This window comes from Schistocerca nitens, chromosome 3 (genome assembly GCF_023898315.1).
Source record: "Schistocerca nitens isolate TAMUIC-IGC-003100 chromosome 3, iqSchNite1.1, whole genome shotgun sequence".
In the NCBI taxonomy this organism is placed as follows: Eukaryota; Metazoa; Arthropoda; class Insecta; order Orthoptera; family Acrididae; genus Schistocerca; species Schistocerca nitens.
The window spans coordinates 184,896,395-184,968,483 of record NC_064616.1 but is presented as its reverse complement, the minus strand read 5'-3'; positions in this window follow the sequence as shown (position 1 = coordinate 184,968,483).

Genomic DNA, 72,089 nt, shown 5'->3' with positions numbered 1-72,089 from the left:
CTAGGCGACTGATGACCTCAGCATAGTGCTCAGAGCCATTTGAACCATTTTTTAAAATGATGGAGAACAGCAATCAGTCGTCCTTTCCTTACAGGCTTTATTACAGCAAATCTAGTTTTCGGCTAGTAACTAGCTATTAGCACTGCAACATTTCAGAGTTTTAAAGCATGCTTGTAGTTTTGAAAGAGCTGTGACCGGAGCCCGAACAACAGGGAACTGGCACATTAGGGCATGTATTAAAAATCTGAAATGCTGAACTGATAACAGCTAGTTACTAGGCGATATCTAGATTTTCTTTAATAAAGCCTGAAAGGAAAGGATGACTGACTGTTATTCTCCATCATTTTGAAAGCTATGTTTTTATTTAGAGGTGGAAGCTCAAGATATAGCCATAGCAGCCACGGGTCCTGTTTTTAAGTACAGTTGTTTCTTTTGTGCAACACAGCTGACTAGACAAACCTCCAGGCCGTGCTTTGATCCTTTAAGAAATGTTTTGGATTACAAAATCGTCTTTCTGTTTGGGATGGAGTTCTGCTGTTAGCTACAGGGGACACTGCTCCCCAGGTTGTAGCCCCGTCCGCCATTCGGCGTGAGGTTATGCCTTTGTTACATGTGGACCACTTGGGTGTGTCACGTACAAAAGCTTAGCACGTAGACATATTTCTTAGCCGGGCATTGACGGGGAAATAGCGCGAGTTGCTGCAGCCTGCCCCTTGTGTAACCACCCATCAGCTCCCCCCCCCCCCCCCCCCCCCCGAGCATCTTAGTCACCGTGTTCAGTTCCTCTGCGGCCTTGGGAACAACTTCATGTAGATTTTGCGGGACATATTTTGAATTTCTACTGGCTTGTTGAAATTGATGCATATTGTAAGTTTCTGTATGTGATGAGTTGTCTGGCTACTTCTATGGCGCCAACAATTTCATATCTGTCAAAAATTTTTGCAGTGGTAGGTCTTCCGTATTCGTTAGCTACTATCAACGGCCTCCAGTTCATATGTCAGACTTTTGTAATTTTTTGTAAAAATAGTGATATTCGCCATGTCACGGCTCCTCGTTTCCATCCTTAACTCTGTGGTGCATGAATTTCACTGCAGTGGACAACTTATAATGGTCAATTTTCTGGCGTTTTCAATCAGTCATGAGGCTGAAAATGCATGCAGGACACAACACCAGTAGGGAGTGCCACTGCAGTGAACTGTGTGCATTTGCAGCCTCAGGACTGATTGAAAATGCCAAAAAAGCGACCATTAACAGCTGTCCACTGTAGTGGACGCTATGCGCCACAGGGTGTAGCAGAACGACTAGAACGAACATTTAAGACTCAGCTGAAAAAATACATTCACCGGTTCCTCAATTCTTGTAGGTTTACCCCCGTCGGAGATAAAGAGTCCTGCAGAGTTGTTGCACGACCGTCAGCCCTGAACACTGCTACATACAGGGTGACAATTATTGAACTGTATGGAAAAAACGTAAATTAGTTACAAACTACGACGTGCGCACACTTTATTCAAATTCGGTTTTAGGTTATGACATGTTCGATATGCCTGTCATCATTAGCGATTTAGCGATGATGTGGCGCAAACAAACAGCGAAATTCTGCATGACCCGCTGAAGCGGCGGAACATCGATGGCACAAATGGCTCTAAGCACTATGGGACTTAACATCTGAGGTCATCAGTCCCCTAGACTTAGAACTACTTCAACCTAGCTAACCTAAGGACCTCACACACATCCATGCCCGAGGTAGGATTCGAACCTGCGACCGTAGCAGCAGCGCTGTTCCGGAACATCGATGCTGTCGATGACCTCCTGAATGGCTGTTTTTAGCTCAGCAATGGTTTTGGGGTTATTGCTGTATACCTTGTCCTTACTACAGCCAATATAGCCCCCCAAAAAGGAGTTGCATTTGATCAGATTCGGAGAATAGGGCGACCAATCGAGGCCCATGCCAGTTTTCTCTGGGTTTCCCAGAGCCAGAATGCGGCACCCAAAGTGCTCCTCCAGGACATCAAACACTCTCCTGCTTCGATGTGGTCGAGCTCCGTTTTGGATGAACCACATCCTGTCGAAATCAGCGTCACTTTGGATAATGGGGATGAAATCATCTTCCAAAACCTTCACGCAGCGTTCAGTAATCTCCGTGCCATCAAGAAATATCGCAACGACTAATCCGTGACTGGACATTGCACAACACAGTCACCTGTTGAAGGTGAAGAGACTTCTCGATCGCGAAATGCGGATTCTCCATCCCCCAAATGCGCCAATTTTGCTTCTACATCTACATCTACATGATTACTCTGCAATTCACATTTAAGTGCTTGGCAGAGGGTTCATCGAACCACAATCATACTATCTCCCTACCATTCCACTCCCGAACAGCGCGCGGGAAAAACGAACACCTAAACCTTTCTGTTCGAGCTCTGATTTCTCTTATTTTATTTTGATGATCATTCCTACTTATGTAGGTTGGGCTCAACAAAATATTTTCGCATTCGGAAGAGAAAGTTGGTGACTGAAATTTCGTAGCCGGCCGTGGTGGCCGTGCGGTTCTAGGCGCTGCAGTTCGGAACTGCGGGACTGCTACGGTCGCAGGTTCGAATCCTGCCTCGGGCATGGATGTGTGTGACGTCCTTAGGTTAGTTAGGTTTAAGTAGTTCTAAGGTCTAGGGGACTGATGACCTAAGATGTTAAGTCCCATAGTGCTCAGAGCCATTTTGAAATTTCGTAAATAGATTTCGCCGCGACGAAAAACGTCTTTGCTTTAATGACTTCCATCCCAACTCGCGTATCATATCTGCCACACTCTTTCCCCTATTACGGGATAATGCAAAACGAGCTGCCCTTTTTTTCACCCTTTCGATGTCCTCCGTCAATCCCACCTGGTAAGGATCCCACACCGCGCAGCAATATTCTAACAGAGGACGAACGAGTGTAGCGTAAGCTGTCTCTTTAGTGGACTTGTTGCATCTTCTAAGTGTCTTGCCAATGAAACGCAACCTTTGGCTCGCCTTCCCCACAGTATTATCTATGTGGTCTTTCCAACTGAAGTTGTTCGTAATTTTTACACCCAAGTACTTAGTTGAATTGACAGCCCTGAGAATTGTACTATTTATCGAGTAATCGAATTCCAACGGATTTCTTTTGGAACTCATGCGGATCACCTCACACTTTTCGTTATTTAGCGTCAACTGCCACCTGCCACACCATACAGCAATCTTTTGTAAATCGCTTTGCAGCTGATACTGGTCTTCGGATGACCTTACTAGACGGTAAATTACAGCATCATCTGCGAACAAACTAAGAAAACTGCTCAGATTGTCACCCAGGTCATTTATATAGATCAGGAACAGCAGAGGTCCCAGGACGCTTCCCTGCTTATTGACGAATCCATCCAAATGAAAGTGGGCTGCAAAAACAAGGCGCTTGCGCATGCGCCTACTAATTCCCATCACGCCCCACGGCCAGCTGTGCAGCTTGAACGTCCTAACGCACACAGTTCAGAAGTTATGTCGATTTTATTTCATATCGTTCAATAACTGTGGCCCTGTATGTTTCAGCCGACGCCAGGACATCCGCTGACAACGGCGCCGCAACGTTTCTGCCCTGACACAGTTGCCTGCGCTCGCTGTTTTGGCCGCCGACCGAATAAGGCGCCGGCGGTTATCGATAGTCACCGCGGCCGACGCCTCTGAGTCGTCTGCACCGCAGAGGGGAGAACGACGCGACTGTTCGACCAGCTACGGCCTCGCGTGGGCGGCTGCGAAACGGCAGCGCCTCCGCCGCCCCCACGTCCTCCGTCTGTCGGGCTGTCTCCTCCAGCACGGTCGGTGCCTTCACCTTCTTCGCCGCCGCAGCCGACGCCTTCACAACTGTCTCCTCTGCCGTGGGTGCCCCCGTCAGCTGTCGGTTGCCACGGTGGGACCAGGACTCCCGCGCTGTAGAAGCCGACGCCTCCGCCGCTGGATCCTCTACCGCAGCCGGTGCCGCCTGTTTCTCAGCCTATGCCGCGGTCTCCATAGATACTCCGCGAGCCACCGTACGGCGCGTGGCGAAGGGTACCCTGTACCATTCCTTGTCAATTCCATTCCTGCTCCACCCGCAAATAGAGCGAGGGAAAACGACTATCTACACTACTGGCCATTAAAATTGCTACACCAAGAAGAAATGCAGATGATAAACGGGTATTCATTGGACAAATATATTATACTACAACTGACATGTGATTACATTTTCACGCAATTTGGGTGCATAGATCCTGAGAAATCAGTACCCAGAACAACCACCTCTGTCCGTACTAACGGCCTTGATACGCCTGGGCATTGAGTCAAACAGAGCTTGGACGGCGTGTACAGGTACAGCTGCTCATGCAGCTTCAGCACGATACCACAGTTCATCAAGAGTAGTGACTGGCGTATTGTGACGAGCCAGTTGCTCGGCCACCATTGACCAGACGTTTTCAATTGGTGAGAGATCTGTAGAATGTGCTGGCCAAGGCAGCAGTCGAACATTTTCTGTATCCAGAAAGGCCCGTACAGGACCTGCAACATGCGGTCTTGCATTATCCTGCTGAAATGTAGGGTTTCGCAGGGATCGAATGAAGGGTAGAGCCACGGGACGTAAGACATCTGAAATGTAACGTCCACTGTTCAAAGTGCTGTCAATGCGAACGAGAGGTGACCGAGACGTGTAACCAATGGCACCCCATACCATCACGCCGGGTGATACGCCAGTATGGCGATGACGAATACACGCTTCATATGTGCGTTCACCGCGATATGGCCAAACACGGATGCGAACATCATTATGGTGTAAACAGAACCTGGGTTCATCCGAAAAAATGACGTTTTGCCATTCGTGAACCCAGGTTCGTCGCTGAGTACACCATCGCAGGCGCTCCTGTCTGTGTTGCCGCGTCAAGGGTAACCGCAGCCATGGTCTCCGAGCTGATAGTCCATGCTGCTGCATACGTCGTCGAACCGTTCGTGTAGATGGTTGTTGTCTTGCAAACGTCCACATCTGTTGACTCAGGGATCGAGACGTGGCTGCACGATCCGTTAACGCCATGTGGATAAGATGCCTGCCATTTCGACTGCTAGTGATATGAGGCCGTTGGGATACAGCACGGCGTTCCGTATTATCCTCCTGAACCTACCGGTTCCATATTCTGGTAACAGTCATTGGATCTCGACCAACGCGAGCAGAAATGTCGCGATGCGATAAACCGCAATCGCGATAGGCTACAGTCCGAACTTTATCAAAGTCGGAAACGTGATGGTACGCATTTCTCCTCCCTACACGAGGCATCACAACAACGTTTCACCAGGCAACGCTGGTCAACTGTTGTTTGTGTATGAGAAATCGGTTGGAAACTTTCGTCATGTCAGCACGTTGTAGGTATCGCCACTGGCGCCAACCTTGTGTGAATGGTCTGAAAAGCTAATGATTTGCGTATCACAGCATCTTCTTCCTGTCGGTTAAATTTCGCGTCTCTAGCACGTCATCCTCGTGGTGTAACCTATTTTAATGGCCAGTACTGTATTTAGTCCGAACCTATATTTTGAACGTCCTAAACAGTCACTGACTCTCGACTACTTGAGAGGTAACACATTCAGTCGTTCAGTAGGCTTCTTGTAAAGAAGTCCTCGCCGTAATGTCTCATAATCTGCAAGAAACACGCCACGCGGAATTTATGTACGACATGAAACGTTGACACGCAAATATCTTCTAAAATAAACTACGCACAACACTCAAACTTTCACAAAAGTCAACGTCACAAGAACTGATCAAACGCGTGAAATTCTTCATTTTGGTACAAACTTAATCAGCGCGGCTTAGCGTAGGTGTTTACAGAAGACAGCTCCCGAGCGACTATATCGACTCACAGAGCTGAGACCCAAAGCCCTATTCAGACGGGCGGAAAATGGTGAATTTCTATTGGAGTACTTCGATGCTCGCGGTATTTCTAATGTCAGCCAACCAGATTACCACAAGTAAATTAGACTAGAAATCCCATAATTTCGGAACTAAATAAAATTTAATGAAAACAAAATACGATTTCTTTCCACAAAATAAATTACTAATAAATTTAATACTCAACGTCCCTTCTGGCTGCCTTTTACAAAATTGAGCTTACTCGGGCACAGGCCACAAATTCACTTATTGCACAATTAATTCTTCGCGTATACATTTACATAGTTTTAATAAAATATCACATTCTCACTTTACATATGTCCTCAGTTCGCTCTCGCAGTCTCTCCAAAATACTCACACAACCGAAACACGATGAAATAATAATTTTCCAAAGTACTTTTAATTCCGTCATAAATCAGTGGAAATGAAACTAAACAAAATTCCAGAAAATTAGACTCTGTGAACCTATCCTCTTGCTTGTGGTTTCACGTGATACTATAGATGAATACATTACTGTCCCTAACTCGGTTTCGCAATACCAGCGCCGGCCGCTATTGCCGAGCGGTTCTAGGCCCTTCAGTCTGGAACCGCGCTGCTGCTACGGTCGCAGGTTCGAATCCTGCCTCGGTCATGTATGTGTGTGCTGTCCTTAGGTTAGTTAGGTTTAAGTCGTTCTAAGTCTAGGGGACTGATGACCTCAAATGTTAAGTCCCATAGTGCTTAGAGCCATTTGAACCATCTGAACCACAATACCAGCACGGTTATTGTGTGTTTTAGGTAAAAATTTGTATCTCCGTAAACATTGTAGTTACTGATGTGAAATCTTAACAGCATGGTTGAGTTATTCATAGAATTTGGTATACCGAGTACGAAAAAGATCGGTTAACATTGAACAGTACTTCTGCAGATTCATTGAGAGTATGTGCAGCGTACTGCACGCAGCGTTAAGCAAGTACAGTACTCGGTCCAGTAGCCAGCATCAGCTGCGCCCAAGTGAGAACCAGTAGATACTGATCTACTCTCCTCCCGGCTCCACGGCTATGCTTTCAACACAAGGTGGCAACTCGTAATAACTCGCTCGCTACACCCTGTTAGGACTAATCACCATGTAGGCCGGAGTGCCTGCCACTTGTGTCTTGTCTGTTGTATGTACTTTGTCTCTGGCGTGTTTATGCTTTTCCATGATTAGTTTTTCTTATGTTGGATCAATGTGAGCATTAATAAAACCGAGAAACTGCAGGGTCGGGTTCCTGACTTGAAACGAAGAAAAAAACGTCCTATGAACATGTGTCCATAAATGGACGGCGTGCTTCCGACGACAACAGATCACCCCGGAACGCAGTACAGAGCTGCATCGTATCCGCGCTACAACAGATGATTGGGATTGAAAGTGGTAGGAATAGTATCGATTGTCATGCAGGATACATAAACTACTGGCCATTAAAGTTGCTGCACCACGAAGATGTCGTGCTACAGACGCGAAATTTAACCGACAGGAAGAAGATGCTGTGATATGCAAATGATTAGCTTTTAAGAGCATTCACACAAGGTTGGCGCCGGTGGCGACACATACAACGTGCTGACATGAGGAAAGTTTCCAACCGTTTTCTCATACACAAACAGCAATTGGCCGGCGATGCCTGGGGGAACGTTGTTGTGATGCCTCGTGTATTGAGGAGACTTCGATAAAGGTCGGATTGTAGCCTATTGCGATTGCGGTTTATCGTATCGCGACATTGCTGCTCGCGTTGGTCGAGATCCAATGACTGTTAGCAGAATATGGAATGGGTGGGTTCAGGAGGGTAATACGGAACGCCGTGCTGGATCCCAACAACTTCGTATCACTAGCAGTCGAGATGACAGGCATCTTATCCGCATGGCTGTAGAGGATCGTGCAGCCACGTCTCGATCCCTGAGTCAACAGATCGGAACGTTTGCAAGACAACAACCATCAGTACGAACAGTTCGACGTCGTATGCAGCAGCATGGACTATCAGCTCGGAGATCATGGCTGCGGTTACCCTTGACGCTGCATCGCAGACAGGAGCGCCTGCGATGGTGTACTCAACGACGAACCTGCGAACCTGGGTGCACGAATGGCAAAACGTCATTTTTTCGCATGAATCCAGGTTCTGTTTACAGCATCATGATGGTCGCATCCGTGTTTGGCGACATCGCGGTGAACGCACATTGGAAGCGTGTATTCGTCATCGCCATACTGGCGTATCACCCGGCGTGATGGTATGGGGTACCATTGGCTACACGTCTCGGTCACCTCTTGTTCGCATTGACGGCACTTTGAACAGTGAGCATTTCAGATGTGTTACGACCCGTGGCTCTACCCTTCATTCGATCCTTGCGAAACCCTACATTTCAGCAGGATAATGCACGACCGCATGTTGCAGGTCCTGTACGGGCCTTTCTGGATACAGAAAATGTTCGACTGCTGCCCTGGCCAGCACATTCTACAGATCTCTCACCAATTGAAAACGTCTGGTCAATGGTGGCCGAGCAACTGGCTCGTCACAATACGCCAGTCACTACTGTTGATGAACTGTGGTATCGTGTTGAAACTGCATGGGCAGCTGTACCTGTACACGCCATCCAAGCTCTGTTTGACTCAATGGCCAGGCGTATCAAGGCCGTTATTACGGCCAGAGGTGGTTGTTCTGGGCACAGATTTCTCAGGATCTATGCACCCAAATTGCGTGAAAATGTAATCCCATGTCAGTTCTACGAGTAGTATGATACATTTGTCCAACGAATGCCCGTTTATCATCTGCATTTCTTCTTGGTGTAGCAACTTTAATGGCCAGTAGTGTATAATCGTACTTTGGCTTGAAGCATATTGACGGACGACTTGCCTGGAGTTTTGTACTAGGGCTCGTCTTAATATCCTGTAGAACCCGTCCTCCAAATCTTGTGCAGGCACCGTCCGCCGCCTCTCTGCACGTTCGGCTTGTGGAAGGACCACTGACCACACAAACGCCCAATAAGAGCTTGAAATCTTGAAGTCTCTCGGGATTTCAGCTGTCGAGCTGAAGGGTATAACATTTGTCGAAATATTGCGAAATGTCGTCGACTGGAAACCCGAAAGCCTTTCATCAGCTCTGTAGAGCATGGAAGCGTACATTCACACAAAAATAACTTTCGGTTTTACTCTACAAATTTGTCGCTTTTCTACATTCACTAGAGCATTTTAACTACACAACAAATTCTCGGTTTACTAGTTGCTTCCAGTCTGAATTAAATCTCGATGTTTCGAGGAACTCTCGCATCGTCATGTCTGCTTTGGTTGTCTCTGCAGTGGTAATGTTTGCACTGGTGATGTCTGCGCTCTCGATGGAAAATAAACCATTCAGCGCATTTCTCTGTGTCTTCTCAGCGTCGAAAGCCCTCTTCCACTGCCATCCTGGTTGAAGCTCTTCTCGCACGTTCTTGCTTTCTACTCATTTTCTAATAATAGAATCTGAATATTTAAAAAAATGTTGGATAAGACTTAAGTTTCATCAGATAGTATTCTGTATTTACTTGTGAGACTGTGTTCAGCAGCTGGTGATTTCTCATGTTTGCTGTTTATAATGGGCCTTTTAGTGTTCCGTACAGTTGAGAAATCAGCTTTTGCTGAACACAGTCTAGCAAATAATCAAAGAATTATGTTTGATGAAACTAAAACCTTGTCCAACACTCATACATACTGGAATGCTGTAATTAAAGTAACAGTAGAAATTAGAATGTGCGTTGACAACTATAATCTTAGTGGTGCGTGGAAGCGAGCTCTCGACGTTGAGAATACACAGTAGAATGATCTGGATTGTTCACGTGCGTCTGAGAACGCCGACACCACCAGAGCAGACGTAGACAGATTCTCCGGCAACATTACGTAACGATGACGTTTGATGACCAATCAAAAGCTTTCGATGGGCTATAAATAGTCACTACAACAGCAGCCGGGACAGTGAATTGTTGCTGACGAAGATGAAGAACAATTTCGTCGAAAGCTTGAGATTTTACCCAGCTTTGACGCGACAACTAAAACGAGAAAATTTTGTCGTCGCGAGTATCTTCGATTTCATAATTATCTAGATTGTAATTAGCAAAATTGTATTCTTAAAATGAAGAACAACCGCCTTTAGTCCCAATAGCAATTTTATTTCAGTGCGCGATGCCTCTCGAGCCCTGGGTGCTCATCGTAAGGTTATTTGACGGTCTACATCAATTTTGTTTAAAATTGAGGTTAATTCTTGTCCCGGTAACATTCCTTTGGTATTTTACAAGGTGGCACACTGTGAATATGTAGAAACTAAGACAAATCTAAAAATAACTTATTTTTTCCTGTAGGGGATACACGGATTGAAATACGGTATGAGTATGTATCCACTGTTGGAAACGGTAACTTATTTCCCTATTTGCCTTAGTTTTGTAAACTTATATTGAACATGTGCCATTTGTAAATTTGCAGTATAATCTCACCAGGACTAGAATCATCCTAAATTTTAAAGGTGTAGGCTGAGAAAGCACCTTAACATGAGCTCCTAGGCCTAGAAAATCGTCGTGCACTGAAGTAAAAAGACGATTGTGACCCGAGCGGTCTAAGGCGCTGCAGTCATGGACTGTGTGGCTGGTCCCGGCGGAGGTTCGAGTCCTCCCTCGGGCATGGGTGTGTGTGTTTGTCCTTAGGGTAATTTAGGCTAAGTAGTGTGTAAGCTTAGGGACTGATGACCTTAGCAGTTAATTCCCATAAGATTTCATACACATTTTTTTGACGATTGTGACTGAAAGCGGTTGTTTTTTATTTTACGAAATTATTACAGTAGCGGGAGAAACACCGACAGCAATGGATAAAATCAAGGTACTATTCTGTTTCTTTCGTAAGGTCTGAGAAGGAAATCGGTCCTGTCCCTTTTAGAGGATCTATTGCAGCATTTGCATACTCAGTTTCGAGAACGAATCTGGCACTGTAATATTGTCATCAATTGATACCAGGAGTTTGTACTGAAATAAGGAACCACCTGTGGGAAACATGTCTCGCTTGATTCGACACTAAATTGACATGTGTGTACTCCATTACTCAGATCGACAGTGCTGGACAAGTAGAGTGGAGTCGTCCTCTTCATTCCAAACTCATCAGCTGGAAGAGCATGTTTTTCTACAAGTTTATAGTGAATAACCGAATTCCTTGCGTCGGTAAGTGTTAAACTATCGACGTGCAAGCTGTGACTCATTACCAACAGACGCCGAGGCCTCTTGTGGAATCTTCTGCGCAGACGACTCGCAGCCGTGCTGCGCTTGCGCCTGGGTATGCGTGATGCTAACAACACTCCTGACCTTGACTCGAATAGCAGCCCGTTCAAGGCCGGCTGTAACGGCAACCTCCACCTCCGAGTTTCTGCGGTGGAACAGCTATTTTCAGCCTCTGGAACCCGCTTGTACGGCCGCGCGCCTGAAATAACCGTTGCAAAGCCGGCCGACAGGTCTTATGAAACTCGAGGCACTTCGGAAACCCGAGCAACGTCGGCGATTGAAGGGAGTCTGAACTGCGAGAAACATGCGGCCTTCTGTTCCTTATAAGTCCGCAACCACACGATCGTTTCTACTGTAAATTAGAAGACGTCCAAAAAGAATAAATAAGAAAGCATTCCATGGGTGTTCGTCATTCGGACTTGAGCCACCCCCCTCTACCGAGTCCCCTGTGTTAAGAGCGATACCTACAGCATTCGCTGATGTTAAAATCTTCTTTCCCACAAGTCGTTCCTTATATCAGCACAAACTCCCGGTATCAATTGATGAAAATATTACAATGGCAGATTCGTTATTGCAAATGACAACTACATCATGGTAAATATGGCGAAAGATTTTCTTTGGAATGTTAGCAAGAGCTAACTTATACGTAGCCCAGATTAAAAATCAGGGGACCTGTGAGAAACTTTCGTACTTCCATAGTTTTAAACAATGACAGTATTTGGAGTAAATGTGGTCACGGGGATAAGAATACTTGTGGGGGTGAAGGGAGTCCAACAACATGAAATAATAATGACGAATTTACGATACATCCTCGTATATACATTTCCATGCACACAATTTGGAACAAGATTCCTTACAGACGATTACAGTACAGCAGAATATAGCAGAAACTATCATAATGCCACTACAAAAGATACTGCAAAGAAGCTGAGAGAGAAAATCTATCAGTACCTCGTGCATTCGCAAGAGTGTCTGTGTGACCAAGGATAGAATAATTTTTAGTCAGACACTAGTGAAAATATCTCAGAAAATCCTAGGACGTTTTGGTAAATGAATTGATCCAAACCATTGAAACCTGGCTGTCACCCTCGTTTTATTATTACAATAAAATGGTTCCCTGCACGCATTTACTAACAAATGGCATCTCCAAAGATAGTCAAAATAGCCGCGCCTATTCTGCAGAGTACAATGATTTCTGACGCAACACATGGGCAGGTGACAATAGTATTGTCGCGAGGTCTTTGAACCACAGTGAAGATTGTGCTAGTAGGAGGAAGTAAGATAGGCAGGGAAAAATGCTGTTCTAGTGACTGAGAAGGAAGGACACAAACCTTGACAGCATCGTTTGTGGTTTTCCTTGATGAGATCTAGGCATGCTTTGTATGTGAAATACATTTCAGCAGGTAATTTTTATTATCGTTGATAGCTGTCTACTTTATTCGTGTGGATCTGCCAATTCTATTTAATCACTGTTTTATATTAATTGCAATCTTACCTAGAATAGGGACTTTAAGATTCTATGAATGGTTCTTGCATGAGGAGGTCACATTGACAAGTGTTTCCATTTGATATTTACCCATCTGCACAAATATCAAGTCTAGCTAGCATCTTTCAAATAAGAATTTTTGCAGACAATGTTTTCTGATGATAGCGTTTAGATTGTACTCCAGGAGGCTTTGTGATGTTTTGTTTGGTACAGTAGGAGACCACGTGAACTGCAAGTTTGTACACAACCCTACGTGTTCGCTTAGAAATTTTAATAGAAACATATTGATAATGTAATTTTCTTAGTGTTTTTTATTGTCGTTTATCTGCAAGAGACTGATTTATTATTTCGTCTATTGAGTTTTGTTAAATAGCTCTGAGCACTATGGGATTTAACATCTGAGGTCATCAGTCCCCTAGAACTTAGAACTACTTAAACCTAACTAACCTAAGGACATCACACACGTTCATGCCCGAGGCAGGATTCGAACCTGCGACCGTAGCGGTCGCGCGGTTCCAGACTGAAGCGCCTAGAACCGCTCGACCACACCGACCAGCTTGAATTTGGTGAGCGGACTCATGTATAGTTAATGATTTTCTTTGGTGTTTGGCGCGGGTATCGCCAGTGGCTGCATGTGAAACATCTTATTTAAATAGATGGATGTGTACAAATTAAGCCGTCCGCTGTCGCCGAGCGGTTCTAGGCGCTTCAGTCCGAAACCACGCTGCTGCTACGGTCGCAGGTTCGAATCCTGCCTGGGGCATGGATGTGTGTGATGTACTTAGGTTAGTTAGGTTTAAGTAGTTATAAGTCTATGGGACTGATGACCTCATATGTTAAGTCCTATAGTGCTTAGAGCCATTTGAACCATTTTTTGTACAAATTAATTTCGGCCTCACGAGTGATTTTTCTTGAAACGCAGTAACATTTCCTCCAGCACCATAATCAGAAACCATCTTAAGGCTTTTTCCGATTCTAAGAATTCTAATTTATTGTGCAATAATCTCTCTGCCAAAAACCTCCCACATCAGCAAAGTTACGTTTATTTTTTATAATTTTCATTTGCGTTAAGATAAGTTCAGTTAGTTGCGACCACGTCCAATACAAACCTTAAAGTTGTTGGACAGGAGTAAAATACAGTTGCGGCTTCCGGAAGCAGCCAAAATTTTATCAGTTCTTCAAGGGTTTTGGGACTGCAGATAAAACAGTGAGGATGTGTTATCATAGTCAGGTGTACGTATACTTTTTAATTACTCATTTATGTAGTTTTGATCTGATACAGATAGCACAAACTTGTGATTTGCATGGTTTGACCCTACAACGAATGACTCATTTACACTAAAACTAAAGTAATATAATATATAACTCTACCACTTAACCATTTAAATTAATTAGTTTATTCGACTCCCACTCTATGCACTACAAGGCCAGTTCAGCCGTTCAATCAGCTAGTAATAGATACGTATTTCCGTTTGGCTACACCTCCCAAGATTTATTCACATTTTCATAACATACATCTTTCACCGCTGATGCAATTTATCGTGGATGCATCAGATATTGAACTGAAGGTGGCAGGCAGAAAGCATAAATAGTAAATTCTGCATTTAAGATGCATTTATGCATGAGTGTGCTACTCGTCCAATGTTTGACCACTGCACGGACTCACAAATGAGAGATATTAATATTTAATCCCCAGTTTGGAAGACAGTTAAGTTTACTCAAAGTAAACAAGCAACAGGCCTTGAAGGAATTTTAGTTAGATTTTACTTGGAATATACTGTGAGGTTACCCACTTCATTATCTCATATCTGACGAGACACTCTTGTACAGCAAACAGTTCCAAGTGACTGATAAAGAGTGCAGGTCACTCCCGTTTACAAAAAAAGAAAATAACAGATCGAATGCACAGAACTACAGAGCAATATCACTTACATCCGTCTGTTCCACAATCCTAAGGCATATACTGAGCACCAACAGTACGACGTTTCTTGAGCAAAACAAGCTTCTCTCACGGAAACAGCATGGGTTTTCGAAAAACATAGATTGCATTATTCATACACACTGTCTTGAAAATAGTAGATGCTGTTAAAAAGGTAGATTCCATAGTATTATAATACCGAAAACCATTCGACATTGTATCAAACAGACGACTGCAAAAAAACATAGGATCACACAGAATATCTTTGCAGATATGTATTTATCTAAATGAATTTTTGGCGAACAGAACGAATTATGTTATGCTAGAAGGGGATTATTGTAGAGCAACGTAAGTTACATCAGGCTGAAAGTCATCTGCTGTTGACAACTTTTATGACACGTAGTCCTACGCAAGGTAATAAGCACCTGTATGATGCAAAACCCCTATGGTCCACATTTCCGTATGCTGGAGTAGCTTTATTTTTGCTTGTTAACTGTAAGGGATGTCTCTAGTCAGTACTTTGTACACTCCTGGAAATTGAAATAAGAACACCGTGAATTCATTGTCCCAGGAAGGGGAAACTTTATTGACACATTCCTGGGGTCAGATACATCACATGATCACACTGACAGAACCACAGGCACATAGACACAGGCAACAGAGCATGCACAATGTCGGCACTAGTACAGTGTATATCCACCTTTTGCAGCAATGCAGGCTGCTGTTCTCCCATGGAGATGATCGTAGAGATGCTGGATGTAGTCCTGTGGAACGGCTTGCCATGCCATTTCCACCTGGCGCCTCAGTTGGACCAGCGTTCGTGCTGGACGTGCAGACCGCGTGAGACGACGCTTCATCCAGTCCCAAACATGCTCAATGGGGGACAGATCCGGAGATCTTGCTGGCCAGGGTAGTTGACTTACACCTTCTAGAGCACGTTGGGTGGCACGGGATACATGCGGACGTGCATTGTCCTGTTGGAACAGCAAGTTCCCTTGCCGGTCTAGGAATGGTAGAACGATGGGTTCGATGACGGTTTGGATGTACCGTGCACTATTCAGTGTCCCCTCGACGATCAGCAGTGGTGTACGGCCAGTGTAGGAGATCGCTCCCCACACCATGATGTCGGGTGTTGGCCCTGTGTGCCTCGTTCGTATGCAGTCCTGATTGTGGCGCTCACCTGCACGGCGCCAAACACGCATACGACCATCATTGGCACCAAGGCAGAAGCGACTCTCATCGCTGAAGACGACACGTCTCCATTCGTCCCTCCATTCACGCCTGTCGCGACACCACTGGAGGCGGGCTGCACGATGTTGGGGCGTGAGCGGAAGACGGCCTAACGGTGTGCGGGACCGTAGCCCAGCTTCATGGAGACGGTTGCGAATGGTCCTCGCCGATACCCCAGGAGCAACAGTGTCCCTAATTTGCTGGGAAGTGGCGGTGCGGTCCCATACGGCACTGCGTAGGATCCTACGGTCTTGGCGTGCATCCGTGCGTCGCTGCGGTCCGGTCCCAGGTCGACGGGCACGTGCACCTTCCGCCGACCACTGGCGACAACATCGATGTACTGTGGAGACCTCACGCCCCACGTGTTGAGCAATTCGGCGGTACGTCCACCCGGCCTCCCGCATGCCCACTATACGCCCTCGCTCAAAGTCCGTCAACTGCACATACGGTTCACGTCCACGCTGTCGCGGCATGCTACCAGTGTTAAAGACTGCGATGGAGCTCCGTATGCCACGGCAAACTGGCTGACACTGACGGCGGCGGTGCACAAATGCTGCGCAGCTAGCGCCATTCGACGGCCAACACCGCGGTTCCTGGTGTGTCCGCTGTGCCGTGCGTGTGATCATTGCTTGTACAGCCCTCTCGCAGTGTCCGGACCAAGTATGGTGGGTCTGACACACCGGTGTCAATGTGTTCTTTTTTCCATTTCCAGGAGTGTATGTTGAGTCCAGCCAGCCAATGAAATGGCTTGGATCTGAAGTCTGGGTTCGACAGGACAGCGTGGACTACTGGATAAAGACACTCTCGTCATCCGATGGCTGCCGTGAACAATCTCTTTGCTAGCTGCCGTGAATTTACTGACTTGTGATACTGAGATGAGCGCGCTGGAGCTACGTCATACAGGAAATGGGTGAGATGGTTTTGGCGCGGGCTGCATTTACGTCATTATATGTTATGTGATGATTCGGGTTTCCTTACATGACATATTTTACAGTTGTGTTTCATATGAGCAATGCTAGTACATTGGGCAAATTCACATCTTGGTTAGAACACATGGGGATCGATGTCCAATTTCTCTCCGGTCACCCAAGCTCATAAGTCGTTTATTTCATTATATAATTAAATAATTTTAGAAGTTTTTAGAAATATGAGGATGTACAAATATGAAGATTTTGGTTGCAATTTATTGCAATTTGTCTTGGCTTAAATTGTGTTAAATATCCCTTTATTATTCCGTTGCGCTATGAGAAAGTTGGTTCACTACTGCATATTCTTTCTTAATGTCCACCTCCGTAGCGTAGCGGTAGCGTTGCCGCCCATTACGCAGGAGGCCCGGGTTCGATTCCCGGCAGGGGACTTGTTGTGTGTCTTTCATCATCACTGACTCGTAAGTCGCCGATGTGGCGTCACCTAAAAAGGAATGCAATACGGCGACCGAACTACCCCAAATGGGGCCTCCCGGCCAACAGTGCCATACGATCATTTCATTTTTCTTTCTTAATAGTTAGCCGGCCGAAGTGGCCGTGCGGTTCAAGGCGCTGCAGTCTGGAACCGCAAGACCGCTACGGTCGCAGGTTCGAATCCTGCCTCGGGCATGGATGTTTGTGATGTCCTTAGGTTAGTTAGGTTTAACTAGTTCTAAGTTCTAGGGGACTAATGACCTCAGCAGTTGAGTCCCATAGTGCTCAGAGCCATTTGAACCATTTTTTTTTTCTTAATAGTTAGAATGCGTTATTATTCAATTATAGTTCAAATCTCTATACAGAGTATTTCCGTAAGAGCGTGAAAAAATAACTGGACGTAGAGGATGCTCCACTGAACAATTTGAGGCAGGAAACCTGGGGTTGGAGAACCAGCTTAAGGAGATAATAGGGATAAAATCACATTACTGCGTACGATTTTATTTACGTTAGTTACAGTTAACAGCAAATGCCATCACTGACACAACGACATTACCATTTGTAGTGAACTCTACATAATGTGCTGAAACTGACGGCCATCAACCTCACTGCAAGCATGACATCGGGGAACAATATTCTGTCGCAACCTGACAAATATCCCTGGTGTGTTTCGAACCGCATCACTGGCAGCTACAATTCTGGCAACTAATACCATCTCCATATCCACCGGGGTCTCACACCCAAGTGACTTTAGATATTCCCATAGGAAATAATCAAGGAGATTCAGGTCGGGTGACCTTGCAGGCCATGGAATAGGTCCTCCTCTTCCAATCCAGCGACCATGAAATACAGCATTGAGATGGTTGCAGAAATCCACAGTGAAGTGAGGCGGTGCACCGTCATGTTGAATGGGTCTGTCGTTGATTCATAGCACGTTCAGTCATGGGAAAGTCTAAATACTACACAACAGAGCCATCTTATGGACAAGTAAAGTAAACAAAACCTGCATCGTAACTTCCTGGCTCGGCTTCCTTGTTTCCCTGCAGGAAATAAAGAATGTACAGGTAAATAGACAGCACAGTACACGTGGAAAACAGTAAAGCTAGACAAAGCGGTAGACAAGTTTACTTCCATATTCCTTAAGCTGGCTTCTCCGAACCCAGGTTCCCTACGTCAAATTGTTCAGTGGAGCATTCTATATGTCCTCTTACATTTTTGCACGCTCTTACGGAAACTGCCTCGTGATGACTGGGTGTTGTGTGATGTCCTTAGGTTAGTTAGGTTTAAGTAGTTCTAAGTTCTAGGGGACTGATGACCATAGATGTTAAGTCCCATAGTGCTCAGAGCCATCTTACGGAAACACCCTGTATGTATAAATAAAAGTCGCCTCCTCGCGTCCGTCTGTACGTGCAGGCTAATCTCAGGAACTACTGTAAGAATTTTGATCCGGTTTCCACTAATAGATACACTGATTCACAAGGAATGTTTTTGTATGCAATTTCTAAATATTTCGTACAAATTATCTGAATTATGATGAATTAAAGTTAAAATGTGAAAACGATGCCACTACCATATAGTGAACAGCCGCCAAAACTCGGGAAAGGAGGCAGCATAGAGCGTGACAAAATTCGTTATCTGGTGTGATGGTATAGCGGTAGAGCGTTTGGCTAGGATCTAATCCTGGCTGGGTGATATTTTTTCACTTTGCCATTTAACCTAGCCTTCACTTCTCAATGATGTAGAGATTCGCCAGAAACGAGACATAGCTCGGGCTCTGCGTTACACTGTAGCTCCCCATTTCAATATTCTGCTTTCTTTCAGTCAACAATAGATGCGAACTCGGTTGTGTGTGAGGTGGGGTGAAATATATTTTTTTTGGCACGTTCCAATTAAGCAGAAGATTGGTAACTGAATCTCCACTGGCTAGGAAGAGATTTAGGTCTTTTAAAGGTCATAAAGCATGGGCAAGATCTTCTTGAATGGGATTAAGAATTTTCTTGCGGGTGAATGCACGAGATTTCGAAATATTTCTACAGATGAACGAGGGACGAATTTCACAATATGATGACGATTTCATACTTTCAGTATCTGCTTCTCTCCGAGTATGAGTTGTGATTCGCTGCCAATGCATCAAACAACGGGCATTGAGTTACTCAACTTTCAAGTATAGTAATAAATATGACCTATAACCATAAGATAACAACCTCATGCATCGGCTATCCTCATTTTATCGCGATGTTGCAGCCCATTGATCATATTTTCACCAGGATTAATTCCCAGCTTTTTCAGTACCCAGCACTTTCAAAAATTACCACAATTGAATGTAATAACAGCATCATGAACTCCTAGTTTCATTGTATGCATGCCTACAAATACAGTTTTAGGGAGGCGGTTCCAAATTATGCTGCTGAAACGTTCGTTTGGGTTCTGTGTCTGCCCATGCAGCCATTTCCTTAGAAGGTCAGGATGAGCCAAGTCTCTGAAAATATGTTTAATTGCTGTAATAATAGCAAAGCGGAAGAGAATTCTGGTGAGAATAAGATTCTCCTGTTTGCACCACGAATTTTCTCCTGAGGGACACAATCCATGACATGGCTTATCATCAGCAGAGGACTTACAGAAGAATATGGCCCAAACATATCTCTTCATTGCCTCCAGATTTTCTTTATTACTCCTAATTGCCTGCCCATAGTATACCTGCAAGTTTTCTATTTCAGTTTTAGTTAACCAACCTTGTCCGGTCAACAATTTTCCATCTTCTAATTTTTTTCTTCTCATATCAACAGTTAGTTTTCTCAGCCTTGTTCTCAAATGTTTTTGTACATGGCCTACAAGTTCTATTTTGCTAATAATGGCATCTCCATATGGCTTAGAGTTCACCACACTGTTGTATGCCTCACTGTCACCATCGGCCAAATATTTGGTGTACCGTACGCCTCTTGTTTCTACGGAGCGACGAAATATTTGTTGTACTCCATGAACTTCCATACCACTTCTTGTTTCTCTAAAATTAGCCACACAGTTGTGTTCTTTATGTTAACTGACTTTACAATATTTGCAATATTTAGACATTATCTCCATATTTAACACTTTACCGGTGTCTACACTCGTGGCAGTCACTACTCCATTCAGAGAAGTATGTCCTCTTTTCTGCCAACTTCCATCAAGTGCAACTGCAATATCCGAACATCCATCATTTTCTTCCACTGCTTCCCTATCAGCCAGTTTCATGCTTTCTTCACTGACCTCAGATACAGCTTCCTCTAATATTGCAGTCACTTTTTCAAATTTATTTTGTGGTTGATGTAAATCCATCACTGAACAAAATGTTCTCCCTGCAGCCAGCCCTTGCCAATGGATCGTAAGGCATAAATTAATCTAGTATTGATTTCATAAGGGACACTTGGATCTGGTTTTGAAGAACTCATAAATGAAATCACAGCTGAGCCTTTAGTGCAAATTAAATTCAAAGCAATTGCCTAGGCCTTTTCTCCCACTGGCACTCTCACAAATTTTCATACTCTGTGACTCACCACAGTGTCTACATTGTAAAAATTTAGAAATTACATCTGATAATATTCTCAAATTTATAATAATGTTACTGCACCCCTTGTCGCTTGTAGCAAATTCGTTGTAAGGCGACATAACCTCTTGTACAGAAAGCTCTCTAAACTTGTTTCCTCTAAATTGTCGTTTCTTGAAAATGTCTTTACGTTTCGTCATCTTCAATAAACACAACAAAACACACGTAAACAAGCACTGCAAACGTAAGTATAACAACTACCCGCAACCACACTTGAACAAAACTAACCGCGTGTTTGTAAGCGTGTTGTTTACAAACAGCAGAACCAAAAGAATACCGACCGCTGCATTCCAAGGATATCCAACACACTCTGGAGTAAAAAAAAATCCCTAACGTGAAATGTAGGGGATATGAAGATCTAAAATATATGCAGAAAAGTGGGTGACAGAAAGGTGGGCTTGGCACATAAACACATGTGGTAGGAAAATGCTCTTTAAATGCTCGAAAAAAATTTTTTCACTAAAATCCTTTTGAGAGTACTTAAATTAAACCTTAATCTATCGAAATTTGATGAAAACTGAAAATCGATTGTTTTCGACCTGAACCACGGTGTGGTCCCCTTAAGCGGTTCTTACGTAAATGACGAGTGTTCTGTTGTTTTATGTTTATGGCGATAATTTGCCCTTTTTCTCTTACAGTTTCAAGAAAATTTTTGAGGAATTTTGTACGTTTAAAATCTGTTTGTTCGTTGGGGATGTCTTGTGCGTATTTATTTGTATGAATGCAAAATTCCATTTCCTCCAAAGTTTCCGTTGTATGTCCTTTAGGTACTTTGTGTGGAATTTTTAGGGGAAGCAGCGGGCCCACTACAAAGGAAATTGTTAAATACATGTAGCTTGCTTAACGGTGATTGGTGAACAGTTAACCGGTAAATGGTAGTGTTTACCCTTGGCCATTTGGTCGATAGGGCTCATTACTTCATGTGAATAAAAGCCCAGAAGAAAGATATTTTCTGTTGCGACCTAGACAACTTTCCTGTCTTTAGTTATAGATCTTTCGTTGAGCGAGAGTTTGTATATGATTGTTAAATACGGGTCTATTTTACCAGCTTACTTCAAAAGAGACCTAAGTCGTATATAAACTTGACTGGAAGACTTGTCATTACAAACCGACAACGACCTTATGCTTTAAATGGTCATCTCTAGTCACATGAGAAGCAAAAAGTGCACTGTTCTGACTGGAGAAGAGTATAAAAATGCAACGACCTTAACAAGAACATCCACTCCCATTCCGGTGTAAGCCAAAGGCAATATTTACAATAACGTCTCAAGTATTTCTTCCTAGACTTCGTTGCGAATAACGTATTCAAGCTGTATTGAAGCCTCTGTCACATTTCATTACAAAATTTACTTTCTAGAGCAGATTATAGCTCCAAAATTATGGAGGAAACACCACAGATGTGTCTCGTGCACAGTATCTTGCAGATGTGTAGTTATTCCCAAGATTTTCGGAAGTCACAGTAATTACTTTAAAAGATTTATCAGACTGTGTTTGTTGTTCGTTGCTGTCTACATAATGAGCGCAAAAGGTATTAGACTTGACGCAAAAGAGTAATAGTGCAATATTATGCTTGATAGAATCTGGATTTGATGTTAGTGATAAGCAATATGAAACATATGAAATTAGTAGCACGTTTTGTAATTAATTTTGATAACTTTAATAGATGGTAAACGATAGCTGTTCTACCTTCACTGTTCACATCCATTTTTCATGTATCAATTTGCCCCAAAAAGAAAGAAAGAAAAATACCACAAATTGTATTATATGCTTGTGGTGACACTCAAAATTCATGACAGAACGCTATAAAGAAGCTGCATGTGTTCCCTGTGCCCGAGGCATGATAAATAATTTTATAAGAGAGTGTACTTTACGAATATCGACTCTGTCTTTCTGCTTTGGGGATATTTCATATCTGTCGTTGTACTTGGTTGCGATGTGTAGAAACATAGGAGAGCTTTTCGGTTGCATGCGCAAGTGTGTGTTTTTACATCTTGTATGTTTATTAGATTTTGGTGTTATTTGATAGTTGATTATAGGAAATACACCCTATAAACTTTAGAGGGCTTTGGCGCTATATTTTCGTTTGGTAAATATTGCAGCCGTCATCAAAAGTTGTTATTGTACACAACCTCTAGTAGGCCTGAGTCATTTCTAATAACTACCAATCAATATCATCGATTAAATTTTCTAAACAGCGTTCGTGAATAATTTACTTGTGAAAATATTTAGTTTCAGAGAGTGTTGCGTCTTACATCAAGATCAGGCCTAAATAATTACATTCTACCAGTAAGTCAGACTACCTATTTGGTTGTGTGCTTGCCTACTTAGCGTTGTATTTTAGTTGACATATACTTTCTGCAATTATAAGCTTCACATGGTACTTTTACATTACTCTCTTGGACCTAACTTACAATGTCAAGTGTACGATTATCATATTATTTGTAACTATTTTGGCAGGGAAATGGCATTGGAGGTTTTTCTTTATTGTTATTTCATCCCCCACACCACATATGAGTTGGGGGAATGTGTGTGGTAAACTGTCAACGGTTACAGTTCGCCGCTCTTCGGCCAAACCATTTTAAATATTGAAAACATAGTAAACATATCTACAAGACGTTAGAAAAATGAACGTTTTCACAATAAAAAAAGGCAGATGGTCAGTTGCATAAGTTAAGAGTTAAAATCTGATTTGTTGATTGATTAAAAAATATACACAGATGAATGAAGTGATGACTGAATGTACTTTGCCAGCGGTAGAGATATCATGGTATTATAACGTTTGGGATAGGCATAGGAAGAGGTCTGCCTAGTTGGATGTTTGTTGGAAAGATTTGGGAGAGTGAAGAGGTATGCAGTCCGAAACCAAGCCTTGGGATGTGGGTGGAGTGAGTGGTGAGGAAAGGAGCCCTGACAACGGGAGGATAGATGGATTCTCCTATATCTGATAAGATAGGTATGTATCGGGGCAGATATCATGGCTGTGGAAGAGGAGGTGATTAAAATTTCTTTGAGAGAGGACGTGGAGGGTGTGGAGGGTGTAGCGCTGGGAAATGTGGTGGTAGAGGCACAGTAGAGCATCACGTGAAGATAGCACGGGGAAACTAGTGCGCAGTTAGTGTCGAGTTTGCTTGTGGTGTAGGATAATCAGAGGTGTTCGCGATGGAAGAGTAGGGTAAGGAATTTTATAAGATGGTTGAGGATTTGGGTAGGAGAGGGTAAGCGGACCCGAAAGGCTCGGGGGGTGCATGGTGTTCGAGAGTTTGTTGGGTGTGACAAACAGGGAGGATCAGAAATCCATGCCACATTTGCATACCAGAGGATAGGTCCAATCACGAATTTATAGGTGTGGAGAATCGTGGAAGGGTGTAGTCCTGATGTTCAGCTGGTTAGTAGTTTCAGTCTGTTATGTGCTTCCTTCTGAATGGGTAGTGGACGGGGCTTCCATGTTAGTTGGCGATGAAGTGTTAATCTGAGGTATTTTAGTATTTTAGATAATTAAATAGGATGGTCGTTAATGGTATGGTGAAAATTGGGAGGGGGGGGGGGGGGTAGAAGCTGCAAGATGCTTCGTCCTGTTATTATTGCACTGATTTTGATAGGATTGATTTTGAGGAGCCGCTAATTGCACCAGGAGGTGAACTGATTGAGACGGAGGTGGAGGGTTCGTTGCAATTTTTGGAGAGTAGTGTAAAAGCGGGGACATTGGCAAACTGGAGTAGATTATCAGTAGGAGGTAGCTTCGGTATATCAGTGGTATATACGTAGCACATAGAGGAGAGGAGAGAGAACAGATCCTTGGAACACACCTGCAGTAGGATGGTAGATGCAGGAGTTGGCGTTGTTGAAAGTGACATAAGATGGGAGATTGGAGAGAAAGGATGAGATAAGGCGCACATAAATTGTGGGAAGTGCATGGGTCTGAGGCTTAAAAAGAAGGCCGAAATGTCATACATGGTCATATGCTTTTTCGAGATCAAGGGAGACCGAAATGGGGGATTTGCAGATGTTGATTTGGTGGGATAAGAGGTGCGTTACGTAAAAGGAGTTGGTCATCGGAAGAGAAATTGAGACAGAAGCTGTATTGATTTACAGGAATGGGTAGGTGTCGCTGTAGGTGTTTATGCATGCTTCAGGATAGGATGTACGCAAAAATATCGCTAAACAGTGAGGTGAGGCTAATGGGACGGTAGAAGGAAGTGTCAGTGGCAGGTTTGTTGGGTTTGAGGGCGAGAAAGTTTAGGCAGGTCTTGCACATCTCAGAATAGAAACACTTGTGAAAAGTTATACTACAAATGATGGTTAGGATTTCCATGAAAGAGAGGGGTCATTCTTTCAGGTGTCTGTGTGTTATGCAGTCGTGACAGAGAGCAGTGCTGCGTTTTTCATGGAGTATCTGTTGAATGTCTTGCGCTATGATTGGAATGTTAAGTTGTGCCTGTGGGATGTCGTCTAGGTACTGCAAGCTAGGAGCAAAGGGTGGGAGGGAAGTATTAGAGCGCTCATGGACTGTCAGGACTAAAGAGAAATCGAAATGGGGGTCATCAGGGATTGCGAAGATGTCACAGAGGTAGGACACGAAGTGGTTCGCTTAGCTTAGTTTCTGAGGGAGGGGGTGCAGAAAGGGGAAGGGGGGATTAGGATTGTACCCGTAAAACGGTGAAATGTTTCCCAGTATTTGGAAAAATTTATGGGCAGTGTAGCGTTGAGGTTGGTGCATGTTTGGCAGCGTATATATACGATCCAGTTGCTAACGCCAGAAGCTCCACGTGGCTGTTCGCGGATGATGCCTTTGTCTGTCAGAATGTTACAGTGCCAGAAAACGGTACCGAAATGCAGGAAGAGCTGCAGAATATCGACTGGCAGTTGACCCTTAACGTAAATAAATGTAGCGTACTGCGTAGAAATAGATGAAAGGATCCATTATCGTTCAATTACACTCTTGGAGATAACGCAGTGAGAAAGTAACAGACATGGAATACTAAACAGTAACTGTGTGGAGCGACCAAAGGTGGAATCAGCACACAAAACTAAGTTTCAGAAGAAAGGCAGATATCAGCCTGAAACGTATATGAAGATTTGTAAGGAAACGTAATTCATACACGTACGAAGTTACTCTCAAGTGTATGACCGTTTCTTGAGTATTGATCATGAATCGGTACCCCTGTCCAGTCGAATCAACAGAAGAAATAGAGAAGATCCAAATAAGACCATCGAATTTCATCACTGGATCGTATAGTCCAGGCAGTAGTGACACAGAGATGCTCTACAAACTCCAGTGCAGACAGTACTGGAGAGGCGTTGTGGCTCACTAAGACATTTACTATTGAAATTCCAGGAGCGTTTGTCCCAAGAAGAGACGAGCAACATATTATGTTCGGGCACATACATATTGTGTAATGAGAGTGTTGAAAAAAAAAACCAGAGAAATTAGGCCTCATGCGAAGGGTGACAGGCTGTTGCTTTTCCCACACACTATTGGCGAATTGAAAACGGAAAGGGGGGAGGGGGAGTGAGAGGATGAGTGGAGGAATAACGGTGGAACAACAAGGAGTACGAAACTTCTTGGCAGATTAAAACTGTGTGCCCGACCGAGACTCGAACTCGGGACCTTTGCCTTTCGCGGGCAAGTGCTCTACCATCTGAGCTACCGAAGCACGACTCACGCCCGCTACTCACAGCTTTACTTCTGCCAGTATCTCGTCTCCTACCTTCCAAACTTTACAGAAGCTCTCCTGCGAACCTTGCAGAACTAACGCACACTCCGCTGCAGAGTGAAAATCTCATTCTGCAAACATCCCCCAGGCTGTGGCTAAGCCATGTCTCCGCTATATCCTTTCTTTCAGGAGTGCTAGTTCTGCAAGGTTCGCAGGAGAGCTTCTGTAAAGTTTGGAAGGTAGGAGACGAGATACTGGCAGAAGTAAAGCTGTAAGTGCCGGGCCTGAGTCGTGCTTCGGTAGCTCAGATGGTAGAGCACTTGCCCGCGAAAGGCGAAGGTCCCGAGTTCGAGTCTCGGTCGGGCACACAGTTTTAATCTGCCAGGAAGTTTCATATCAGCGCACACTCCGCTGCAGAGTGAAAATCTCATTCTGGAAACATCCCCCAGGCTGTGGCTAAGCCATGTCTCCGCTATATCCTTTCTTTCAGGAGTGCTAGTTCTGCAAGGTTCGCAGGAGAGCTTCTGTAAAGTTTGGAAGGTAGGAGACGAGATACTGGCAGAAGTAAAGCTGTGAGTAGCGGCCGTGAGTCGTGCTTCGGTAGCTCAGATGGTAGAGCACTTGCCCGCGAAAGGCAAAGGTCCCGAGTTCGAGTCTCGGTCGGGCACACAGTTTTAATCTGCCAAGAAGTTTCATATCAGCGCACACTCCGCTGCAGAGTGAAAATCTCATTCTGGAAACAAGGAGTACCTTCCCAATTGTGTAATTAATGATATATTTGTTCTGCGCAATAACACTCCGAGGGAAACAACATAGCGACACAAAAAAAAATTATGCAGAGTAATGAAATTTCTGGAATACATTTGTCTAGGTAACATATTTAAGTGATTAAAATTGCAAGATCACAGGTTAATGTAAGCGTGAGATAAGCCATTGCAAATGTGAAATGCTGGTACATTAATAACCGGTGTAACTGCCAGAAGGTTCCATGCAAGCAAGCAAACATGCATACATTGTGTTGTACAGGTGCCGGATGTCAGTTTGTTGGACGGAGTTCCCTGACTGTTAAACTTGGGCGGTCAGTACAGGGACCGATAACGCAGTTTGTGGGTGACACTGGAGTTGATGTCTGATAATGTCCTATATGTTCTCGACTGGAGACAGATTTTTTGGTTGAGCAGGCCAAGGCAACATGCTGACACTCCGTAGAGCATATTGGGTTACAACGGCGGTTATCCTGTTGCAAGACACCCCCATGGAAACCTTATCATGAATGGCGGCACAAGAGGTCGAATCACCAGACTGACAAACAGATTTGCAATCAGGATGTGTGGGATAACCACGAGAGTGCTCCTGCTGTCATAAGAAATCGCACACTATAACTTCAAGCGTACGTCGAGTGTGTCTAGTACGCAGACAGGTCGATTGTAGGCCCTCAACTGGCCTCCTCTTAACCAACACACGGCCATCACTTGCACCGAGACAGAACCAGCTTTCATCAGAAAACACAACAGACCTCCACCCTTCCCTCTAAAGAGCTCTCGCTTGACAACACTGAAGTCGCAAATGGTGGTGGTTTGGGGTCAGTGGAACGTATGCTACAGGGCATCTGACTCGGAGCTGTTCTTGAAGTAACCGATTTGTAACAGTTCGTTGTGTTACTATGGTGCCAACTGCAACTCACCACGTCCAATCATAAAAGTAACAAACGCTCGTGATCATTACAGCGTGTATTTAAAGCAAATTCCATCCTCATAGTGGCGCTACGAGCGTAACACTTATACTACTGCAGCGAAGTGCAGGGTGATTCTAAAAGAATACCACAACTTTAAAAATGTGTATTTAATGAAAGAAACATAATATAACCTTCTGTTGTACATCATTACAAAGAGTATTTAAAAATGTTTTTTTTACTCAAAAACAAGTTCAGAGATGTTCAATATGGCCCCCTCCAGACACACGAGCAATATCAACCCGATACTCCAACTCGTTCCACACTCTCTGTAGCATATCAGGCGTAACAGTTTGCATAGCTGCTGTTATTTCTCGTTTCAAAGCATCAATGGTGGCTGGGAGAGGTGGCCGAAACACCATATCCTTAACATACCCCCATAAGAAAAAATCGCAGGGGATAAGATCAGGGCTTCTTGGAGGCCAGTGATGAAGTGCTCTGTCACGGGCTGCCTGGCGGCCGATCCATCGCCTCGGGTAGTTGACGTTCAGGTTTCATAACTAACCTTTTTCGTAGGACTCTCCATACAGTTGATTGTGGAATTTGCAGCTCTCTGCTAGCTCTGCGAGTCGATTTTCCTGGGCTGCGAACAAATGCTTGCTGGATGCGTGCTACATTTTCATCACTCTTTCTCGGCCGTCCAGAACTTTTCCGTAAGCACAAACACCCATTCTCTGTAAACTGTTTATACCAACGTTTAATACACCACCTATCAGGATGTTTAACACCATACTTCGTTCGAAATGCACGCTGAACAACTGTCGTCGATTCACTTCTGCCGTACTCAATAACACAAAAAGCTTTGTGTTGAGCGGTCGCCATCTTAGCATCAACTGACGCTGACGCCTAGTCAACAGCGCCTCAAGCGAACAAATGTACAACTAAATGAAACTTTATAGCTCCCTTAATTCGCCGACAGATAGTGCTTAGCTCTGCCTTTTGTCGTTGCAGAGTTTTAAATTCCTAAAGTTGTGGTATTCTTTTTGAATCACCCTGTACGAACAGATATCATCTTACAGATATAGAAACACGCTTACTAGCTTTCGTTTATCTCGCATAACTCCTTCTTGGTGTTGTGATGTTTTTTTTCCGTCAGGGTATAATCTTCCAGACTTCTACACAATATCATTAACGGTTGTCTGGTGTAGACAATGGTTATGATTTGCCTGTTTATCATGTTACAGTGAGGCAATAACCACTTGTCACACTCTTGGGGTATACTCAATTTCCGTACAAATAAAACCATGTACCCAGGAAAATTACCACGGCTGTGCTGCACCGTCTCCTGTAGCACCAGACTGTACTGAGTCTTTGTTCAACTCATCCCACAACACACTCTTTGTCTCCCACGTGCACAAGTTTTCTGTGGTTTTTGTCTCTTCTGCAGCAGTGTAACTTTTTTTCAGGCATTCTTGCAATGTGAACCATTGCCTGCTTCTCACAATTTTTATGATCCGATTGAGGTAGCGCTGTGCATTGACAGTAGGAAAGATCTGTCGTCTTTGAGATCAGTATGTAGGTAGACTCCGCAACAGGCGTGCGTCCTTTGCAGATCTTAAAAATCACATACCAACATATGAATTAATAAAGTCGTTCCCTTTGCACCAATGGCCATGAAAGTGTATGTAACCTTTCAGAAGTACAATAGCTAAATGCTTGACAAATTTCAATTCCATGCCTGAAATGGTTTTTGAGATATTCAAAATTACTTAAAATCTAGATTTTATAGCTTTCTATTATAGAAAATCTCATGACACTGATTTTTTTGTGAATATGTCAGAAAATGACTTTAACGAAATATTTTATTGCTAAATTGTTAATTAAACGATAGTTTGCTCATAAAACTGAATTGTACATCATGGTTTCAGTTTTGCACAGTAATTATTCTTTTTAATTGTTTGACACTAGCATTTTAATTTGTTATGTTGTCAGAATTAGCGAGAGGGTGAATGAAGTATGTGTGTGACGTAAAAACTTGGAATTTGTTATTAATTAATGGTGAATGAGCGTGTGAATCGCATTGTGTAATCGTGCAGTAAGTCACATACACGGGATGAAATACTTTTTGTAAAGTAGCTTGTTTAGGTACTCTGTAAATAAAATATTCACTTCTGTCCTAAAGACAAGTAAAGATGTGGTTGATTTAAGTTTGTTCCCTTTTTTAAAATTGTGACCTTTGGCAGATGACTAAATTAAATTCGGATTTGGTGATTTGGAAAGGAGGAAAATTATAGAGTTGTCTAATAAAAGCTACAAATCTGATGAACTAGAGTATGTTCCAGATCATCAGAGAGAAGAACGATCTCACGTTCTGGAAGTGGGAGAGATTTGCATGCGCTCGTAGCTAGGAGTCCAGATTCAGCTTTAGTACCACAACGGCATATTGCCTAGAGCTTAGGCAGTTTGATGTAAATGTTTTAATTTGCTTTTTGGTGAGTAGCTGATTAGTTTGGAAACCGATGAGGCCCACTGAAAATGACGTTTTTGGAAGTATTGCGATATGTCATAAAAATTGTGACTTTCTGCCAGTCGGCTAAAATTCAGCGTACCATTTAGTCATATTTTAGGAACTTTAGGTTATTCATTGTGATGAACTGTATAGTACTGGGCGAGAATATTACACTGATGAACATCATCTGAACTTTTAAACTATTTTTTGATTGCTTAATGTTACGGTTCTTTCGACAGTAGGTCGCGCATTTTATGCTTGTGATAGATACTAGTGAGACAATTTTGTGTGTCAGTGAATAGAATAGTACAAATTTTGTTGAGTATTTTCTTTTGTGACAGGAATTCTATTGCAGAGCTGACTTGGTAGCATCATGTGTATTACTAAAACGATAACACAGCACAGACATTTTAGGCAAGAGCCTGTTTTATTTAGCAACTTCAGTCAGACCTGACTGAATGAACCATCTTTTCAGTTATGAGACAGTATATTTTATGCACCCTGCTGAAATATATAGTGTGGCATGTCTTTTAAAGAGCTTCTCCAAAATGAATAACATTATACATCTCTTTAAGACAGGCAGTGATTCTGAGGAGCTTGTGGAAGTAAGTGAGTAAGTTCAGGAAAAGGAACAAGACCGAGTAGCAGCAAGATTTCGCCTCTTCATATGACATACCTCTCTATTTGTTCGTTGACTCCAGTCCTCTCTAGTAGTGGGCCAAGGTATGTCAAAGTGCAGCCTGCATTGCTGCCAGGTCTCTTTAAGTAAACACCATGTGTCACACTCAAGGTCACTCCCTCCCACACCTCATCCCACTCTCCCTACCCATCCTTCTTGGCCAACTGGGTGAGGTATAAAAGGCAAGAAATTTAAAGGCATTTGAGCACAGTCTGCTAGGTTGCCAGATTTCTCATGCATATTTAGGATCTAATTTATGACACAGGTGTCTTAATGGCCACAATTTATGTCCCACCTTGTCTTAGTTATTAAAATGTATTACCAATTATCGTAACACAGCTTCCTCATTTTTATCTTAAGTACCATAAATTATGACCCATTATAAAGACTTGGTTCCTTTTCTGTTTGTGCCTGATTGTCTTAATGACTATGATTTATGACTCAAAATGGCTACCACAATCATAACATGGCTGCCTTTATACATACAGGTTGGTCAGAAAGAGTCTGAAAAGCTTGTAAGGATACTCAAGGGTGGGTCATGCTGGGAAAATTTTTTTAAGAAAAAGCTCGATATGTTGCACTATTTCTGCTTTACTTGGGATTGATGTTAACCTGTCAGGCCATTGTGCACACAAATTCAGGAAGCCCACCAGATTCAATTAATGTCAGTTGTTTTCGTAGTGTAGATGACAGCACATGAGACTGCTCACCCTTTACTTGGGTTCACTCCTTAATACTGACCTATGTCCATTGTTGTATCGCTCTCTTGTTCAGTTTTAGGAAACAAAATAAATAACACATTCGGTGACACCATATCTGGTGGGCAGCTTGAATTTGCACACACAGTGGCCTGATTGGTTAACCTCAATGCTAATTAACTCGGAAAAGACGCAATGTATCAGATTGTTTTCTTTAAAATTATTACTAAGTACAACTTACTCGCCGGCCGTTGTGACCGAGCGGTTCTAGGCGCTTCTGTCAGAGTCACACGGCTGCTATGGTCGCAGGTTCGAATCCTGCCTCGAGCATGGATGTGTGTGATGTCCTTAGGTTAGTTAGGTTTACATAGTTCTAAGTCTAGGGAACTGATGACCTCAGATGTTAATTCCTGTAGTGCTTAGAGCCATTTGAACAACCTACTCTGTGACACCCTTACAAGCTTTCTAGAATGTTTCTGACCACGCTGCGTACATATAACCTTTATCTTAATTACTATACTTGCCAAACCCTGTGACATCATGGTCCCCTAAGATTTCTACACCCACCACCATTCCAAGGAATACGTAGGAACGTTTTACAGACATGCTGCAGGACTGCAGTAAAAGATATTTAACAAATTACAGGCAGATAACAAATTTTTAGTGCTGTGTTTGTAGTAGGCTGCTTTTCCAGGATACACTTATCTTAGTATAATTTATGACACAGTATGACATTACTATCAGACTGCCCAAGATAAGTCTGACACTATAATGTTACAGTGGTCATGCAAAAATGACGTTTCTCCAAATATGTATATTTTTTAAAAAAAGACACTGCAAGTCACATACAAGACATCATAAAATTACACGTTTAGACAATTTCCCACACTTGCACTGCTGCTACCACAGCTGGCCAAGGACAGGAACAAAAATGCTGCATTTATTTGAAAAAAGCATAGTGTGGGAGGGTATTTTCGATGGTGTGCGCTGTAAGTGTTCCTGTCCATGCCACGTCGTCGCTGGCCATCTAGACATCACTTCACTCTGCCCTCACCACTACCACATGGATACCAGCCATCGAAACTGCGGATCTTGCTTTGCTGGAGAGAGCTGTGTCCCCACCTTCCCACCACCACCTCTGGCCGAGTCAAAGATGATATGTGGATTGATTCTAACAACGCATCCAGCAACACAGTGCTAGGTGGGCATCTTTCCACCACTACCAGCAAGCACACATGCATAAACAGAGATTAAATTGCTGCACCTAATGTCAGCTGGAACAGTTATGCCTCTGTTTTCGCGACCACCACTAAAGGCAGCTGCAGTGAGGCTGCAAACTGTAATATTACCAGGAATGAGATATTATTATTAACAACATTACGTCACCCTGACATTCAAGCTGCCCCTAACAAGCATCTGCTGTGTAGAACCCAACATATACTTTGATCACAAATTTAAAAAGGAGATGAAAGTCTTGTAGAGTAACGACATAATTTTTTGTATGATCGATCGTGCAGTATATTACAATGATTCTAGAATGTCTCTGTTAAATCATAGATTCCCCCTTTTATATTGTAGTGCAACCCCATTTAACAGCATTACAACTAGTGCTCCCACCTCGTTTCTTTTTTCCAGGCAAATGCGCATTGAGATTTCCTTTCATCTGTAATAATAATTTTTAATGCAGCCACTAACCGACACCGGCGCTGAGGTATCAGATGGATTCAGAAGTGTAACATTGATTACATTCCAATAACAGCATACACTCTCGTCAGTAATGCATTGTATAGTAACCTCGCACGTTTTAAACTACTAAGTAGTATTCATTTCTAAACATTTACACATACACAGAAAAACTGGGGCAAAATAGCGTGATTACCCAGTACAACAGTGTTCAGGTCACGCATACGGATGAGCCAGACGATTTTTTATTGCCTGAACATATGAAAGACGCAGGAAATCTATATTAAAGAAGATCACCTACACTACATCTATGTATATGATTTCTGTACGAACTGTAATACATATGTATTATTCTCGATTATTCCCCTTTAAGAGAGTGCGTAAACTTGAGTCAATCACAGCTGCACTTCCTTTTTTTTCTTTTCTTTTAGCTCCGTAACGTCTCCATTAATTAACTGTTTTTCCTTCCTTTCGTCTGTCCATTTTTTCCCTGTTGTTTCTTTCACTGAGACTTGTTCAAGTTTCTTGTTTTAAGTTTTACTCCTGAGCTGTACTCTGTTCTCAAGTTCTTCTTCTGAAATTTTCAATTATTGCACGCCTTCTTGTCTTTCTTTTATCAAAATGCTCTCCGCTAAGGGAAAGGAAATGAGTTATTTAAGGTTTTAATGTTCCAGCTTACGTGGAAACCTTCTCTTTCAGGGTAGATTTGGTTTAATATTTTGGAGGGAACCAAATTGTTTATAGGCAGGTAAAAGATAGGCGAATGTGAGAATACTATGTCGCGACAACGAAGAGTAACTTGAAAGTTAACGGAATTTTATAGTTCGTTCGAGTAATTCGGTGTACATTAAAGTGTTATAATTAAATTTTAAAGCAGGTACGACACAAACAGGATGCATATGACGAGCTATAATAACCTAAAGACCCGGCACTCACAACATGGAGTTGATGAGGAAAATGATGAAGAGTGGATGACTGAGTGCTAGGAACCATTAGTTTATAAGTAGGAATGTGTTGATTTACCATAATTATTTATAATTATGGTCAATTTAAATTCATGATTTTGGTTAGTTTGTTTCAAAATATGATCTGGAATTGCAGGAAAATATTATCTCGTGACTTTAACTAATCGAGCTGCTAACAGAAATTCATCGTAGAAATAATGCTCTTAATTTTCATCTGAAAGAATTAATTTTTAAAAAAGCCATTTGTAGCTTGCGTGTGTTTCAATTTGTAATTTGACGAGCTTCTGAAATTCGTGGATAAAGACAAGGTTGCTAATTTAATATGAAAGAATAAGAAGTCACCTTTTGTGAAATGAGTCAGTAGAAATTTACGTGTGAAGCTGATTTTTAGAACAACGGGATTTGAAAGATACGTGGGAATCAGTGAGATCGCTTTCCTTAATTAAATAAAGGGGAAACAGCATAATAGTAATTCGTGTAGCCATGCTATGCGTGCTATAGACGAACTGTAAGTATTGTGAAAAGTTCTGTGTGTGTGTATTTATGCATCTCTTGGAGGGGAGGTTTTGGATGGTATATTATTTAATGGTGCCGAGATATAACTAGGAAATCAGTCTAGGTAGCTTGTGGAGGTTTTTTTTTCAGTTACAATAACGTGCACGAATATGAGCTGAAGGTAGAGTTCGGAATCGTGACCGCGCGAACTTTCCAACCACGCGAGACTTACTTAACATCGAGGCACGTCAATAAACGAGAGGTGTTTTTGGGATCAGACAATGATTGAAGAAGTTTCAGAATTTTTCTAGTACTGGTCCGCGTGGAGATACGATCATTGCTTTGCCCAATGGTAATAAGAGTGATATTGTGTTGCTGTGACGTTATGAATTAAGCATTGTGGACTATCCTTCATTCCTTCCCGTGGGTGAGAAAAAGGTTATCTTCGTAAGAGACCTTAGGATGCAGAAATATCTTTATATGTGCTTTTACAAGATCAGCTGTTAGGAAATGTTATCCTGTATGTTACTGGTAATACCGTTATTATGTTTCGGGAGATGAAAGTAAGACAGAATGGAAAGAAATAGCTTGAAGAACGGAGAAAGAGTTATTATACAGGCCCAGTTCCGATTCCAGTTACTTACGCATTTTCTTTAAAAACAGTCGGGTGATTAAAGGTGTACCAAATTTGGGGTTAATACTACAAAATCAAACATTTATCCGTTGCGCATACATATGTTTATTTATTTCTTTGAGTAAAGAATTTAATTAGTTGTTGCTATGTGTAAGAATCACGCAATGACACATTTAATGAGAATACACAGGGACCATTTAGCTTTAGTACGTTTCCGGAACACTTTAGGACCGCCGGCCGGAGTGGCCGTGCGGTTCTAGGCGCTACAGTCTGGAACCGAGCGACCGCTACGATTGCAGGTTCGAATCCTGCCTCGGGCATGGATGTGTATGATGTCCTTAGGTTTAATTAGTTCTAAGTTCTAGGCGACTGATGACCTCAGAAGTTAAGTCGCATTGTGCTCAGAGCCTTTTGAACCATTTGAACTTTAGGACCTCGCAACTGGTTTGGCCTCTATTTTTCTTTCAGTATCCCACCCATCCTCCCTCGTTTTCTATAATTGCTCGTAGGCGTTGGGGAAGTGATGAGGCTAAATTCCTCGAGAGATTGTGATAATCGTTTATCTCCCACCATAAAAAAAATGGTTCAAATGGCTCTGAGCACTATGGGACTCAACTGCTGTGGTCATCAGTCCCCTAGAACTTAGAACTACTTAAACCTAACTAACCTAAGGACATCACACACATCCATGCCCGAGGCAGGATTCGAAACTGCGACCGTAGCAGTCGCACGGTTCCGGACTGCGCGCCTAGAACCGCGAGGCCACCGCGGCCGGCTCTCCCACCATATATTCTCTATATTTTCCCACAGAGTTTCTGAATTCCTTGACACATTTGGTAACGACCTCGTAACCTCCGCCCACATATTTCCATTGGGGTTGAGGTCTGGTGATTTTGGCACGAAAGGAAGAAGTTATATTCTCTGCTTTCCTTGGAACCAGTTCTGGACGGCTCTGCTATTTTGAATCGGGCTCTGGTCCTGTAAAGAAACGATCATCCATTAACTTAGAAATTAAATACTTCTGACTAATACTAGGAATACTTAATTTCCATACTGTGAAAAAATTCTACAACTGCAATGGTTGTGTAGTCTAAGCAACAGGTTTATAAATTATTCGGAGGAGTCCACATTCCAAAATACTTTGCTGATAGCTGTTGCCAAAAACCTACATTGACAAGGGGAGGTTGCTGGTCCGCAGCTCGTGGTCGTGCGGTAGCGTTCTCGCTTCCCGCGCCCGGGTTCCCTGGTTCGATTCCCGGCGGGGTCAGGGATTTTCTCTGCCTCGTGATGACTGGGTGTTGTGTGATGTCCTTAGGTTAGTTAGGTTTAATTAGTTCTAGGGGACCGATGACCATAGCTGTTAAGTCCCATAGTGCTCAGAGCCATTTTTGGAGGTTGCTGGGACGGAGATCAGAAGACAGAGTGAATGGTAATATAGTTTAAGGCGCCAGTTATAACACGCAGGTAGGCCTTCTTTCAGAATATACCGTCCTCCTATGCTTTGGTAATGATGAGGTGGGGTGTAAGTTGTTCAATACAGTGCAGCGGTCTCTTGAACTGTTAGACTCTGTTGCATGATTGTAAAGCTAATCTGCTTCGCTTATTCAAAACGATTGCTAGCCTTCATTATACAATTCTTTTTTCTATCTTTCCACTGACAAAGATGTATAGAAGAAACAAATCTGTTTTATAGCGAGATATTCTCTACGGACTGTACACGTGCTCGTTCGCTCAATGTGTTGCATTTACCGAAGGCGACCGTGGCCGCTGACGTCGCCTGTTCACACCTCCTGTCAACACGGCCCCGCGCTCGGAGTAAACGCCTACAGTTGAGATAAATAGCTGATTTCAGGAATGTTAATAAAATAAGTCTTCCCTTCATATTAGTGACAACTAAATACCACTACGAGTACTTATCTTTATGTAATGTTCATTGCTCAAGAACAATTCGTGTATGCAACGTTGCTGTTATGACTAAGATCATAAAATCTGTAAATCGTAACCCAATTCATATATTTGCATGCGCCTACGGAATATTAAACATGAAAACAATTTGTTTCTTTGTCATATAATATTTAATCAAGGCAATGCTGGCAGTTGTCTGCTGATATCAAAATTGAATGTAACGGAGGAATAAAGAAAAAGATATACGAGTAACAAATCTCGAACCCATGAACAACTGTGCACTGTCCTGGAAACGTGCTGATACGGCTATCTCACAATTTCAAAGGATGAGAAATCCATCCTGTCCACTTTCCGAGGACGATATTTCCTAGGGTGAACGGCTAGAGGGTGAGACACCAGGAACATCAAACTACGTCACCAGTACGTTCACTGTCCGATTCCTAGGCCCGTCATCACGCACTTCCCTTTGAAACGTCCCCTTAAAAAAATGTAATGAATTACTGTGCTGATAAACCTTTTACGTTATTTGATTTTCAAACAGCTGAGCAAAACTGAACGTATTCAGACATTTCGCTCTTTACCTATTCTGATCAACACTAAACTGGCACACAATATTTTTAGCGCAACGCAATCTGACTTTCAATAATCCCTACAAAAGAATGGCTGTGACTAATGATAATCTATACCTTTCATCAATCACTTACCTCACAAAAATCTTCGTTACTCGAACTACTGCAATACAGCGAACGCCACTACTGCCAGCTAAATAAAAGATTCAAACTACAGAAGGCACTAGCTACTGATAGGCGTAGTTAGCAAATGAAAGATTTTGATAAAGAACAAACAATGTATTTACAGGGTGTTTCAAAAATGACCGGTATATTTGAAACGGCAATACAAACTAAACGAGCAGCGATAGAAATACACCGTTTGTAGCAATATGCTTGGGACAACAGTACATTTTCAGGCAGACAAACTTTCGAAATTACAGTAGTTACAATTGTCAACAACATATGGCGCTGCGGTCTGGGAAACTCTATAGTACGATATATTCCACATATCCACCATGCGTAGCAATAATATGGCGTAGTCTCTGAATGAAATTACCCGAAACCTTTGACAACGTGTCTGGCGGAATGGCTTCACATGCAGATGAGATGTACTGCTTCAGCTGTTCAATTGTTTCTGGATTCTGGCGGTACACCTGGTCTTTCAAGTGTCCCCACAGAAAGACGTCACAGGGGTTCATGTCTGGCGAATAGGGAGGCCAATCCACGCCGCCTCCTGTATGTTTCGGATGGCCCAAGGCAATCACACGATCATCGAAATATTCATTCAGGAAATTAAAGACGTCGGCCGTGCGATGTGGCCGGGCACCATCTTGCATAAACCACCAGGTGTTCGCAGTGTCGTCTAAGGCAGTTTGTACCGCCACAAATTCACGAAGAATGTCCAGATAGCGTGATGCAGTAATCGTTTCGGATTTGAAAAATGGGCCAATGATTCCTTTGGAAGAAATGGCGGCCCAGACTAGTACTTTTTGAGGATGCAGGGACGATGGGACTGCAACATGGGGCTTTTCGGTTCCCCATATGCGCCAATTGTGTTTATTGACGAAGCCGTCCAGGTAAAAATAAGCTTGGTCAGTAAACCAAATGCTGCCCACATGCATATCGCCGTCATCAATCCTGTGCACTATATCGTTAGCGAATGTCTCTCGTGCAGCAATGGTAGCGGCGCTGAGGGGTTGCCGCGTTTGAATTTTGTATGGATAGAGGTGTAAACTCTGGCGCATGAGACGATACGTGGACGTTGGCGTCATTTGGACCGCAGCTGCAACACGGCGAACAGAAACCCGAGGCCGCTGTTGGATCACCTGCTGCGCTAGCTGCGCGTTGCCCTCTGTGGTTGCCGTACGCGGTCGCCCCACCTTTCCAGCACGTTCATCCGTCACGTTCCCAGTCCGTTGAAATTTTTCAAACAGATCCTTTATTGTATCGCTTTTCGGTCCTTTGGTTACATTAAACCTCCGTTGAAAACTTCGTCTTGTTGCAACAACACTGTGTTCTAGGCGGTGGAATTCCAACACCAGAAAAATCCTCTGTTCTAAGGAATAAACCATGTTGTCTACAGCACACTTGCACGTTGTGAACAGCACACGCTTACAGCAGAAAAACGACGTACAGAATGGCGCACCCACAGACTGCGTTGTCTTCTATATCTTTCACATCACTTGCAGCGCCATCTGTTGTTGAAAATTGTAACTACTGTAATTTCGAAAGTTTGTCCGCCTGAAAATGTACTGTTGTCCCAAGCATATTGCAACAAACGGTGTATTTCTATCGCTGCTCGTTTAGTTTTTATTGCCGTTTCAAATATACCGGTCATTTTTGAAACACCCTGTACCTTAATAGTGTTCAAAAGTCATTATATATATATATATATATATATATATATATATATCAGTTCATGACAACCAGTCTTACAAATTTACTGTCTCTGATGGAAACACGTACAGATCATCCGCTCTCAAAACTCCGCCATCTATCTCCCCACATCCACCACTGCTGGCGGCTCACCTCCAACTGCGCAACGCTACGCGCTGTTAACATCCAGCTGCCCAACACTACAATAGCAAACAACAATGCAAACCAGCCACAGACTGCACACAGCACAGCCAGTGAGTTTCATACAGAGCGCTACGTGGCGTTACCAATAAAAAACCTAAACAGCCTACTAACAGTAATTAAAACTTCCGGGCTAAGAGGCCGTGGTCCAATAGTAGAAATAGGGAGAAGTATTTCTACTATTGGACCACGGCCTCTTAGCCCGGAAGTTTTAATTACTGAAGACGCTGGCCGTGAAAGCCTACACGCTATGATTAGCCTACTAACACTTTGTCAAAGTGGCTGGCAGAAACGAGCGCCAACGACCTGCGATTAGGTGATACAGACCTCGCCTCTCCTGTTTGACATATGTGTTATCATTCACCTATGCCACGAGGTGAGGAAATACACTTACGAAACGTTGAACACATTTTAATTTTACATGCGGACATTACTGTGCAATTATATTCTAAGTTACGAGAAGTGTCTTGGAGTAAAAGGGTGTATACCTTGGGGGATATGTTAGAGATCATGATTGTAATGTTAGTAAAGTACTGTAAAGTATATTTTATCTTATGCTTAACTTTAAAAGAAAAATCAGCGAAGGCAGTAAACAGCGAAAAGTACAGCATGCCTCCAAGAAACGTACGAATATCACACAATTTTAACAAAAGGACATATAGATCGGTTTATTGGGGCAGGCCTATTCGGAAACAAAGTAAGAACAACCAAATCAATTACAGGTTTGTATGTGCTGGTAGTTAAAAGAGAATAAATGAACCGATAAAGAAATAATTCCTTCATTTATTTAGGAATGGTTCAAAATGAAATTTTACTATTATAAAAACTGGCCTTGATTGAGTTGATTAGTTCCAATTTTTTAATAAATTACAGCCCAATAATCAATACAAACGGAATAAAATAGGAATATGACGTCTGGAAATGAGTAAGCGAGAACGTCCTTTCCCTTTGTCTACATATCTGCTTCGAATATAGGGTATTAAAAACAAGTAGCCCATATTTCGAGAGCTGATAGGATGGACAGAAACAAGACAAATATATCCAGTAAACAAGAGCAATGAATCTGAAATGAATATCTTAAGAACAATGAGCATTTCTTCACCTTTAACACTGTGAAACACATCTGTTGTTCTACTTAAAACACTTCTCTTGTACTGAAGAAGTGCGTGTAGCTCTTACTATTATGCAGTTCGTCTTGTTTTAGTCCATACTACCGACTCGCAAAGTATGGAATACCACTTTCCTTAACACCGTGTGTGTGTGTGTATATATATTCCATAAGCAATACAAACAGAACAGTTACATTCAATTGTGAACAGATACGCTGCATCACATTTGTTAACAATTTCGTAATAGTTCCAGATTTAGAACCAAAATGAACAACATTTTGCAGGTAGTATCCGAAAATCGAGAAAATAATAACACTGGAATGTAAGAACAACAACAAATGGTAATTTCAATGAGAAAAAGTAATAAACATATGAACACAGCAATAAAAACTGATGCCATTACAAGTATAGCACTTCAGCAACGTCAGGACCAGAATTAGAGAGAAATAGGTGCTTAACAAAAGAAAAACAAAGAACAGCACTAGCAAATCCATTTATGTTTACGAATAATGTTCTTTCAAGTAAACATACAAGTCATAGAAATATAGAAACACACTGCAAAATGGATTATGTAGAGTACTCTTTTCCTTGTAAGTGAAAGATGGGATCTGAAAAAATGAAGTATGGTCCGCCTACAGATAATAGGATACTGAATGTAGTGGAAAATGACCAAAACAAGGTAGAAGTAGATAGAAACGAATCGCAGAGTCGTATAAGAAGTAACTGTGGAGAGAAGCCTAAGAAGAGAAAAGGTAAGTATGAAAATGAAATTTATATATATCAGTTATTTATACACGGCGTCTTCCTTACGCATACGATTATGGAACGAGGCACTAAGGAAGAAACTTAGATGATACCCGGGAAAGCTATATTTCACGGCCATCAATATCAAAGCAAGGTGGAGAAATCAAAATTATACAACTGACAAAATAGAGTAAACGCTTCGATAAGAAGTAGAGCTTATCAAAGTAATGAATAAATAATAAAAACAGGAAATACTCTTAATTGTTCCACACGTCCACTGTTCATACCTGCAGAAGATTTATTTCACAGTCTAGGTACAGCATTTCAACACTCGGCTTCATAAAGGAATTTAGTATGTTAATGTAGGCCTCTCCGTTGAGAATTCCCTCTATTCTCCAGAGAGGACCTGCCCCATGAGCGGAAATATAGCTCCATACAGCTACAGAGAACCGTCCACTTCTTTCACTTTCGTTAACATACATTGGCTGGAGACGTTGTCCTCGTGGGCGGTATACCTAACGCAAAAAAACATTTGCGTGTTAATTCAAATATTCACAAATTCAGGGGACATATTTACTTATCAGATGTGGGATGAACTACTAAAATCATGATATAGGGAACTGTTTATATTTATTATTTTGTGCCTACTACAAATGTAAAGTCAATAACAGCATAAACTAATAACTTTATGGAGAAAATTTCGTGTCTCGCCTGAACAGGGGCGTCGCTACAGGAAGAAAATATTTTTTCATCCGAAAAGATTACTCTACTCCAGTCAAAGTCGATATATTCTGCTGCAAAAGCCATGCGGTCAATCCTCTGATAGTCGGTTAATTGTTGCTTTATAGCAGCTCTCCGACAATATAATCCGTCGTCTTCCAGTCTCCTCGCAACAGATTTTTCACTGCCGGTAAACTGAGATATCTCTTTCAGGCCACGGCAACTGAGGAATGGATTAGCACGTATATTCTCCAAAACCCGTTGATCATCTGCTGCTGTAGATACACGAGGTCGGCCACTTCCTCGTTTCCGCCCTATACAGCACCTTTCCTGGTATTCTTTCCACCAGCGTCTAGCTGTTCTTGCCGGAACTCTACACTTTTCTCCAGCTTCTGATGCCGAGTAGTTGCCATTCTCAATCAGTGCAACCACACGCACCCTACTCTCTCGATTCCACTGAGACTGCATTGCGACTGTCGCCCTTGTGACGTTACCACGCGTTTAATAAAGAGAACCATTTACAACTCAGTGGAGAAACAAAGACTGACATAATAAGTAATATCTTTTTTCAGTTATCTGACAGAAGAAAATATAAACTTCGTCGAAATGCTTTGTCAGGAGTCACTATTAAGAAATAAACGACATTCATTAGGCAAGACATTAAACGATGCTGTTGTTCATTTAGGTCAGACCACAAATAAGCAATGAAAGGTAAATTAAGGTTCCTGTCCCACTTACAATATTCATGTAATCCATTTGACTTATTACTTGAGTAACGTGTTGAAAAATCACTGCGCCCTCTTGACACGGCCTCGCAGCATGTGACGTCATGAGCAGTGTGCCCAGTCACGTGGTATTTGTGCTGACGAAACACTGCGGCAGCCACTGTGATGTAGAAACAGCACTCGGTCTTGACCATGATCACACCACTCTACTACCCAAAAACTGATTCCCATTCTCAAATCCAACGGAACTAGTGAAATCTGCGTTACCCGACTTTTTATCATCACAAAAACTCCCTTCCCATACGCTACCAGACTCGAAAGCATTCATGAAATGAGTTCTTCGTAAAGCATATAAATCACTTCTGAATCTTGTGATGTAAAACATGGGCCTTGTTACTGCCCACAGTGTTGTACTCCAGGACTTGCTGCCAGAAGGCCCTTCTTCAGAAGTGGTCTTCTGTATTTTCGAATCGCTGCTCAAATGATTTGATGCTCTAAAGCAAGTCAGAGCTTTATTGGTGTCTAACTTACGGTGTGACTAACACACGATATAACGCTTTAGGAAATCTCTGACGTAGGAAACAATGAGAAAAGTTCGAAAACATTTCAATGCGTCATCAAGGAATGGACGGAAATTGAAACTAGTGATGGCCGCTAGCGAAACGCGGCCTAACGTGACCAGGTATTCTATCAATTACACGTTGGAAGTAGTTCCCATATGAGTAAACAGATGCTTCTCTATCAACATCACATTTAGGTCTATCAGGAACTAAATTCGACGGAAACTGGTCCAACTTCACGGCACTACATCAAACCCTCCCAACGCTCGCTATGGTCATCTTGCTCTTCTTAATATTATTTTCTTTCATTCGGTCTGGAGTGTGTTGCAAATTGAAAGTCTCGTTCAGCGGTTCTGAGCGCTTTTATAAGCACAATTTCCTGATTGCATCACGGTAAACATTACATGTAGATGTTATTTCTCTTTCCTTGATGCATAGCCTTTAATAAAACGGCAATGAGCAGTAGTAAAATTAAGTAAGGCTACGTAGAGGGTATTAGGTCAGGAAATGAGACGATGGTAGTCGTAGGCGTGGTTTCCCATGTGGGCTGCAAAATAACTGCTGCGGAAGAAGTAAGAAGGATATGAAATGTTGTCTGGAAATAGAAACAATAGCTTGACTGAAAAAGAAAACCTGCTACATCCGAAAATGAATTGAAATATGAAGGCGTCTAATCCGAAAGTATTTCTCTCCGTTCCTGCCGTTATTTGATGATGAAGGTAATAGTCGGTAAGCACGGACGTGATACGATTCGCAGATGTGAGCATATTACTCAAAGGGTTAACAATTAGGTTTTCTACTCTTTTTAAAGGTGTAGGCATACCGCCATATCTGTCATTCGGATTGCATTGTATCCGCATCCGTTCGTGAAGAATTCCTGCTAATAAAAAGGTATCTTCTTGCCACTAACGTAGTCAAGGACTCACAACGTCGTACGCCTTATTTGGCAACCGTGTTGGTATGAGAATGATTTGCAGCTGTGGGACTGTGTTGTATCTGCTACATCCATTTAATATTTTTTGTCATCTCGATCAAATATTGTGAATAATTACCACAGAAGGAGTGGTTTTGAGTTGGGAAACGTATTTCAGTTCAAAATGGTAGCTTCATGCAAAAGGTGGCCGTAATCTCATGTTTCACGTTGCAAGCTGAATACGTCAGCTAAGAATATGTTCAAATGTTCAAATGTGTGTGAAATCGTATGGGACTTAACTGCTAAGGTCATCAGTCCCTAAGCTTAAACACTACTTACCCTAAATTGCCCTAAGGACAAACACACACACCCATGCCCAAGGGAGGACTTGAACCTCCGACGGGTACGAATATGGTAAGGGCAGTATTTACTACTGTGCGAACAAGGCACTGCTGCAGTAAAGTGCTCAATTTATATAACTATAGCTGTTTTTTTCATTAGTTCCAGTTTTTCTGCAAAATCTTGATCTTATCAATTCTTTCCGTTACTGTTCTTTTTTAAGTTCTAATGCCTAAGGGACCAAACTGCTAGGGTCATCAGTCCCTAGGCGTAGAAACTACTTACACTAACTTATTCTAAGGACAACACACACATCCATGCCCGGGGGAGGACTAGAACCTCCGGCAGAAATTTGTGACACGGCGCCCTAGACCTCGCGACAACCCCGCGCGGCAACTGCTATTCTAAAGGTCACAACTAAGAGACTATTCTTAACCCTCCGTATCATATGTGTTCTAGAAACCCCTCAGGATTTGCGACAGTAGTATTCTTCGCGAATACCAATTAACATCATTAACAAAACAAGACTAATTCCCTCAAGAGACTAGAATTAACTGTCAGTGACACGAAGTTCTGTTGTTTACATCATCTCGGTGTCAAACAAGACGGTAACAGCTACTGAAGCAATAAACGAGGTTATTATTGATGTATTAACGATGGCAGCTATGAAGATAAAAACGTATGAAAATGCACATCAGCGAATTTTCCCATTGTTTCCTTTCTTCTTCAGTAGTCTCACATTACATTTTTCTTTGTGAATCTACCATATGAGTTCGATGTGTTGGACTGTTATCCATAATAACACTTGATATTCTACTCATGTATAACAAATTTCACTGAAGCAGATGAGCGTAAGTACACAATTCATTCGTAGATTTCGGTGGTGTAACGTGCTATCGGGTAGGCGTCTGGCAGCGCAGCTCCACTAGGGCTGACACAAACAGGCTGTGGATGGCAGTGAGGCCTTTCTGATGTGTCCCATGCTTTACTCATATTGCTACTGTTTTCGGTACTTGTCAGACGTTTTGAAAGTGTTTGGCACGCCTGTGGTCATTCACTCTCTTTCAGGATTGGTGCCGAGGGACCATGCTCAATTCCCGTAATACTGTTTTTTTATATTGACGAGTAATTTGGGTAGTCGTCACGTTCATGTGCCATCTGCATCGCAAATTTAATATTACGATTCTAGGAACTACATTGCAATACATTTTGTATTTCATAATCGGAACTATCTGCATTAATCAGAGCAATGTCAGGGAACAAAATGCAGCAGTGCCTTGGTAGCTACTTGGGGACCTGCTTGAGTCGTGTACTAAGGACAGGGTAGTTACTGGTTCACTTTATATTACACTAGCGAGAAGTCCCGAATTTTCCTTTTTCTCTGCAAACGTCCAGATTTATATTCAGTAACAAAATGCTAAGAAGATATCTGCATTGTGCCTACTCAACGATCAACTTGTTTTTATAGATTTTTATTTTAACAGCCATTCTCGTTCTGCATTGCAATAAACTTCATTCATTATTTGCTTGTTCTTGTTACGATTATTATTGTGGTTCTCTCACTCGCAAGAGTTTTCACATCCCCATTTGGTATCGATGCACGTGAAGAATGGCTATGAAAGAAGGGAATACTGAATGTTACGTCATGCACAATACACTCATTTACTTTGGCACCTCGTGATCAACGCTACAGGAGAAGTGAGATACATAAAGTTGACAATGGGAGGATAGATATGCTGGCACAACTCTGCAACTACTCCAGTTGATTTCACACAGTATTGCCAGATAAACTGGTGCTGCATAATCGAAAATGTAGTACGGACATTGTCACAGTAACAGAGAGCTGCTAATTTCGGACCATGACCGTGGATTACCCTTGGGTCAGCTGCTGGTTAGGGTGTTGCAACTGTGAATGGAAGTCTTTGTTTGATAGTCTTGTGCTGATTCTGTCTTAATAAATTATGCCAGTTGATAAAAAACGGTTTAGTTTTGAGACCTAACCCTCTAGGTGGGGGGGGGGGGGAGGAGGAACATCAGTCTGCTTCATGAATTCCAAGAAAAAATACACAGAAAACAACGCAGGAACGTTCGAAAAACTACTTTCATGCAGAGACATGCATCTCCAATCTGTTCATCGTTTAGGGTCCAAACAAGAGGGTAACATTACTGAAACAATGATCGGGCTTCTTAGTATATAACAGAGCATACAGATTTCAAGGAGGAAACGTATGAAGACGCAGACTTAATCGTTATCCATATGTGCGGCATATCTTTCGTGTTAACGAAAGTAATATTCCGCTTTACCTCTTCTTAAATCTCAAATGAAATGAATGCCATGAGGAATCGAATATTTGTTGACTGCGTCTCTTCTTGCTTCCTTCCCTACCAACATATTTCTTCATTCTCGTGGTAATCATGACATTCTATATGTATGCTGCAAAAGATTGCACGTGGACACATTCGACATCGAGGTATAAAGCGTTTGATATCTTACATTATATTCAATGGGTCAAATGGCTCTGAGCACTATGGGACTTAACATCTCAGGTCATCAGTCCCCTAGACTTAGAACTACTGAAACCTAACTAACCTAAGGACATCACATACATCCATGCCCGAGGCAGGATTGGAACCTGCGACCGTAGCGGTCGCGCGGTTTCAGACTGAATCGCCTAGAACCTCTCGGCCACACTGCCCGGCGCTCAGTGGTTCCTTTCTGCGTTGTGATGCTAGTGCTATATGAGATAGCTGTTCCAATCTCGGCGAAAGCTGCTGAACACGTCCTTTTATTTTCCATTTGAATTAATGGAGTTGCAAACTGCTAGTAAAAATTCGTAATACAAAGTCTGAAGAATGCCTTTACACATAAATCTTCGTGCAATTTCGACTTAGTAAATTATGTTAATATCGTGGATGTCTGCCTTGCAAATTCCAATGTGCTTCATTGTAAAATAGCTTCTGAAAAGATTCAAACCGACTGTCAACGATACGAATTTGAGCTTTGTTCGTCATATAGGTCTAACATTTCAGGAGGTTGTTCATGAAGTGAACATGTTGATTAATTTAGTTCCTCTCTTGTAAATTTTTGCAATAGCATTTAACTGTAGACGTTTTCTGACACCGGCGTTAGCAGTTCCTTTCCGTTCTCTGATACCTCAAAAACGAGAACCTTTTCTGGTTTAAATCTGATGACCTTAACTATCCCTTCCGATCAACTTTAAATACTTCATGAATCCATACATGGAACTACAAATGTGCAGTGTTCCTGCACTGCTACACAGCATGCATTGCAAGGTATTCACACAGTTTATCGCATAGAATTACCATGAGGAATGAAACAAGAACTGTAATACACTTTGCCGGCCGGAGTGGCCGTGCGGTTCTAAGCCCTACAGTCTGGAGCCGAGCGACCGCTACGGTCGCAGGTTCGAATCCTGCCTCGGGCATGGATGTGTGTGATGTCCTTAGGTTAGTTAGGTTCAATTAGTTCTAAGTTCTAGGCGACTGATGACCTCAGAAGTTAAGTCGCATAGTGCTCAGAGCCATTTGTAATACACTTTACACCACAGACGCTCACTCCGGCTTGACGAAAACATCCTATATTGGCCAAACGTTGCACAAATAATTGACTTTGAAAGGAAAAGAAACGAGGTATGAAGCATTTATGAATTCATCGAATGTAGTGAGGTGGTTAAATTTCGCCCCAGTCTATAAAATTAATTTCGGGCCATACTCAGCTCTTGCCGATTAATGTAATACAGTATCCATATACTAATCAGGGCATCTGTCTCCATTGCTCAGGAGCGTGAATGGAGATCGTAGAAATTTTCTGTGGAGTAACAATTAACAATAACAAAGCGTTTTAAATAATCAAAAGCGATGTGCGTTAGCAGGCGGGAGAGTGCAGCGCCACTGATATCCCCATGGCCGCTGCCGGTAGACAGCAAATGGATCCCGGAGCTTTGCAACATACGGCGTCCAGAGGAGGACAGTGTGCAAAAAATTTGCCACAAAATGGTTACTGGATAAAATTTTACTATCGGTGTTCAGAAAGTGAAATAGATTGAATCTGCGCATTCACGTATTCAGCATTCAGACAGAAGAGGCAATAAAAACGAATTTCTTCGTTCGTCGTTGGTCCTGTGCTTGCCGGATCTTTTTTCAGCCTTGATGTCGGAGATCTGACGTTTTACCGTTTTCCTGATATTCACGGTACACTCGTGAAATGGTCGTACAGGAAAATTCCCACTTCATCGCTACCTCGGAGGTGCCGTGTCCCATTGCTCGTGCGAAGACTGTAACACCGTGCTGAAACTCACTCCTACATCTACATGGATACTCTGCAAATCAGATTTAAGTGCCTGGCAGAGGGTTCATAGAACCACCTTCACAATTCTCTATTATTCAAATCTCGAATAGCGCCCGTAAAGAATGAACACCTATATCTTTCCGTACGAGCTCTGATTTCCCTTATTTTATCGTGGTGATCGTTCCTCCCTATGTAGGTCTGTGTCAACAAAATATTTTCACATTCGGAGGAGAAAGTTGGTGACTGGAATTTCGTGAGAAGATTCCGTAGCAACGATAATCGCCTTTCTTTTAACGATTTCCAGCCAAAATCCTGTATCATTTCTGTGACACTCTCTCCCAAATTTCGCGATAATACAAAGCTTGATAACCTGTCATTGTAGCAGCAGTAACCGATCTAACAACTGTTGTCTTACATAAGCTTTGCCGAGCGCAGCAGCGCCGTATTCTGCCTGTTTACGTATCTCTGTATCCGAATAAGCATGCCTATACAACCTTCTTTTGCGCTTCAGTATGTACGTATAACGAGTACTGTGTGATTAAACATGTAAAAATTAGTCGCTTCGCGGAAAGACAGCGCCTGACGTGTTTAAGATTTTTGTCCCATTTGAAGTTCACATAGTTTAAAAGAGGTGTTGACACTCAGGTTTTTTGTTAGATTTTTATTATTATGGTTCCGATTAGTGTAGTCAGGCAACGGCCTTGCCGCAGTGGTAACACAGGTTCCCGCCAGATCACCGAAGTTAAGCGCTGTCGGGCTGGGCTAGCACTTGGATCGGTAACCATCCGGTCTGCCGAGCGCTGTTGGCAAGCGTGGTTCACTCAGCCCTTGTGAGGCAAACTGAGGAGCTACTTGATTGAGAAGTAGCAGCTCCGGTCTCGGAAACTGACATACCGCAGGGAGAGCGGTATGCTGACCACACGCCCCTCGTCTCCGCATCTGGTGACGCTTGTGGGTGAGGATGACACGGTGGCCGGTCGGTACCGTTGGGCCTTCATGGCCTGTTCGGACGGCGGTTTAGTGTAGTTAACCAGCACTCGTAACGAAATACGTTGAATTGGACCTGTACAAGAATTAAGCAGAGACGATAAACAAAGAAATTCTGTTTCATGCTATAAATACGTTTTCCCAAGCATCATTTATCCCCGAATAACAGTCGAAAGATATTTGAAAGCTAAGTTCGAGCTTCAAGCAGACGATTAATTCGCATATATAGCAAAGTATTAGATAGAATCCATAGATACGTAAAGTAAAATGTTGGCATTGTGTCGAAGTAAAGTTCAGATACATTAACTCTCAAAGAAATTGAAATAATAATTCGCATTCATTAATTTCCAACGAGAGGAAAGACATCAACGACTTAAGAAAAGAGAAAGATAGTTCACGCTTTATGAAAGATAATTGATTAAAAAAAATTTCATTTAGTTCAGTCGGCTGAGATTTTTGATCTAATCAATGACCTTGTTGTAGCCAGACGCTACTTGTAGATGTTATCGTTGATTAGCTACAACTGATAGTTAAAGATAAATTACGTCTTTGGAAGTTGAACCTCTACTTCGTTTTACGTAAAAGTACTTATAGCTTACATTGACTGGATGGGTTTACATGATACTTTGAAGCTTTGGTGGAAAATGCATTTATGTGGAATCTGCAGGTCAGACAGCCCGTATTTATTAATTTTGTACGTTGGTGGCATATTTTGGTTACGCCGTTGTTTCGTGAAGTGTGTCGTCGTATTGTCAATTCATACACTGGAAGATTTTAGTTTGTCGATGCAATTGTTAAGCCGGTTATCTGATTTCTAATCATCGTATATTCTTGTGCATAGTATTTTTCGTTGCGTCTGAGACTAGCTTTGGTGGTAGTTAACCTTACGATCAGTGTGACATCCAGTAGTCAGATGCGTTATTACGATCAATATTAATACATCCCGGTAGCTAACACTAGCCCCATTATACCACGAAAATAGTAACTGTGGCTGTAGTGCATAGCGTCATTGTAGTGATAAGTAGTGTGATCTATAGTGAGTGAAAATTACCATCCAAGTTTACGTGCCATCCTTTTGTCTGGACAGACGATCATTTCTGGATATTCGGATTACGTTGTTGATCTTAGATCCTGTCTTGTCTGCACAAATGGTTCAAATGGCTCTGAGCACTATGGGACTCAACTGCTGAGGTCATTAGTCCCCTAGAACTTAGAACTAGTTAAACCTAACTAACCTAAGGACATCACAAACATCCATGCCCGAGGCAGGATTCGAACCTGCGACCGTAGCGGTCTTGCGGTTCCAGACTGCAGCGCCTTTAACCGCACGGCCACTTCGGCCGGCTCTTGTCTGCACAGTTAAGTGACGTATTCCAAGGCAGAGCCTACACTGTTCGGCGTTTCTCTCTCTCCTACGCGTTGCAGTATTGCTAACGTCTTCTCATACTGTGTTATTTCTACGCGTGGACTGTGCCTAAAGGGTGGCGCAGTATCATTTCGTTAAAATTCCTCCAAATGAATCTCAGGCCAGCTCCATCTCCCGGGATATGCTTTGGCTGTATGTATTTATTCCACTTTCGATCGCTCTGGACGGCTACTCCTAGGTATTATATGGCTACCGCTCCCAGCAATGATTTAAGCGTACAGTACATAACTTGTTCCCCTACACATCTGCAGTATGTTATATTTATTTACACTGACTCTTTGTACTAATCGACTGCAATTCACTACTGTCTTCTGGCCCCATCATCTTCGTATAGGAAGTGCCGTCTCCGGGAACAGCCTACATCTACATAAATACTTCGCAAGCCACTGTACATTGCATGGTGGAGGGAGCATTGTAACAGTTTATCGATTTCTCTCACGTAATGTTGGAGGAAAAAGTGATTGTCTGTACCTTCTGTAAGTGCCCCAATCTCTCTTATTTTGTTCATGTATGATCGCTACTTCAGAAATATGATGGTCACATACCGGTATCACATTCTTAACCAGTAGCGTTCCGCAAGAAATTCGTTAAATTCTTTCTCAGCTTTACCGTTACATTTTTCTAATTGTTTATACCAGCTTGGTACGATCATAGCACCCACTTGGAGCTTACAATATTATCCACTTGATCATTTATGTTGCTAAATCTGCATTCCAGGTCAGCCACAACCAAAGCAATGACTTAACACAATTTATTTTGCGATCAGAGATCTATAATCATTCCTGCATATCACAATAAGGGACCTAAGTGTGCTTTCTATGCATACCGTTACTTCTCACCCCAAAACACCTACTTCAGTAGGAAATTCGGTGCTCTGTATATGCCGCGCGGGGCAGCCGCGTGGTCTCAGGCGCATTGCCACGGTTCGCGCGGCTGTCCCCTCGGGCATGGGTGTGTGTGTGTTGTCCTTACCGTAAGTTAATTTAAGTTAGATTAAGTAGTGTGTAAACGTAGGGACCGATGACCTCAGCAGTTTGGTGCCATAGGAACTTACCACAAATTTCCAAAGGTTTTTGTTCTGTATGTATAAAAGTGACGCATGTGATAGTCTGACAGGTAAGTTGTTATTTACGTTTTATGAACTATATTTTAACGACCGATCCAGCTGCCTTCTTCAGGAGCTGCGAGTTTTGCTGTTTTGTATGCTCACTGCATGGACTCCAACCAGACAGAGCACTATAATTGGTCTCACGCGGCTATTTATAGTGGAGTTCGATTTCCAGCGTCCCCTGCGCCCTACGATACTCTTTTGTTTTTCAGAGCTGACGTTCCGTGAAACGTAAATTCTCTCAGCGTCTTCCAGCTCTGATGGATGTGATGGCCTGCGAGATTTTAATAGACAGCGTGCCGCACACCAAGCGTTATTTAAATAGAAACCTGCGTCTCTGTTTATTAGATTTTGTGACATCTTTATTTCGACAGACTCTTTAATATTGCTGTCCCAGTAGCTTGGTATTCGAGGCAGTCGTCGGTGACAGCTGATTTACTTGGTTGTTTTAGTCGAGTGGGTCGCTGACGTTCCTTGCATCTGTCCTCGACTTTCTAATAGTCCGCCCCACGAAAGACATGCTACGTTCGAGTGGAATGCAATACAAACACTTCTTTTGGAGACCTAGATCGTCTTCAACACTTAAAGAATGCTTTTTATTTTACTTCAAGGGATCGAAATACGCTGGGTGTCATGTTTCCTTAAGAGTTTACCGATATTTCTGGATACTAGAGCAGCATAAGGTAGAGAAGCGATTGTTGGCTTCTGTTCCTCGTATTAGACTCAACCTCTTTCTCAGGCATTCTTGATTTTGAATAAATCGCCCATTCTATTTCATAATCTGAGTACCCATTCCTTCGAACACCATTCGTAGGTGTCGTAATTTTTTGGCGAGACACTACGTGTCTGAATGTGTTTAAACTCTAGGGACCAGAGACTTGAGCATCGAATTCCTTTGTGACGAATTGTGATGGCTCGAAGAGTGCAGATAGAGGTCAGTGTATGGACGTTTCTTATATATACTATAACCCACGGGAACGACGGTTCTTCTCTTAATTAACACGTCATGGAAAGATAGTTGCTCTTGTTTTTCAAGTTCCATCCAGAATTTTATATTACGATCGATAGAGTTTTAAATTTCTAGGAACTTCTGAAGATTTTCCGCCCCATGTGGCCGCACCACAACTGTGTCATCCACATAAAGTGTTTCTCAGATTATCAAATTGAACGAGCAATGCAGTCAGAATTAAGAACGCCTGAGAAAAGGGTAAATACTGACAACGGGGGACCACGTCTTTGGGATCACGGATTTACTTCAAACTTTGTACACCTTTAGTAGGCCATTAAAACAACATTATATGCAACTAGTAAGGCTCACTGCTATCGCAATTTCAAGAAAACCGCAAGAGAAGTTTTACGCATCTTTTATATAACTGATGTATCTGTCCGTAGGTGTCGGACGTTAGAGTTTCTGGTGGTCAAGTGGTTTCGCCTGCGATGTTTTGGACACAGACGAGCACCACCTGGTGTGCAGATCGGCAAGAGGTGTCTGGTTCTTGGTGTGACAGCCGTTGTCCCTAATTACCCGTACGATTTCTTATCAGATAACTACTCAAATGCTCCTCTTTCCAGACGCGGGATACTTCTCGCATGCGAAGACAAACTCTGTGAAGCGGATTAGTGGACACGTTTGCTGATGGCGAGAAAAGTATCCTTGATTTTTTTGAAGTTCCTTAATGAACGTCGTTGTGCAGTTTTCCGCAATCCAAAATACAGACAACTTTTCTCCAATTTCCTTTGCAGTGTCTTCCTTAACCCACCCGAGAGCTGGGGTGTTTCTCTCATGAAGAGTTTATCCCCGCCTCTTCCAGACTTAGACCCATATATTCTCTAGTCAACGGAATGTTCTTCTCGGAAAAACTATACGTCGATAGTCTCAATGATTCCGACTTCTTGCTGTGCCCTCCTCCTCACGACGCCGGTTTACTGCTACTCTCAGTGGTGTCAGTGTTGTAAACTTTGCCCCCACCCCTCCCTTTGTGCACCGGGAAGGTTCCTTAAAAAAAAAAAAAGCGGTTGGCATTCGAGCTTCGTAAGATGAACATGTATGAGACGATGGTTCGACTCCCGCTCAAACTTTCATTTTTGTTGTACAAGTGTAAATTTTGTAATATCCAAAAAATTTGCATCTATGCCATTCGTTCTTGCTACATTAGCAACGTCTCACCGCTACGTAGGTTAACTACCAAATGGAACCTGCCTCTGTGTCTGCACATCGAAGCGTCGAGGAGCAAAGTAGTTCTGGGTACCTTACCAGATTGCATATATAGCATTTCGCAAATTACGATAGGCATACATTTTCAGGAAAACTTTATGTGTTTATTCAGTTACTTGTCGATAGTTATAAATATGTTTGCTCTAATAATTGAATTTAATTACAAATAGTGGCTCTGAGCACTGCTGTGGTCATTAGTCCCCTAGAACTTAGAACTACGTAAACCTAACGAACCTAAGGGCATCACAGACATCCATGCCCGAGGCAGGATTCGAACCTGCGACCGTAGCGGTCACGCGGTTCCTGACTGTAGCGCCTAGAACCGCTCGACCACTCCGGCCGGCAATTAAAAATAGTAAGTAGCCAAATAACATAAAATTTACTAGAACTTCATGCAAATACAAGTGGTCTTTATAATTACATTACCTCTCAAATGTCGTATAAATTAAATAATATGACCAGTGATGAGAAAGAAAATAGATTAAAAAGTAATTCTGAGTGGGAGTCGAACCGTCGCCTCATACACGTAGAGTCGGTGACAAAACGAGCGAGACCCCTAGCCTTTTCGTTATGCTGATCCGCACACCATAAAAGTCTGCTACACAGCATAATAGGCAAGGCGACGATGTGCTACCAACATACTATGCATAGGCGTGAAATTGTAGTGTTAAACACAACACGTAAATATAAGATAAAAATGGAAGAAGAAACGCTTATTACTATGAACTGTACCAATAAAAATGAACTTCAGCTTAGCGAGATAACACAACTGTTTTAATAAGACAAAGTACCCCCGATCGTACGAATTAGCAAAATATTATGCGCATTCGGCCTCGAAACGGTCTGTGTCAACGTTCAGACCAGTCATACTGGATTACCGTTGCTGACCTACCATGAAAGTGTGCAAATATAGCAGTGCGTGAAGATTCATAACGAAATTAAGTTAAAAATCATTCAGTGCCACACTTAAGTCAAATCAGTTATTGACAGAAGCGGGAAAAGTAGGCAGTAACAAGTATGAAATTCTACAAGAGTTTCATATTGACACCCACAAGGCGTCGGTACAGAATAAAGGTCGCAAAGGTCCTTAAAATTGCTTTACTGATAGTCTATGTGCTTCCATCGCGATTAGAACCGAAAACAAACCAGACCTCCCTTGTAGTAGCAAACACCTTCCACTACGCTATCAGACAACCCAGCCCTCTGTTATTACCCCAGAAATGAGTAAGCCAGCAATTTCACAATGAACATGGTAAAATGATCTGCAGTTTCTGTTGCAAGAGCTTTCTGGACTCAAAAACATGAATGTTCTACCTTTATGTCACCGCTTATGTGACAATCATTCGGGAGGTTTATCGAAATAAAAAAATACTGTTATTAGCGAGTAAATTTAGTAGGATAATTCTGCACCATCCCTGGATATAAACGGCGACATAGCTGCCAGACCTATTCTACAATGTTTCGAATTCTCCATTAGAATCGCAACAGCCAGAAAATGTTCATTAGCCGAAGTTTTTCTTAAGCTAGCTAGCAATGTGAATGCTCGCACTTCTAAAACGCGGTGGCATTAATACTGGGATCTGAATTACCACGTGCATTGGCAAATGGATTTTATTTGCATTCCTGCAAGCCGGGAAGGGTGGCCGAGCGGTTCTAGGCGCTACAGTCTGGAACGGCGCGACCGCTACGTTCGCAGGTTCGAATCCTGTCTCGGGCATGGATGTGTGTGATGTCCTTAGGTTAGTTATGTTTAAGTAGTTCTAAGTTCTAGGGGACTGATGCCCTTAGAAGTTAAGTCCCATAGTGCTCAGAGCCATTTGAACCATTTTTTGCATTCCTGTAAACGTGATTTGGTTCGAAAGCGTAGCTACGATTAATATGCGGATGTATCGATTGCAACTAGAACATTTCGAATAAAGAGTAGGGAGATTTATTTATGCTGCCCTAATCTTCAGTAACTGTCGTAGCTATTTTCGTTGTTAGGATTTCGTCACCTAAATCGGTAAAAATGGAACCCTACTAGTCTCACTTTCTTAACCGTCTATCCGTTTACCCAACCCTTAAAACACGTTTACCTCGAGTTCGGGTAGACATAATAAGCGGAAATGTAACCCACCTCCTGCGGTATACGGTCCCTTGGTGGTTTAAAAAAAGTGAGCTTCTATGTCAACGCAGTCTAAAGATACGGCCGTTTACGTAAAGAAATTTTACGCGAAAGGTCAAAAAATGGCTCTAAGAACTATGCGACCAAACTGCTTAGGTCATCAGTCCCCTAGTCCTATAACTACTTAAACCTACCTTACCTAACACACATCCACGCCAGGGGGAAGGATTCGAACTGACGGCACCAGCAGCCGCGCGGTCCGCGATGTAACGCTGTTGAACACACGGCTAACCCGCGCCGGCAAGCTGTTAATATCATCTGGTGTTGCTAAAAAGCTATTCACTTCTAGTGAATGATTTTCTGCACAGTTCATTTAAGACAGAATAACTAAAATATGTTTGTTACAGAAGAGGAAGGACGCCTAATTCATTTTCCCTAGTCTTTATTCATGATGTTAGACTTGCAGTCTGAGCATACGTACTATCCCTAACCACACTTTAGCGCCAAGTCATAGCCACAGATATACGAATACAACACATTGGCTCATATTTGAGGTATTTCGTTTCTCACGAAGTTGTGCAGACGATGTCGTTGCGTCTTCGAAGCGCGAGCTTCGCCAGTGCTAGCTATCTCAACACACCAGCTGAGCGGACGTTTTCTTCCTGCTGCTAGTCTAATGGACAATGGCAACTCCGTAGAATACGTTTGACAACTATGCGACCATCGATTTACGTTCTTCAAAAAATGGTTCAAATGGCTCTGAGCACTATGGGACTCAACTGCTGAGGTCATAAGTCCCCTAGAACTTAGAACTACTTAAACCTAACTAACCTAAGGACATCACACACATCCATGCCCGAGGCAGGATTCGAACCTGCGACCGTAGCAGTCGCGCGGCTCCGGACTGAGCGCCTAGAACCGCTAGACCACCGCGGCCGGCATTTACGTTCTTGAGTGGTTCACAATTATGTTAGTAAATCCGCTCGATATTATTATGTCCTTAAAGGTTACGTTTGCTACATGATTCGCACTGAAGACGTACGAAAAGTATGTTATTTGGTCCAGGAAGCACGTCCCAACAGAAATTGCTGCTTACATTAACATTTATGTTGCGAATTAGTCGTCTTATCCATCACATGGACGAGAAAGCTCTGTTTTGCTACAGTTGTTTCATAGCTTAGTGGTATTGTGTGTTGGTGGCGTTGCCAGTTTACATGCTGCGCATGTAGCACCCAATAAAAGCGTTGAATGCCTACAGTGATCAGTCTACTTGAAAAACGTTTGTTGTCATCGTAATTTATGTAACTTGCTCTTCGACTTCCAATTTGACAATTTGTGGAAATATGTTTTACCTTGCTAGTCCTAGTTTCAAACATTGTCTAGCTGATAAAACGTAGGCATGAAGGAGTCAGTGAAAACAATTATTCGCTATTATAGCAAATTTTTGAATCCACTGGACACTTGAATTCTCTATATTGATTCTGAGAGTTTTGTTATTCCTCTTTTTATTTACTGTCTCATTGTCATCCGTGAGAATAAAATTAAAGACAGTGTGGTTATGTTCCTGATCTATATACTGTGTATTAATATTCTGCGCTGCTACTTAAATTTTAAAGGTTATATTCTTTACGTAAAACAGAGTATCGGTTTCAGTCCTAGGATCGACGATAAACTTCAGAAATACAATTACAGAATAGTGGCATATCGATTATGGCTCCTCACCATCAACAATAGTTGTTATCCATAGTTTTGTATTTGCTATTTGACCGTCGTCACCCTTTAGAGACCTACCTGATCTTTCCACAATGCCATTTTTGACTTGCTTCTTAATATGTCCTATAACTGCAGATTTGTTGAAAATATTAACTGTTAAATACGCTATTCCACAAATTAAAATCTTCCAGTTATTCTTTATATCTTGAAACTTACTACCGATCACTTTCACTGAAGAAAAGATACATTATAACAAAATGAAATCATAGATTAGAATCTCAAAGCATACTGTGAAAGGTTAAAATTAAATGAATTAAAAATCGTCTTCTTGTCTAAAACACGTTACTGTTCCAGAGAACTTCGGCACCTGCCAAAATTTTTTACACCTCTGATGTTTAGCTACATGTGGACAAATAGCGGGTCTCATGAAGCAGCACTGTTTAGCCGTCACAAAAAATCAGTAAATAAAACTATTCTTCTACTGTTACTCCGAATCGCAAATACCTACCGCCCTCTGCTCCGACAACGACTGGAAGTCCATTGGGTATTTGATTTTTCTCTTCATTTCCAGGCCTCCTTACCTCCCCTTCTAGCCCAACCTTCGCTCTCCAATTACGCCTTCAGTGGCGAGCTTCTCCTCAACATTTTTCATCTGTGCTGACTTGCTTTTTACCCTTATTGCATATACACTTGTGTCATGTAGTTTTTGGAGACTGCATGAATATACAGGGTGTCCCAGCTATCTTGTCCACCCGAAATATCTCTGGAACAATAACAGCTATTGGAAAACGACTTTCACCGGTATCAATGTAGGGCTGGGGCCCATGAATGTACATATTTGGAAACATTCTAAAACGAAAGCACATGTGTTTTTTAACACAAACTTATGTTTTTTTAAATGGACCTCCTATATTTTTTCTTCAGCAATCCATAGCATGACAAAGCACCTACACAATGGCGTTGATTGCATCGCAATATTCCCATTACATACCGAGATATTAAGACGCGAAGTTGACGCTTGAAACACCCGACATGTCCTGCTAGCGCACGTCCTGAGGCTCAGGCGTGAACCCCATGCTGCCCGTAATCGCGATGTGATTGACATGCGTAATCACACTTCCATACTTATCAAGAGGTCCGAAACGAAGTTAACTTTTTGACTAACGTTGCGGTACACAGATATGTTACAGAACCGCATCACCCCTAGCCTATGGGATAAATACCTGCTGGAATGTACGACGTTAATGCAGGATGGCAGCAGACCGTATTATTCGGTTCGGACCTCTTGATAAGTATGGAAGTGTGATTACGCATGTCAATCACATCGCGATTGCGGGCAGCATGGGGTTCACGCCTGAGCCTCAGGACGTGCGCTAGCAGCGCATGTCGGGTGTTTCAAGCGTCAACTTCGTGTCTTAATATCTCGGGATGTAATGGGAATATTGCGATGAAATCAACGCCATTGTGTAGGTGCTTTGTCATGCTATGGATTGCTGAAGAAAAAATATAGGAGGTCTTTTTGAAAAAACATAAGTTTGTGTTAAAAAACACATATGCTTTCGTTTTAGAATGTTTCCAAATATGTACATTCATGGGCTCCAGCCCTACATTGATACCGGTGAAAGTCGTTTTCCAATAGCTGTTATTGCTCCAGAGATATTTCGGGTGGACAAGATAGCTGGGACACCCTGTATAACGTATTTCTTCTCTTAGCAAATTAAATATTACATATCTTGTTGTGAATTAATTTCTTTGCCCACATTCCACGTACTGCGTTTCCTTAAAATTATACAAAATACACTCTGTAAAAAAAAAAAAAACTTGAAACATCTATTGCAGCTGATTGGTTAAGGGCTGAAAGACAAAACACCTCTGCTGATGCTGCTTACAAGGGAACCTCCCCATCGCACCCCCTCAGATTTAGTTATAAGTTGGCACAGTGGATAGGCCTTGAAAAACTGCAGACAGATCAATCGAGAAAACGGGAAGAAGTTGTGTGGAACTATGAAAAAAAAGCAAAATATGAAAACTGAGTATCCATGTGCAAGATAGGCAACATAAAGGAGAGCGTGAGTTCAGGAGCTCCGTGGTCCCGTGGTCAGCGTGAGCAGTTGCGGAAAGAGAGGTCCTTGGTTCGGATCTTCCCTCGAGTGAAAAATTTATTTTCTTTATTTTCGCAAAGTTATGACCTGTCCGTTCGTTCATTGACGTCTCTGTTCACTGTAATAAGTTTAGTGTCTGTGTTTTGCGACCGCACGCCAAAACGGTGCGATTAGTAGACGAAAGGACGTGCCTCTCCAATGGGAACCGAAAACATTTGATCGCAAGGTCATAGGTCAACCGATTCCTCCACAGAAGAACACGTCTGATATATTCTATACGACACTGGTGACAGACAATAATTGTCTGAAAATAAAAAATTAAACTCTCCACTCAAGGGAAGACTTAAACCCAGGACTTCTCGTTCCACAGCTGCTCACGCTAACCACGGGGCCACGGCGTTCCTGAGCTCGCATTCTCCTTGATGTTGCCTATCTCGCACACGAACTACTGAGTTTGTATATTTTGCTTATTTTTTTCATAGTTCCACACAACTTCTTCCTGTTTTCTCGATAGATCTGTGTTCAGTTTTTCAAGGCCTATCCACTGTGCCAACTTATAAGTAAATCTGAGGGGCGTGCGATGGGAAGGTTCCCTTGTTAGTATCGCGTATAACCTCCTTCGGCTTCCACAACGGCTCGAAGTCTGTTGGGCATTGAGCCCACAAGTCTAGCCACATAACTAGGAGATTCAAGTAACTCATTCCAAGCATCATGAATCACATCAGAAAGCTGTCGGCGAGTCCACGATGACTGTCCCTTTTCCCGTATTATTCTGACCATTCCTGCCCAAATATTCTCAATGGGACTCATGTCAGCTGCTTTAGGTGGCCATTACATTACAGTAATGTTACTATGGTCGTCGAACCACCTCTTAACCACACGTGCCATATGAATACGCGAGCGATCTTGTTGCAACATGATCTGAACATCGCCAAATCTTGCTGTCACAGAAGGCAACATCACGTTCTCCAGAACTGATATGTAATTGCGCGCATCGAGTCTTCCTTCCACTTTACACAGGATCCCACACCCTTCCATCGATATCCATGCCCATACCGTTACCGACTCCCTGCCACTCCTTCGGCAACTGTAAATATATTTTGGATTATACCTAGCACCTATTGGCCGGTAAACAAATACTTTTCCGGTTGATGCCGTAGAGAAAACCTTTCCGTCCGTGAAAATCACTCGCCTCAAAAACTGGAGAGGTTTGTCGACATTTTCAGCAGCAAACGCAAGGCGTGCTTCTCTGTGGGAAACAGTAAATGTCTCTTTCACAGCAGCGCTTCTTGCTTTTAGTCCACCTCCCTTAGACGACGAGTGACGGTCTTACTGCTAACATTGAGACACAAAGTCTGCTGAATTTGTCGTGCGTTGACGGAAACGGCGTATCTTCCATTCAGGTTACCACCCTCTTCCTTTCGTCTAATCAAATGGTTCAAATGGCTCTGAGCACTATGGGACTTAACTACTGTGGTCATCAGTCCCCTAGAACTTAGAACTAGTTAAACCTAACTAACCTAGGGACATCACACACATCCATGCCCGAGGCAGGATTCGAACCTGCGACCGTAGCAGTTGCGCGGTTCCGGACTGCGCGCCTAGAACCGCTAGACCACCGCGGCCGGACTTTCGTCTAATCCACCTGGCTACCGTCGACTTGTGAAGACCCATAGTTCTTGCTATATAGCTATTTGAACATCCCTCTGCATGGAGTGCTATTGTAGCGCCCTTGTCTGTCTCAGCCAGATGGGCCATTTAGCGTTGACTGAATGATTCATCGCAGTTAATATCTGCTGCGAAAACAGTGCTAGTAGGAAACAGACTGCCTCCTCGACGACGGCAGGCACAACGCAATGGCCAAGTACGTGTAACACGCAAATCGATGGCATAAACGAAAGATCGCACGACCGTACCCGTGTCATTGCATAGTGGAGCAACTTAGAATCGGTACTTTACTCAGAAGGGACTGGTTCCCTCTTGTCATGTCTTATCCTGATAAATATTACCTGAAATGAAATGTTTACGTTTTGCATATACGGCAGGCCTAACGCAAGAAACATTTCTGAAATATCTGAGGCAACCCGAAGAACACTCCGTGTATTTTAGCTGTAGAAGGTTGCCTTAGAAAACGTGTTTATTCTCGTTCACCGTGTTTCAAAGTGGCGCAGGTTACTCTGAGGCACATATAGTTCCCGCCGGGAGTAAGAAGCGACTCGACTAGCGAGGGGAACACGCCAGGTGCCATACGCTGATTGTCCGGAAACTTTGCTCAGTGAAGGAGAGGACAAAATAAGCGAACATGTGTTTCGACTTATCTGCAGACACTCGACCGTTTCCGAGAAAACGCAGGTAAAAGTTATCAACGCGCTGTTGCTATAGTGTAAATACTTTTTGCGCCCGAGAATGCAATTGAAGCGGTGGATCAGTGGCTTCCGTCGATCCTTCTTAACTTTGATTCCCGAGTTCGAGACCATACTTTTTTATTATTATTATTATTTTTTCCTCCCTCTGTATCAGAATTATCTACGAATGTTTTTTCCAATTTATGATGAAATAATGTTGTCGTTATTCGTCAATTAACTTTTCTGTGTAATTAATGAATAAAAAAAATAAACGAATGAGAAAGTAATGTGAAATATTTTTGAACCTCCTCACAACCTGTAAGGTTACAAGGACATTCACAAATATTTCACATGATTTTCTCATTCGTTTATTTTTTTTTAAACTTGTTTCATTAGACAGTACATTAATTGACGAATAACGACAACAGTGTTTCAACATAAATTGGAATAAACATTCGTAGATAATTCAGAGAGTGACGGGGGAAAAAAAAGGAACAACCGGGTTTCGAACTCGCAGCGCAAAGTTCTGAAGTCGCGACAGTAGTCACTGAGCCACCGCTTCAATTTAATCCGTACACGCTAAAAGGTATCTACACTATAGCAACAGCGCGTTGAAAACTTTGACCGTCGTTTTCTCGGAAGCGGTCGAGTGTATGCAGATAAGCCGAGACACGTGTTCGCTTATCTTGTCCCCTCTTTCACTGAGCGAAGTTTCAGGAAGATCGCGGTATGAAACTTGGCGGGTCCCCTCGTAAGTGGCGTGCGTTGCGATTCAGTAGACAGAATGCGTCCACTTTCCTCGACTACTCATTGACATGTTTGGAAACTTTCGCTCTTGCAGTGCCAGTCTGCATTATGAGTGCTGGTTTTCCTGATAACGATCTACTAATGGACTTTGCTCCTAATTCGTGTTACTGTGTAGTAGACCTACTGAAACGAATCGGAAATGTTTGTTTATTTGGATAGTCCGCTTCTTAGTTGCCATACTTCGCTATAATATTTTCCTTCGTTTCAAAACGGCAAGTTTAGATGAGCACTGCAACTTGGTAACGTCAGTAACAACTTAATACTTCGAAACAGTTATTGTGGTGTAGAAGGAGTGTACTCTGTTGAATGAGGAATACATCAAACACGAAAGCTGCGCCCAGTAACAATAATTAACTTTCGGTTACATGACAAAACACAAGTCCAAATACTGTCAGTTCATCTCAGTACCCAGTAAAACTTAAACTGGAACGATCGCAAACATACTTTTGTGGGGAAGGCCCATCGGAAGACTGCGTTTTATTGGCCGCACGCTAAGAATACGCAACAGGTCTACTGAAAATACTGCCTACACTATGTTTGTCCGTCCACTGCTGTAGTATTCCTGCGCGGTATGGGATCCTTGACAGACGTGATTGACGGTGCACGCCAAAAACGTCAAAGGAACGGTAGCACGATTTGTAACGTCACGAAACAGGGGAGAGAGAGTCCCAGATTTGATAAGCGAGTTGGGGTGACATTCATGAAAACAAAAGCGTTTTTCGTAGCCGCGAGATATTTTCACGAAATTTCTGTCACCAACATCTGTTCTGAATCCAAAAAAAATATTTCCTCGGGAACTTACACAGTTTACACAGGAAGAAATGACCATAGTAATAATGTAATTCAGGGCTCCTAAGGAGAGATTTAAGTTGTCCCTTTTGCCGCACGCCGTTAATAAATTCTTAACTACGTGTTATGGTACTGTAGTATCTACCAGTGTCTTCAGAAGTGGATATCGCATACGACGTTCCTAGGGTGTTTATAAGTGGATACTGCAGACGGCTTCAAACAAAATTTGCATGTAGCTTCGTAAAGGTTCCGTGATCAAACGATCTGAGTTGCTGGCGAATACAGTTTATCCTCACTAGACAGTATATATTACGGTTCTAGGCGCTTCAGTCACTAACCGCGTGGTTGCTTCAGTCGCAGGTTGGAATTCTACCTCGGACACGGATGTGTGTCATGTCCTTAGGTTAGATAGGTTTAAGTAGTTCTAGGTCTACGGGACTGATGACATAATCAGTTTGGTCGCATAGTTCTTAGAGCCATTTTTTGACATTTCGCGTAAATTTTCCTTACATAAACGGCCGTATCTTTAGATTGCGTTAACGTAGAAGCTAACTTTTTTACACCGCCAAGGGACCGTATACCGCAGGAAGTGCGATACATTTCCGCTTGTTATATCTACTCGTACTCGAGGTAAACGAGTTTTAAGGGTTGGGTAGACAGATAGACGGGCAAGAAAATGAGACTAGTAGGGTTCCATTTTTACCGATTTCGGTGACGAAATCCTAACAACGAAAATAGCTACGACAGTTACTGAAGCTTAGGGCCGCATAAATAAGTCTCCCTACTCTTTATTCGAAATGTTCTATTTGCAGTCGACACATCCGCATATTAATCGTTGCTACGCTTTCGAACTAAATCACGTTTACAGGAATGCAAAAAATGGTTCAAATGGCTCTGAGCATTATGGGACTTAACTTCTAAGGGCATCAGTCCCCTAGAACTTAGAACTACTCAAACATAACTAACCTAAGGACATCACACACATCCATGCCCGAGACAGGATTCGAACCTGCGAACGTAGCGGTCGCTCGGTTCCAGACTGTAGCGCCTAGAACCGCTCGGCCACCCTTCCCGGCTTGCAGGAATGCAAATAAAATCCATTTGCCAATGCACGTGGTAATTCAGATCCCAGTATTAATGCCACCGCGTTTTAGAAGTGCGAGCATTCACATTGCTAGCTAGCTTAAGAAAAACTTCGGCTAATGAACATTTTCTGGCTGTTGCGATTCTAATGGAGAATTCGAAACATTGTAGAATAGGTTTGGCAGCTATGTCGCCGTTTATATCCAGGGATGGTGCAGAATTATCCTACTAAATTTACTCGCTAATAACAGTATTTTTTTATTTCGATAAACGTCCCGAATGATTGTCACATAAGCGGTGACATAAAGGTAGAAAATTCATGTTTTGAGTCCAGAAAGCTCTTGCAACAGAAACTGCAGATCATTTTGCCATGTTCATTGTGAAATTGCTGGCTTACTCATTTCTGGGGTAATAACAGAGGGCTGTTTGTCTGGGTTGTCTGATAGCGTAGTGGAAGGTGTTTGCTGCTACAAGGGAGGTCTGGTTTGTTTTCGGTTCTAATCGCGATGGAAGCAGATAGACTATCAGTAAAGCAATTTTAAGGTATTATTGCGACCTTTATTCTGTACCGACGCCCTGTGGGTGTCAATATGAAACTCTTGTAGAATTTCATACTTGTTACTGCCTACTTTTCCCGCTTCTGTCAATAACTGATTTGACTTAAGTGTGGCACTGACTGATTTTTAACTTAATTTCGTTATGAATCTTCACGAATTGCTAAATTTGCACACTTTCATGGTAGGTCAGCAACGGTAATCCAGTATGACTGGGCTGAACGTTGACACAGACCGTTTCGAGGCCGAATGCGCATAATATTTTGCTATTTCGTAACGATCTGGGGTACTTTGTCTTACTGAAGCAGTTGTGTTATCTCGCTAAGCTGAAATTCATTTTTATTGGTACAGTTCATACTAATAAGCGTTTCTTCTTCCATTTTTATCTTATATTTACGTGTTGTGTTTAACACTATAATCAGCATTAATATAGTTTTACACATGACTGAAAACAGTGTGACAAAGTTCGGATAGTTTTTCAATTTCACGCGTGTGCTTAGTTTGTTGGTAGCATTTCATCGCCTTGCCTATTGTGCTGTGTAGCAGACTTTTATGGTGTGCGGATCAGCATAACGAAAAGGCGAGGGGTCTCGCTCGTTTTGTCCACGACTGTACATCTTACGAAGCTCGAACACGAACTACCTTTTTTCCGTTATTCCTGTTCGTTTTATTTGGTTTAGCGGACGTCACACGACATCCGATGAAGTTCGTTGTTGACCCCTTCACTGAGTTTTTTTGTTACAGAGACCAGCCGGTTCTCTTGTAAGCAGGCTGTTTAGGTTTTTATGTTGGTAACGCCACGTAGCGCTGTGTATGAAGATCACTGACTGTGCTGTGTGCAGTCTGTGGTTGGTTGGCATTGTTGGAATATTCGCTTGTATAGTGTTGGGCAGTTGGATGTGAGCCGCCAGCAGTGGTGGATGTGGAGAGAGAGATGCCAGAGTTTTGAGAGCGGACGATCTGGACGTGTGTCCGCCAGAAAAAGTAAATTTGTAAAGATGGATGTAATGAATTGGTATATGTATATATATATATGACTTTTGGACATTATTAAGGTAAATACATTGTTTATTTTCTATCAAAATCTTTTATTTGCTAACTATTCCTATCAGTAGTTAGTGCCTTCAGTAGTTAGAATCTTTTATTTAGCCGGCAGTATTGGCGCTCGCTGTATTGCAGTAGTTCGAGTAACAAAGATTTTTGTGAGGTAAGTGATTCATGAAAGGTATAGGTTATTGTTAGTCAGGGTCATTCTTCTGCAGGGATTATTGAAAGTCAGATTGCGTTGCGCTAAAAATATTGTGTGTCAGTTTAGTGATGATCAGAATAAGTAACGAGAAAACTGTTTGAGTACGTTGAGTTTTGCTCAGCTGTTTGCAAATCTAATAACGTAAGAGTTTTTCCAGCACTGTCATTCTTTACATTCAAATGGTAAGTTTCACTCTGACCGAACACGCTGAGCTACCGTGCCGCCTTTTTTTAACTTAAATTAACTTATGCTAAGGAGAACACAAACACCCATGCCAGTGGGAGGAATCTAACCACCGGCGGGAAGGGCCGCGCAATCCATGATACGGCGCCTTAAACCGCGCGGTCACACCGCGTGGCTAGAGACCTCCATAAACTATAACGTTTGGCATCTACGAAAAGATACATCAGTTACATGATAGGCGCGTAAAACTTCTCTTGTGGTTTTCTCGGAATTGCCAGAGTAGTGCATCTTATGCACATTATGTTGTTTTACTGACCTACTAAAGGTGCACAAAGTTTGAGGTAAACCTGTGATACGAACGTCGTGGACTCGCCTTGTGAGACCGAGGAAGAAAAGGTAAGAATAGTTTATCTACCTTATGCTGGCCCAATATCCAGAAAAATCAGTAGACTCATAGAGAAACATGGCATCTAGTGTATTTCACTACCTTGAACTAAAATAAGAAGTATTCTTTTAAACATTTAAGACGATCCAGATCTCCGAAACCTGAGTGTGTATTTGCATTCCACGGGAATGTGGCATGTCTTTCGTGGGTCAGACTATAACAACAGTCGAGTACAGACGCAAGGAACAATAGCACCGCAGCCGACAAAACAGCCATGCAATGAGCTGTCGCCAATCTTCCTTCTTTTCTTACTTCAGTACAGTAGTTTGTTAGCTCTGTTTTTCTGTATGATAATGATATATGGACTTATAAATAGCATGTTCTTTAGTCAGAAAGACGTATGACACTTTACAACATTTACACATATCGAAAAACGTTCTGGTCCCGAGAGTTCCGGAACTTCTACAGAAAATTGGAATAGAGACCAACATAAACATCATTTCCGCCCTTTTTATTGCTCATGAAAACCACACATTGCATGTTGTACCACCATACAGCGAGACCTTCCGAGGTGGTGGTCCAGATTGCTGTACACACCAGTACCTCAATACCCAGTATCACGTCTTCTTGCATTGATGAATGCTGTATTCGTCGTGGCATACTATCCACAAGTTCATCAAGTCACTGTTGATCCAGATTACCGCACTTCTCAACGGCGATTCGGCGTAGATCCTTCAGAGTGGTTGGTGGGTCACGTAGTCCATAAACATCCCTTTTCAATCGATCCCAGGCATGTTCGATAGAGTTCATGTCTAGACAACATGCTGGCCACTCTAGTCGAGCGATGTTGTTATCCTGAAGGAAGTCACTCCCAAAATGTTCACGATGAGGGTGCGAATGTCGTCCATGAAGGCGAATGCCTTGCCAATATGCTGCCAATAAGGTTTCACTATCGATCGGAGGATGGCATTCACGTATCGTACAGTCGATACTGCGCCTTCCATGACTACCAGCGGCGTACGTCGGCCCCACATGATGCCACCCGATAACATCAGGGAACCTCCACCTTGCTGCACTCACTGGACAGTGTGTCTAAGGCGTTCAGCCTCACTGGGTTGCCTTCAAATACGTCTCCAACGATTTTGTGGTGAAGAGAACGTGATGGCAATCCTGAGCCGCCCATTCGTCATGTTGTTGGGCCCATCTGTACCTCGCTGCATGGTGTCGTGGTTGCAAAGGTGGACCTCACCATGGACGTCGGGAGTGAAGTTGAGCATCATGCAGCCTATTGCGCACAGTTTGAGTCGTAACACGACGTCCTGTGGCTGCACGAAAAGTACTATTCAACATGGAGGCGTTGCTGTCAGGGTTCCTCCGAGCCATAATCCGTAGGTAGCGGTCATCCACTCCAGAAGTAGCCCTTGGGCGGCCTGAGCGAGGCATGTCATCGACAACTCCTTTCTCTCTGTATCTCCTCCATGTCCGAACAATATCACTTTGGTTCACTTCGAGACGCCTGGACACTGCCCTTGTTGAGAGCCCTTCCTGGCACAAAGTAACAATGCGGACGAGATCGAACCGCGGTATTGACCGTCTAGGCGTGGTTGAACTGCAGACAACACGAGCCGTGTACCTCCTTCTTGGTGGAATGTCAGGAACTGATCGACTGTTTGACCCCCTCCGTCTAATGGTTGTTCACATCTTTGAGCGGGTTTAGTGATATATCTGAACAGTAAAAGGGACTGTGTCTGTGACACAAATCCATAGTCAACGTCTATCTTCAGGAGTTCTGGGAACGGGGGTGATACAAAACTTTTTTTGATGTTTGTATGAGCTGGTTACCGAATCGTAAATTGTGCTGGATTTTATCCACAATATCCGGTCCTTCACTTTTAGATACAATGTAGCCAAATTTTATAAGCAGATCCAAATCCTAGTGGAGGTTTATCAACAGATTTTTCTTCATTCGTTAATACACTCCTGGAAATGGAAAACAGAACACATTGACACCGGTGTGTCAGACCCACCATACTTGCTCCGGACACTGCGAGAGGGCTGTACAAGCAATGATCACACACACGGCACAGCGGACACACCAGGAACCGCGGTGTTGGCCGTCGAATGACGCTAGCTGCGCAGCATTTGTGCACCGCCGCCGTCAGTGTCAGCCAGTTTGCCGTGGCATACGGAGCTCCATCGCAGTCTTTAACACTGGTAGCATGCCGCGACAGCGTGGACGTGAACCGTATGTGCAGTTGACGGACTTTGAGCGAGGGCGTATAGTGTGCATGCGGGAGGCCGGGTGGACGTACCGCCGAATTGCTCAACACGTGGGGCGTGAGGTCTCCACAGTAGATCGATGTTGTCGCCAGTGGTCGGCGGAAGGTGCACGTGCCCGTCGACCTGGGACCGGACCGCAGCGACGCACGGATGCACGCCAAGACCGTAGGATCCTACGCAGTGCCGTAGGGGACCGCACCGCCACTTCCCAGCAAATTAGGGACACTGTTGCTCCTGGGGTATCGGCGAGGACCATTCGCAACCGTCTCCATGAAGCTGGGCTACGGTCCCGCACACCGTTAGGCCGTCTTCCGCTCACGCCCCAACATCGTGCAGCCCGCCTCCAGTGGTGTCGCGACAGGCGTGAATGGAGGGACGAATGGAGACGTGTCGTCTTCAGCGATGAGAGTCGCTTCTGCCTTGGTGCCAATGATGGTCGTATGCGTGTTTGGCGCCGTGCAGGTGAGCGCCACAATCAGGACTGCATACGACCGAGGCACACAGGGCCAACACCCGGCATCATGGTGTGGGGAGCGATCTCCTACACTGGCCGTACACCACTGGTGATCGTCGAGGGGACACTGAATAGTGCACGGTACATCCAAACCGTCATCGAACCCATCGTTCTACCATTCCTAGACCGGCAAGGGAACTTGCTGTTCCAACAGGACAATGCACGTCCGCATGTATCCCATGCCACCCAACGTGCTCTAGAAGGTGTAAGTCAACTACCCTGGCCAGCAAGATCTCCGGATCTGTCCCCCATTGAGCATGTTTGGGACTGGATGAAGCGTTGTCTCACGCGGTCTGCACGTCCAGCACGAACGCTGGTCCAACTGAGGCGCCAGGTGGAAATGGCATGGCAAGCCGTTCCACAGGACTACATCCAGCATCTCTACGATCGTCTCCATGGGAGAATAGCAGCCTGCATTGCTGCGAAAGGTGGATATACACTGTACTAGTGCCGACATTGTGCATGCTCTGTTGCCTGTGTCTATGTGCCTGTGGTTCTGTCAGTGTGATCATGTGATGTATCTGACCCCAGGAA